The sequence below is a fragment of the Vidua macroura genome, chromosome 2 (assembly GCF_024509145.1).
Source record: "Vidua macroura isolate BioBank_ID:100142 chromosome 2, ASM2450914v1, whole genome shotgun sequence".
NCBI classification, from domain to species: Eukaryota; Metazoa; Chordata; class Aves; order Passeriformes; family Viduidae; genus Vidua; species Vidua macroura.
In genome coordinates, this window is record NC_071572.1 from 83,478,105 (window position 1) to 83,549,256 (window position 71,152).

Genomic DNA, 71,152 nt, shown 5'->3' on the forward strand with positions numbered 1-71,152 from the left:
CTGTCTCTCCCATGCTTGGCATATCTTCTCCCAATTTTCCATTTCCTCATCCTTCCTCTTTTCCAGCTCCTTCCCACCCCACTGTCATTTTTTCTGCTTGCTGCTTAAAGATGATTAAATTGAATATCAGAAAAAATGGAAGCAGACTGAATAAAAAATGTGAGGTGAAAGCCCCCAGCGCAGAAAGCCCTGTGTAGAGTAATGAGAATGTGATGAAATGGAAAAATAAAGTGAGAGTGGGGGGTATGAACCTCACTCTGCCAAAACTGCGATGAATATTTATAGGAGATGCAATATATCAGTGGAAACCCCTAAGACCTGCACCTCACATTTCCCGACAGCCGACCAGAGGAGGAATTAGCTGGCTGTGCTATTTATAAGTGCACCCTGGGCATGGTCAGCTGCTGGAGGAGGTTCCCCACAACAGCAGCTTGCAGGAAATACTGCTTTGGTGATATTGTCTACCTAGGGAATAAACACGCCCAGAAACAAAATCCCATTGGATATAAAAGGGAAGGAAAGAAAATGCCCTGGTCCCTGCCCTGTTTCTTCCCACTGCTTCATAACCATCCAGCTGTTTTTTCTTTCTTGTCCTGACCTCATCCTGTACTGGAGCAAGTCCAGAGAGTGAGTGCTCGGCTTAGCTGTCTTCTGCCAGAAACCAAAGAGGTCAAGTTATTAGAGAAAAATGAAAGCTCTTTGGCAGAACTGGAAAAACAGATGTGCAGAGATATTTCTGCTGCCTCCAAATACAATGCTGCCTATGAAATGTGTATCAGAGGCGATCTGATAAATGTGTGCAGTTGTTGTGGTAGAAATTTTAACAGTGGCTAATTATTTAGCAGGATGGGTTCCTCTGGGGCTCCAGGTTTACTGGACCTGAGTTTACTGGCTGCCAGGTTACAAGATTACTTGAAAACCTTCTGCAGATGTGATTTAGAAAGTGGTGCTCCAATGCTGCAAGAGGATCTGCCTCTGCCCAGTAGCTAGAAGTCTCTGCAGGGCAGGTAAAGCCTGTAGCTATCAAGAAAAGAGAGGGTATTCTCCACCTGAGATATGGTAAGAACATCTTTTATGTCAAAGGCTTTGTGGCTTTTATTTACTAAATTTGCCTGGGTGGAGATTTCTATGCAGTGTATTCATATTTCTTGATTCAGCTCTTGCTGTGGTCTCTGCATTGCAGGGCAGCTATTTGTGCCATCCCCAGAGGTGGTGTTAACGCGGCTGGACCCCTCAGTCTGCCCATCAGCCACTGGTAAAAGCAGCAGAGACAGCAAGAAGTGGAAATGTGTGCAGGCATTTGGGGTTGCCGCAGTGTCAGGCGGAACGGGACAATTATTTGTTTGCTTGCAGCATTTGGAATCTGTGGGATTACACGCATGGTTGGCTGCAAATGTAATGAGCATCAATACCCGTGTGCACTCGTGGTTTGGGATGGCTACATCCCTGCTGCAGGGCCTCAGGGGTCCAGCCCCAGGTCTGTCAGTATCAATTGCTCAGAGCTCCTCAGCCAGCAGGTGTCTGGGATGCAGCAGGGATGCTGAGTGATGCAGGGGGCTGCTAAGGACCAAGCTGTGGTGGCACCTGGAAACGCTTCTCCCTTCCCATGTAGCTCACCAAAATGCTTGGGATAGCCATGAGAGGTGTTTGTTTTTCCTAGCAGGGTATAAGAAACATGAGATGTGTGGATAATGCAGGTCTCCTGAATCCATGGCTACCAGGGAGAAGCAGGAGGGAGGCAGTGAAAAGAGATGGCACTGTCATATCCTGACAAGATGTATCACTGTCATATCATATCTGCTGACCTTACAACTGGAGTTCTGGTGGCACTTGGTCCTGGTTGAGCAGGTTAGAACCAAAAGGGGTGAAAAAGTAACTTATTTCCTACCCCAAATTCCTTAGAAGAGTGACATAAAACAGACAAACACACAAAGAAATATTAAAATATTGGAGCTATTCCCAAATTGAGGGAACAATACATTTTAATAAAATACATAAATAAACAAAATGCTAAGTACATATGAAATTTATTAAAATATTTGAGCTGCAAAGGGGAGAAGCTTGGGTGGCAGTTGCCTTGCCTTCCTGGGCAGACATAGCTCCCCAGAGGTTATCAGATGTATCAAACCACAAGGGGTTAGAGAACTCCCTCTCCAATCTGCCATCCTTTGTGGCCACTTACCGGTTTATCAAATCAAAATGGAATTGAACAGGAGAAAAGATTTTGAAAATCATGTGGAAATACACACCAGAAAATGAATAACATGAGAGAAAATTGAAACCACACTTTTACTTCAGCAGAAAAAAAGGAGTCTTTTCCTTGGGAATATAACAGCATGGTTCACCACTTGCAAGTCTATTGAAAGACAAGCTGGCAGATAATTTTTTTTTTCTTGATATATTTGTTCTTCTACCACCAAAATCACCACTGATTACCATGCAGCACTTGGTGAAAGGGGAGCACAAACCCTGGGGCCAGAATGAGAAACAAAAATAAGCCCTTGAACAGGTTGGATCTGCTTCGCCAAGGGCAGTGCAGGCAGATTGTGCCCAGGCCCCCATGACACATACTGGGAAGCAGAATAACCAAAAGAATGTGTCCCATTTTGCCCAGCCAAATGATCTGGTTGGAACATGACAAAAAGTAGTGCTTGAATTGGTACTTTGAACTGGACTCAGTGGACTCACTGGACAGCAGTGCCCTCATTCCACTTCATCTGCCACAGTGAACAGGCACTTAACAAGCAAGGGCAAAACATCACCTTAATTTTACAACTGACCTGGTTCATGGGTCACCTGTGCTTATACACAAAGCTAACCTCTCTGTGGGAGATAGGAAAATCTGAAAAATCCAAGGCAAATTCCTCTTGGGGACCGAGGTATCTAACTCTATTGTCAAGGTTCTCTATGACTTTGCCCAGGATTTAGGTGTTCAAAAACCTGAATTTGGGCTTAATCTTCTCCCATATACTCAGGGCATCTGCAGATGACAAAGGAACGTAACATCCATCTCTAATCCAAGTCTGGTGCCCTAAGCCTGTAGTTTTTCTCCTGAAGTGGTCAATGATGTGATGGTTCCCCTTGCCCCACACCTCAAAAAGCAGCATATTTGCCATTTGCTCCTCCCCTGTTTGAGCATAACCCTAGCCTGTATTAGGTGACTTCATGGACACAGGTAAAAGATGTTTCAGTTTCAAAGCTTCAGAGAGACATTGCAGCACCTGACTGGCACCTTGCTTTGCACACAGGCATGGAGGGGAGGGCCCCTCTGAGGATGCCCAGCTCACATGGCAAACATCGTTCTGGGGTAACTTCTGTCGTGGGAGATGCTCTGATGCATGAACTGAGGAACCTGATTTCACCACTGAATATTTTTTCCTCCTTTGCCTGTTCCCATATCCTGTAGCTTCCCTCTGAGCAAAACCCAAACTCCGAGCAAAGCTGGGTTTTGTGATGCAAAAAGCAATGCCTCAGACTGCTGTGAACCACAGCATTGTGCCTGGAGCTGCTGGGAGTCCTCTCTGCATCCATCCAGTCCTGTGGCCATGGCACTAGTCCAGGTCCTCTCTTGCTGTGCCCCTTTATGGGGCTGTGATGACAGTGAGTGGTTTCTTCTTCAGCCTGTTGCTGCATTTCTTCCTATCTGTCTTTATCCATTTGGCACAATACTGAGGAGGAAGAAGCCACCATCAGTCCCTGGGAGAAAGAAGTACAAATACAATGGACAGCCCTGGCATCACTGGGCAGCTTACTGGACTGAAAGAGGTTGAAGCAATGAGATGGGGAAACCCAAGTAGCATCCTGGCAGTGCCACTTACCCCAAAAGATGCCTACCCTATGGGGCAGTGCTGGGAATAGAGTGTGTTGGGACTGCCGAACCCAGTCTGTGCCCACATGGTTGCAGGGATGGGAATGAAGTGCTGTGCAAACATCAGAGGAGCTCTTCTGCCATGTCCCCTCTGTCAAACCTTTGGCAGCAGGGCTGGAGTGGTCTGGGGAGATGGAGCAGTGGGTCACTCCAGCCCTAAGGAACGCTCATCCCGTGCAGGTGGTATGCCAAACCACAAAGATGTGATGGAGCAGGTGGGCAGCAGGGCAAGGGGCTGCGCTCAGGAGTGGGGCGCTGAGTTTAGGAACGGGGAGCTGAGTTTAGGAACGAAATGGTATCCCCAGTCAATCGCCGAACAGCCATGGACAGCTAGAGCTCTGAGAGGATGCCCAGGGTTAATTCACGGGCTTGGGACTCGGCGTAACCCTCACCAACTGTCCCGCAAGGGACCAGGGAGTCTATGGCGGTCTCTAGGTCGGGATTTAGATCCCGAGCATCCCCAGACACGAGGCGGGGCAGCCGTGATGCCACACAGGTTCACCCCGGGCGTACCCAGGTGCCTTCAGTGGCTCCGGATGGGGCTGCGAGCCTCGAACCCGGGGTGCGAAGCTCCCCCGAGCGCGCCTCCCCCACAACCCCGACAGGAGCGGCGAGAGGGGCGGGCAGCGGCCTCCCCGCGCCGGGAGGTGCCTGGACCGCCCCCGGACCCGCCCCATCGGCTGCCCCCGCCCCCGGCTGTCCCCGCCCGGCCCGGCCCGGCCCGCGGCGGCCGGCGGAGCGCGCCCGGCGGCGGCGGGGAGCGGCGCGGATGGCAGCGGTGCTGCCGGGGACGGCGGGGCGCGGAGCCGGAGGTAATGGCGGGGAAGGGAGACGGTGTCCGGGTGTCGCCGCACGGCTGCGTGTCCGTGCATACATGTTTGTGCACACGTGTGTCTGTGCGTGGGGGGTGCGGGTGCCCGTGTCCACGTGTGTGCCGGGGAGCGCGCCGCGGTGTGCGGGGGTGCCGCGGCGGGATGTCGCTTCTCATGCCCACCCGTGAGTGCTGCCGTGCCCCGCCGCCCTCCCGGGAGGATGCGGGAAGGCCTGAGCAGCCTTCCGCCGGCTCCCGGACCCAGCGCACCCCGCTGCTCCCCCGGGCTGCGTGGACCCCGCAGGAGGTGCGGGAGCGGGGCCGGCTCCGTGCTAAGCCGGCCCGACGCTCCGTTAGACCCGAGCCGCCGGCCCGGCGGCCGCCGCTGCTCCCGCTCCTCCGCTCCCGGAGTCCTCCCCGGGAATCTTCCCCGCTCCGGGAAGGCAGAGCAGCGCGGGGCGAGCCCCGAAACAGCCCCGGTCGGAGCGGGGTGTCCGTACTATGTTCTGAAGGAGGAACGCGCCGGGGGTCCGCCGGCGGGGAGCGGCACTCGGGGCGGCCGCTGCCGTTTCCGCAGCAGCGATCGCAGCGTCCCCGCGAGTCCCCAGCGCCGGCTGTCACTCGGAGCGGCCCCGGAGCGCCCACCGGGGACGCCGGCCCCGTCCCGTCCCGTGCCGTGGGTGCATCGGGCGGCAGCGCCGGCCGCAGGGGACATGCAGGAGGGGCCTCCCACGCCGGGAGAGCGCTTTCTCACGTTGTTGTTGCAGGGGGATGGTGAGAGGGAACTTTTTTATATTTAACCTTCCTACCCATGCAAGGAACAAAGATAAACTCCGGTTTAAAAAAAAAAAAAGTCAGCATTGAAAGGAAAAAAAAAAAACCCACGACGTGAATTTAACCCGAATCCTCCTGCCAGGTTTTGTGATTCATAGCTTTAAGTACAGGAAGGTCGCTGCTTGGGCTTTTTCCTCTTTCGATGGAAAGAGGTTTTTTTTTTCTCTTTCCTGGTGCTGTGAGAGCATCCCGGGGACCTGTGGGCAGCTGCTGTAAGAGACGAGGATCTGGTGACTGAGAGTCTGCAAGACCCTTCCTGTGCATCCACTGAGTTCAGGTTATGCCTTCTTGTGTATAGAAATAAGCCTAAAAGCTTCCTGAGAGAATGGTGGCAGTGAATATGAGTCCTGTGAATTTTCCTGAGCACAGCTATCTGGCAGCGCCATTCCTGCTAACAGGTGTGCATGTATATAGTTATATATAGATATTAAATATATATCTAAATATATGTAGATGTATGTTTATGTATTTTTATATATTTACATACATATATATAGACATATATGGCTGCATATATTGTATATAAATAAAATATAGACCATGTATATATATTTACTTTTGTATATATATATATATATATATATATATATATATATATACACATTTCTAATGGCCAGAAAAGCTTTTCCAAGGGTTCTACAATTACCTTATGTCCAAGTGGTGAGGGCAGGGAATATTGGGTTGTCAAGAGCCCATAGTAGAACCCTCTCTGGGGCTGTGCTGGGTGCATGGTATGGCCCTGCATGGAGGGTCCATGTCCTGCCCAGCCTTCCTCATCCCCAGCCACGACTGGAGCAGTGGTGTGAAGGGATGAATTTGGGGAGGCTGGTTTTAGGCTGTTAAATAGGGGAGGTATGTGCCCCACAGTGTTGCTGGGGCTGGGCCTCCCAGTTTCCCCAGGCTGTGTGGGGGCCACTGTGACCCCCAATCACCTGCATGTCCATTCTCATCTGTCCTGATGTTTATTTCTCCCCTTTTCCCTCTCTCAGCATTTGGCAGGGGAAGCTTTGCTTTCCCTCTTCTTTTGGAAAGTGCTCAGCTGCTGGAGGAGGGCAGCTTCGATCCATAGAGGCACATGTGGCCTCTCCTAAGTCCAGATGTCTGCAGGATTGGTGACAGGCGTGATGAGGGCAGTTTCTGAGTCCTGGCCTCCCATGGTGATCTGGACCAAGCCCTCTGCACATTAGTCCCTGGATGGAGGGATGGATGCATGGATACAGCTCTGGTGCTCCTTGCAAGAGCTCCTCTGTGAGGAAACGCCAGCACAGAGCCAAAGGCTTTGCATTTCTCCAGCAAAGACACACCTAAGGGGGTTGGAAGGGATCCCAGCAGCAGCCCAGGGAGGGTCAGGCACAACCAGACTGTGTGCACATGAGTGTTTCAGGGTTACACGGAGATGTTACTGTTGACCATTGCACCCTTCCTTCAGGAAACAAAAGCCTGAGTCCCCAGTGCCTTTTTTTCCTCACTGATAGGCATGTAAATTGCTTTAAAGGCTAGGTCTGGTATAAATGTTATTTGGTGGTAAGGCAGGAGTGTGTGCCCTATGCAGCCTTCTTGTCCTGGAAACCATTAAGAGGACAGCTGCATACTTGGATTTTCACACACAGACTATCTGCTAATGTAATAGTCCCAGTGGAAAGTTTAGTGCTCAGGAATATTTTGCGGATTTGAGAAAAATCCCAGGAGGATTTTTGGTTTCATATAGCAATTGCTTTTTGGCAGCTTTGGGGTAGATGTAATCTGGTCCCCATTTGTGTCCTGAATTTTTAAATGGAATGGCCTGCCTTCCACTCAGGGCAGAAGTAGAAATAGATGGAAATAGAAAATAATAGTAACAAGAACAACATTACCTCTAAAAAATAAATTCTTAGGGCAACATTTCTGTCCAGGTGTTGCATTTAGGAAATGTGTATGTCTATTTTTGGTCATTTTTAGTGTCTTTTTGAGTAGGTGAGATAGTACTGTGGGTGCAAATTTCAGGTAAATCTGTAGAAGCCAGTGAAACTGCTCCAGGTTTGGATTGGTGCATGCGAGAGCAGAGTTTGGCCACACAGTAAGGTCTATCCCATTAGTGACAGGAGGTCCTGCAGCATTTGCTGGCTTTCAGTGGCCTTGTCCAGGTCAGATGTGTCCCACCACGGTGTGTGGCTGTGGTTTTCCTGATGCATGTCTGTCCCACATCTTGAAGCTGTAGCACGTCATTTTTGTGCAAACCAGGCAATGGCAGCCAGCATGTGTCAAGGCAGCCCCAGCCAAGGAGAGGGGTGATCTACAGGGGCATGGCACATCTCAAGGACACATAGCATGGAGTTAAATAATTGAGCAGCGCTTGGGATTATCTGCTCTGACCATGTCGGTTAACACAAATACAAACATGCTTTAGACAACAGTAACTCCGGTGATCAAGTCTAAGGCTGGAAATTAATAACATTGTTAATTTAATTTAATTTAATGAATGATTTAATGATTTTAAATGTTTTTAGTGAAATTCCTCTCTGTGATGGCTTCCTGGGATGGACAGAGGGTCTCTGCTAGTGACATGTCCCATTCCTTGGGATGTGTCCTTCTGCATGTGACCAGCACCATTTTGAGGCTGGCTCCATACCGGTGGCTGTTGCTGTGATTTTCCCTGTTCTACATCCAAGCTGAGCTATCTCAGGGAGCAAGAACTTACAGGCAATTATCTTGTTAGCACTTCTACGTATAGCACCTTTATTAAATTTCTGCATTTTAAAAGTGGCTGAATATAAATTGCATGTAATATTTTAATAATGGAAGGATCATAATTGTAATATATATTCTGGTGGGAAGAAGGTTTAATTTCTTTTTGCTTCAAGTTATGACACTTAAGAATTGTGCAAAGACTCTGCTTAGTGTAGGGTTATCTTAATGAAGAATAAGCAGTTTTTCACACAGATCAAGTGAAGAACTGTGGATCCTTAGGATGGTTTGTTGCTTGTGTTAAAAAAAATGGAAAAACTCTAGAAATCCATACGATAGAGTTCAATGCCCGCCTTTTCAGTTAGAGAGTACTGTACAGCCTTTGTACTATTTTTGTTCTGTCCTTATCCCAGGCTCCTTTGTACACTGCAAGCTTGTGGGAATGACTCAGGGAGAAAGCTATTTAACCTAAAGGACACCACTGGCAAAAAAAAAAACAAAACAAAAAAACATAAATGGATAAAGAGCAATGTCCGTGACTGTGAGTGGGAACCAAGAGGAATATTTGTGTGTGTCTGAGGAAGAGAGATCCCAAAACCTCCTCCAAATGGGGTGAAAAAATTCCTCTTCTTCAGGATGCTGTTTATTCAGTTCAAGAAGGGAATTTTATAACGTAGTTGTTTGAAGTAACAAGGAACTAAGACTGAATGATCCACAGACCTAGGTTCTATTTCACTTCTGGTTAATTAATGGAAGGGCTTAAATATCGGAGTGACATAGATCATGCCAGTGCTTTTCTGTAATGTGATCATTTTTAAAAGCAGTAAGTAAAAATTTATCATGGCTTAAACTCCAGCTCTACACGTGTCTTGTCTGTATGTTGTAGCTGATTGATGATTTTGCTTTTTTCCCCCAGTGGAAGCAGATTTCCTTCCCTAAGAATTTATGTGATGAATTTTTATCTGGGAGATTTTTTTTATTGCTTGGAAATCAGAATTTATAGTGTAGTGAAAATGTCTGCAGACAGTTGCTGGGCTGACAAGTGCTGTGGCTGTAGCAGAAGTGTTGTCTCATTTGCGAACTCCATGTCAGCCTTTGTATTTCACTCTTACTGGGAGTTTCTTCCCCTACTTTCAGGTCTGAATAATACTTATCCTTTCATCTCAGAGCAGCAATGCTGACATGAGTTGTCATTGTGCCACTGGCACTTTGATCAAAGCAGGAGTTTCAATTATTGGTTCAATTCTTTGAATAAATTTGGGCTGGCTGTATTTGTAGACTTGACATTATAGCTGTGAAGGCAATAGTGTAGCTTATAATATAGAGACACCTTAAAAATGCACATATTTTTGTAAAGCCTAGCACAGCTGCCTAAGGAATATGCATCTCTTCCTCCATTAGGTTAATGCCCAGGTAATGGTTTGGCACTTGGAGGTGTGATGAGAATACTCTGCCTGTATCCTGCCTCTCCTCTGGGCTGAGCCTGGGTCGAGGGGGAAAAATCAGCATTCTAGCAGTTATTCCAGTTATTCTAGCATTATAAACCTGTTAACCATCTGAGATGAAACAGTGGTGATGGGCACTGTTTGCCCCTACACACCAGCACACCTGATTTCCATCGGGAAGGTGGAGAAGTGCAGGCATCCGAGGGGATCTCCTAGGGAGGCAAGCTTGGCTCCGCTCTCTCCTGTATCCATCTGATCTCATGCCAGGTTTGGGAGCTGCTTTCAAAGCACATTTGCTTTGCTTCTCTCATAGGTTTTTTCCTCCTCTGCTTTGGTTTTTGCTGAAGGGAAGCATATATGAAAATAAGCATGTGAGGCTGAAGTTCCATGGAGAATGTTCATCCTTGTAGGCAGTTAAATTTGGACATGTTAGCACAATTCTTTGGGAGAGACAGGATTTGACTGACTCCATTGCGTATTCCCATTAGTCTTGCTCGTGCTTACTTGAACAATGCACTTTCTGGAGAGTGAAATGACAGTACCAAGGATGGGTGACTCCAGAAACTCTTCTTGAGCAGGGGAATAGCACAACGTGTATCCTGGAGCTGATACTGGGATGAGGATCTCTTTCCCCAGAGCGGTGAGTTGCGGAGGCGTAGCTTGGTCTGATAATCCTGCCAGGCACAGGGGTGCAGCTTCTCTCACTTTCATGTGGGAAATGAGAGGTGCTGCTCACTCACATCTGGTGTGCATTATGTGCGTTGGATTTTTGTCCTGCAAGATATTGTTTTACTCCTGTGAAAATAATACTGGTGGTGCTTGTTCAGTCCTCACAGGGCTCAGGAGCCCTGGCAGTGGATGTGAGGTTCACAACCAGAATTGTGGGGTGTGAGGATGAGTCAGCCACCCAAGAAGTGACCTAGAAAACTTGTGCATTCACTGGGGAGCTGCTGATGGAAAACAATATCCAGTGGCTGCCTTAGCCCCTGCACTTCATTGGAGCTGTGGCTGCAAAAGAATCCCAGTGCTGTTGGAGGTACCAAAAGTATCCCTTGTGACATTGTTAGGAGTCCAATTTTCATACTTAAACCAAGAAGCGAGACGCGTGAGTTACTTTTTTCTGTGCCAAAGGAAACTCAAATCTTCCTCCTAGCTTTGGGAGAGTGGCATGGCTGTGTCTGGGGTATGGCAATCTGTGCTCTCAAGACTGGGCCAATGCTTAGGAGAGAAAGTAGAGTTTGTGGGCCAGGATGCACATGGAAGGGTGTCCAGCCTCAACAGAGGGTCCCTGTGACATGCTGCAGGGACTGATTGTCCACCCTGGGAAATTCATGGCATAGCCTTTGTGCAGCCCCTGGGACCTTGGAGTGCTTTACTGTCCTTTTGTTATTTCCCTTGAAGAATTCTCTTCCTTTTTTGACCTGAAATTTTTATGCAGCAGCAGGGCAGAGAAAATATTTTAAATGTCAAATAAGGTATTTATACTCCTTTTTGGCACAGCTATAATACAGAGGGACAAACGTGGGCTTGGAAACGATGTAATTTTTCTCTTGTAATTTTTGGACTTCCCTTACATACTGTGGCAGGGTTTATAGGAAAGTGTAAAGCCACCTTACTTACTTTTTAATTTCAGATGATTGCTTAGGATCATATTTGAAACACCTCAGTTTCTTTTGAACCACTTGGTCAGTAGGGTACAGATTGAAAGAGGAATTTTTGGAGGTCAGCTCTGTGGTTTTGTTTGGCTGGGTGGTAGAAGAGTCATCATATGTGCCAGCAGCATGGGCTGTGCTGCGGGCAGCCACATTACGGTACCTGGGTGGGCAGTGGGTGTGATGCAGAAACTCATTACCTGGGCTCTGCCTTGAGGCGTTGCCTCTAAATAACAGCAGGCTGTGTTTTCACAACTGGCATCTTCTGGTGTTTTACTGAAGACGAGAGTAGTAGTACAGCTTGGCTGTAAGAAAACCATCTTCTCTGACTGTTTTTGCAAATTTGTTTATTGGGGATGCTGTTACTGCTTTAAAAACATGGCTTTCCTCTCATGTCACAGCTTCCTATGTGGTTTGCTTTAGATCCTTTTCAAAACCAGACTGAAGCCACATCAGAAACAGAAAATATTTATGTGTTGCTCCACTGTCTCTGGTTCCTGGCTGACTGTCTGGTGTTAATCTTAGCAACTGATTCATTTGAATAGTTCTGAATCTTCAAATGAATTGCACTGCTGTGCAGTAACCTCCAGGATAATATGTCTGCTTCTGTACAGTGGAATGCATGCTTATCTAAAAGTAAAGGAAAACAAATGAATTGGTGTCAGGCAGTCACTAGATGTAGGAGAGTTGGTAGAGATGCAGAAATGGAGACCTGGAGCAGCCACCCAATTTAGCAAGGACTGAACTGGGCCAGAAATATGGTCATGTCTTAGAGAGCTGGCTATAAGAGACACTAGATACATGGCAATTGAAGACATAATGTCTGTGGACTGGGTTGCATCCTGGCATTCTGGGGCTGAGGGGGCTGGGCTGGCTTTGGGAGGGGGAGAGCAGAGGGCACAGCACAGCTGGCAGCTGCCTGCAGGCACCTACAGGCATGATGAGGTCAGTTCTTCTTGGCAGTGGCTGTCACAAAACATGGGGCAGCAGCTGCAGCAGCTGTGGTTTGTGGCTTGTTTGGGCTAGATATGGGTAAAAAGCCATTCCCCAGGGACATGCCCCTGGCAGGGTGATGATCTTCATCCTAGGTTGCCCTCAACTGGCTTCTTAACTCCTGGCTGCTGGGCACCACTGCTCTGGCACTAGGAATCAGTTATAGGGATGAAAATTGCTCTTCTGGTGAGCATTGTAGAGGAATGAGGAGGTCTGGGAAAGGAGCATGTGCCTGACCATTGGATGGGTGCCTTGCACCATATCAGAGCTGGATGTAGTAAAGCCTTTCCCTTCAGAGAGGGGAGCTGGGTTTTGGAAGGCTTCAGTGACAGCAAGGGGAGAAAGAAATAAGGCTTGTTCCTTGCTCTAAATGGCTTGTGAGGTTCCACTAAGCTTTCAAGTGGTGCCTTATTGCCCATGATCTGGATTTTGGCTGTGTGCCAAGTCCTGATCTATTGGCAACTGTTTTCTGTGTTACACAGAAACTGGTTTTCTGTGTCAGTTACAGCTGACATTTTATTAAAACCTACTATGAATGAACATAAAATATTGTTACATCATTTTTAACATCGTAAAACATCATGACATCATTTTATGATGATAAAACATCAGCATGGGTACAGCACAGTCCAGTAGTTTCTGCCTGGATTGGGGCTTCTTGATTTTGACTGTGATATAACAGAGATCAGAAACTGAGCAGTTTGGCAGATGCTGGCATTTACCAGTCCTGATTTTAGTAGAATATTGCTCTACCATGAAAACCAGAGACAAGTGGTTAGGTGAGAATTTCTGCTCCTGTTAAAGAAAAAGCCATGTCTTTGTTCTTCATCTGGTAAAATTTGAAACCATGACCAAAGGGTGGCTACAGACTCAAAATGCAAAAGGTGAGGGTACCATTTTACTAACAAGTTTTTTTTTTTTTTAATTCTCTTTGGTGAGTAGTGGAGCCAAGCCAGTATCTGCTGGCTGCCCAGGTTGCCTGTAGTGCTTGAAGCTACTTGTCTTCTTCCTTAGGTGTGCAGGTTTTCTTTGCTTCACCCCAATATACTTTTTATTCCTAGAACAAGCTTGGGTTTGAAATGCACTGGTTACATACAGGATTCCAAATTCCAAGGCAGGACTGTGTGTGTGTAAGAGCAATGAAAGGTGTCTTTAATCCTATTCTCTACTCGAATAGGCCAATAATTTTGGAAATTAGTGTACTTGAGATTTTTCTTGGGTCTGTGTCAGCATCAGCACAATTTACAGACCAGTCTCCTATGCTTGTTTTCACATACATATATGGCTTAGATCTACTCAAGCAAACAATCTTTCCCTCTTGCTCTCTAAATATAGATAACTGCCATACACATTCATGCATAATATGAATGGTAAAGTGATGAATTCATTAACATTTTGCAGAAATGCCTATTTCCTCTCCTCTTGGCACAGAAGAAAATAGTATCTTCATGCCTGTAGAAATGACAGGCTGGATCCTACGCCCTTGTCATCCCCCTGCTCCCTTGCTCCATGCAGTTGCATGGGGTTAGTGATGACCTGTGTAATATATGTAGGCAGCATGCAGTTAGCTGAGCACAAACCAAGCAGTCAGGATTAATAAATCCAGGTCATTCGTGGATGACTGTTTTTCCTGCAAGAGCGGCGTGCTGTGGATCCCGATGCTTGTGGGCTTCCTGCCCCAGGTGGATGGCTGGATGCATCACTGGTGCCACTTGGAGCACTCTGCCTCCTGCTCAAGCAAGTCCTTGGCAGTGGCTGGTGCTGGAGGTTGATGACCATTCCCTTAGCCTAAAACCTGTGACAACCAGTGGGGTGAGTGGAGAGTGAGCCTGCTGTGTGCCTGTTGTGCCAAGGTACTTGCAGCCAGGAGATGCTCATTTCCAAGGTTTGAACCTCTAGGAGCCTCTCTTTACAAAATGAGTAAGTTCTCAGAAAAATGAGAAAGTAAAAAATCACAAAAGTGTAGAACAGACCAGGTTGGAGGGGACCTCACAGATCATCTGGTCTAACCTTTTGAGGGAAGGAGACAATTTAGATGAGATTATCTAGGACAGTGTCTAATCGCATACTGAAAACCTCCAGTGATGGGGAGTCTGCCACATCCCTGGAGAGGTTGTTCAGTGAGTGATTGTTTTCACTGTAAAAGGTTTCATGGTTATGTCAAGATAAAACATCTCTTAGTGCTACTTATGCTTACTGCCCCTTCTCACTGTAGCTCCTGGTGAAAAGAGAGCTTCTTTCCTCTCTGTAGCCTCCCTTTAAATGCTGCTAGACTGTAATGAGAGCTCCCTCACAGCCTTCTCTTCTCCGGGGAGAAAGAACCTAGCTCCTTCATCCTTTCCTCTCAGAACAGGTTCTACAGCCCACTGATGATTTTTGCGGCCCTCCTTTGGATCCTGTACAGTCTGTATCTTCCTTGAATTGTAGGATTATTCAAATGTCATTTGTGGCTTGAAATATAGGGTCAAGCCAATGTCATTCCTGGCTTAAGGCTGCTGTGATGCATTCCGTATCAGTTTGTTAAAACAAGCACCCTTGAGAACAGATTTCGGATGAGCCTTGTTGTTTGCCAAGTTGCAAGCAGAAAAGGCCTTAATGCTGTCTTAAGTGCTTCTCAGCAGAGACTAAAACATCCCTGTGTTATCAACAATGTTTCCAGCACAAATCCAAAACATAGCCCCACACTAGCTACTGAGAAGAAAATTAACTCTGTCCTAACCAAAACCAGTGCAGTCCAGCCATCAGTGTCTGTGGGATGCTGGGGCTGGGGCATGCAGCTCCCGTGCAGTTGGTCTGCAGCACAAATTCCCATGGTCCTCCAGCTACGTCCGCTCCTTACTGTATTAAGAACATCTGGACAAAGTGATTTATAAACTCTCTCCCTTGATAGTACTGGTTGTATTTTATGTCTCAGCAATTTTCTGTATTGCTAAACTATTACTCATGAGCAGATTTTGTGGTAAGACCTTTCCCAGACTATAGTCCTATTTAATGTGTGTCTGTGTCCCCACCTTTCCTTCTTTTTACTCACTCCCTTGTTCATCCCTTTACAATGGCTCTGTTGATTTCATGTCCTGGGGCTATGCCTTGATTTGTGAGCTTGTGACTTTTCACTGTTAGCTCTTACAAACCTTTCTTTGTACCTGGACTGAGGACCTTGTAGGCCAGGCTGGGTCAATGCATGCAACAGCACTGGTGACTTGGTGTTTTGCCTCTTGTTCCTCAGAGCTAATGTGTCATTTGGAAAGTGCAGACGGAAGATATGGTTTACTCACTGGCCTCAGAAGGGCTTCTCAGCACCTAGCCATGCTCAAGAAATTTTTTTGGACTATCATAAGTCATGGCTTCACATTTTGTCATTCATGCAGTTTCTTTACTGGCATTCTGTTCTTCTTTCTTACAGGCTCCACATCTGTTTGTTACAAGCCTACCAGCCCAGTCCAGGTACTGGAAGACTCTGGCTTTCTCTACCAGGATCACCAGTTGTTTGCTGGCAGGCATGAAGTGTCCCCGCTAACGGCTGAAGTGATCGGTGCCAAAGAAAAAGCTGGTAAGTGCATGGCCACACTTCTGTATGAACCCACTGCATATGCTTCCATGTTTTTCCCAAAGTATAAATTGAGCATCAAGCCATTTACAAGTAACATTTAGAGAGTTGAAGGCCAGCTTCTCATTCTTCATAGAGTCAAAGTTACCTTTGACTTGTGTATTGTGACCCACTCTCACTTGTCACCTGTATTTGTGGAGGGTGCATCATTTCCACTTGTCCTTCAGGACATGGTTGCTTTTCACTGCACAGCTGGACCAATTTCCATGGCTTTTGCTGATGGAGCAAGACCATAGGTAGTGTGGAAAGCTCACTGTGGTCAAGCCTTCTGGACTTCAATAATAGACAATATAAAGTACACCTCTCAGATATAAGGATGATAACATGATTAGCACAGAAGTGGAAATCCTGGTGTATTATAAAGAACTGCCTTGACTGTGTGATGTTGGCTTTATCCCCTTTCCTCAGGCTTTTCTCAGGTGTTGTCTAACAACCTAGACTGTAAGCTGTCTGGTGTGTTAGGGAGACATTATTGCTTGTCTGCGAAAATGTCCAGTGTGATGAGGCTTCTGTGTGCTCTGATAACATGAACAAAGCAGCAAGAGCTTGCTGTAACTGCAGGGACATTTAAAGCAGCTGGATACTTGGCTGTTGAGCAAACAGGCAGATGAAGATGCACTGTGTGTCTGTGCATCTTCCCGCCTCAAATACCATTCCGAGGAGCTGACAGACCCTCTGAGAGCTGGTGGCCGGGCTGCAACCCCAGCGGGTGAGGCTGGCAGGCAGATAACATTGTTTCAGGGAAAGCAGGAGAGGTGTATCTGCTAGGGCAGGTGTGGAGTGAAACAGCCTGGGAATCTTCGCTCCTTCTTGAGCCCCACAATCATCTTTAAGGCTTTGCGACAGAAATGTTAGCGGAAATGACCTCTTACCATTGTTAAGAGTCAAAGGCTTTTCTTTCCCTCTGGCGTCTGGGTTGTATATAAGTTATCCCACAGCACATGTATTAACTGATGAAACCTCAGGGAAATGACCAGACCTCAAGAGAAAGTTTGCTTTTAAACTGCTTTCAAATGCCACAAAACAAATGTAAGTCCTGACAAACTCTTCTGAGAATTGAGAACAGCAGGAGAGAGAAAGTTGCCAAGAGTGACCTGAAGAAACCAAACTGCAGAAAGCACCTCCTTGCCTAGGGACATAGGAAGACTCTTCTCACTTTTGTCTGCACTGGAATCTTTCAGGAACATTCCTCTGAGCTCAGACAGTGTTCAGATAGACGTCTTATAGCACTTTTGGGATGGAAGGGGGGCTCCAGGAGGGAGCAATTCTAGAGGTCTCAGCCGTGGTTAAATCACAGAATATGCTGAGTTGAAAGGGACCCATTGGAGTCATCAAATCCAATGCAAACATGGTGCCATTGATTCTGAATGACTTCAGTAGCCTGTGTTAGGGTTGTGTAGCTAATCTGTCTGTGCTTCTTTTTTAAATGCTGCCATTACATCTATAACCATAATGCCTTCCTTGTGTTGACCCAGCAAAATTACCACAGTTAGTATTGACTCCCTTAGAAATAGTGTTTTCAGCCAGAAGGGAAATTGCAGTTTTAGAGGAAGATGCCAGAGCACAGATTATTCTCAGACCTTTAGGACTGTTTCATTTTCACAGTTCCATTTCACAGGTTTTCTGTGACACATTTTACATTTTATTTTGTCGTGGTACACAGTACATTTACACCTTTGGCCATCAGACATACAGCAGTTGGTATTGCCGTGCAGGCTGCCTCTGTAAGTTGTGCAAGCCATCTCTGGGGAGAGGTCAAACACTGGAACAGGCTTCCTAGAGAGGTGGTCAATGCCCCAAGCCTGTCAGTGTTTAAAGAGGCATTTGGACAAAGCTCTTAATAAAATGCTTTAACTTTTTCTGAGCTTTGAACTGGCCAAGCAGTGGGATGAGATAACCATTGTAGGCTCCTGTCCCCTCCCCTCCCCTCCCCTCCCCTCCCCTCCCCTCCCCTCCCCTCCCCTCCCCTCCCCTCCCTTCCCCTCCCCTCCCCTCCCCTCCTCACCATGTTAGAAAATACCAAATTTCCCTGTGACGTGGAATGTCCCTTGTTGACTTAGAGGGAGGTTCAGAGCTGGGCACTGGACACATGGAATATTATGGAGGGGAAGGCCAGGGAGGGGCCTGGAATGTGTTCCTAGGGGTTGCTGCCAAACAGAATTAGGGTGTAGGGGTGGAGGAAGAGCAGGGAGCAATGCTCTGCCTCCTTTGTTGGCTTCCAGCCATGTCCCTTGTGCTGCCAGGGGAATCCTGGCAGGACACTGCCCATGGAGTGCATCCTGGGCATGGGGTTACCATTGTGGGATGTAGGAAGGGAAGAAACAGCAGGGGGAATTAGACCTCCTGGACAGCAGAGCTAATGGCCACCTTTCTCTCCCTGCCCAGCTGAAGAGACCCTCTGCACCCTGCGCCCGCCCAGCTTCCGCCGTGTGCCAGAGGCGGAGATGCGAGGGGCGGAGGAGGTGGCAGCCGGCACCGTCCTGCAGCGCCTGATCCAGGAGCGGCTGAGGTATGGCAACCCCAGCGAGAACATGAACCTGCTGGCCATCCAGCACCAGGCGACGGGCAGCGCCGGCCCCTCCAACAGCACTGCCAGCACTCTCTCTTCCGCAGAAAACCTTGCTCCCGAAGACCTGCCAATGGTCCAGCCGTCAGGGCGGCAGGAACCACAGGGGCAGGAGCACCAGGGTGACGGTGCTGCCATGGAGAAGCAGCCTCGGGCCCCGCAGCCCCCGCACAGCACCGAGGAGCTCCCCACCTATGAGGAGGCCAAAGCCCAGTCTCAGTTTTTCCGTGGCCAGCCCGCACCACCAGCCACCTCTGCCACACCGGGTTTTTATGGCTCCTCCAGCCAAAAGTCCAGGACGGAGGGGAGGCCAACAGTGAACCGGGCCAACAGCGGGCAGGCGCATAAGGATGAGGCGCTGAAGGAGCTGAAGCAGGGCCACGTCCGCTCGCTGAGCGAGAGGATCATGCAGCTCTCGCTGGAGAGGAACGGGGCCAAGCAGCACCCCCCAGCCCCAGGAGGTGGGAAGGGTTTCAAGGCAGCCCCACAACCCAGCAAGACCACGGACCCACGGGGCCCGCCTCCCGAGTACCCCTACAAAGGCAAGGCAGCAGCCCCAGGTGGCAAGGCACAGGAGCACGGGCTCTTCTACGGCGAGCAATCATCACAAGATGTCCTCAAGGCCGCCTACGCCGCCCCCCAGCCCGCCCGGGCAGAGCTGGCCCTTGTCCGCTACCAGCCGCCCCCAGAGTACGGGCTCAGCAGGTAATGGCCATTGGGGGTGGGTCTGCAGGGTCACCTGGTCCTGCCCGCGTTGGAGGAGCCGGTGTCTGTGGGCCTTGGGCCTCGTGTGGACACGGCCAGAGTGAGCTGTAGCTCCAGGCACACGGTGGGGACATCACACCCTGCAGTGGGGACATAACATCCTGTGAAGGGATGGCAGGCCCGACTGGTAGAGGTACCTGCATCTCCCAGTGCACTCTATAAAGCTTATATTCCACTTATGTGCTACTTCAGTCTTCCCACAGAGCTCACATGTGGCTTTCATGGTACTGGGCTCCTCATGCCAGGCCTCACTGTGAGCACAGGTTTATTCCAAGCGCATTAAAAATAATCCAATGTTTGCTGGCTGTGCGCTGATCCCTGTGAGCGGTGCAGGTCCTGCCTTCAGAGATGAAGTGGTGTGTTAAGGGCTCCTTTTCCTTGCTGTGCCTCAATGCGAGTGTTTGTCTGTCTCATCCCTGTGTCTTTGACCTCTCAGACAGTTATTTTGTTGGGTTTGGAAGTCTGAAGTTGTTTGGTGTGAATGTGTGAGCAGTTTCTATGTAGCAAGCTGCCTCATTGGGTCTTTACTGATCCCAGAATCCCCAAAGATTTTGTTGGCATCACCTTAAGTTTCACACAGTTATTTTACCACAGCACAGGCACAAAGAAAAGGTGGTGCAACTGACCTGGCTCTTTCTGTCCAAAATGTGTAAGGCATGAAATGCAGGAGGGAATGCTCTGCTTTTCCATGTTTGCAGAAAAGATGGGTTTTGTGTTGAGACAGGTAGAAACTCAAAGTGTAGCTTGGGTTACAGGGGCAAGATGGCTGTGACAAGCGGCAGGCCTGCGCCGAGTCTTTCTACAGCTATGTGTATGGCTATTGTGCGGAGTTTATGCAGTTTTTTCAGAGCAAGATGGTATTTTTGGGACCTCAGCCAAAATGCCTGTTCATTCAAAGAAAGACCTGTGTGGATGTAAGGGCAACTGGGGCCATTCTTTCCTGTAGTTGTTTGCGGTGCTAACAAACACCTCCAGCACAAAGCAGATTCATCCCCACAGAAAAAGAGCTGGTTTGGGTATTTTTATCACTCTTGGAAAATGCTGGTTCAATAACCACAGAGTGTTCTGAAACTGTGCAAGTGAGAGGAGCTGGGTGCTGCATGCATTGCTTCAGCTAACTGGGAATGTCAGTGGGGTCAAATGGAAAACCCTGTGGGGCCACTTCCAGAGCTTTTCCCAGTTGCCTGATCAGCAAGGTTAATGCTGAGAAACCTCCTTGATTCAGTGCAGATTTCCATGCCAGTCCTCAGCAAAGGCTGGATCACCCCAGCAGCTGTGGGGAGAAATCCACTGGCTCGTGATGGTGGTCACTGCTCGTTCCTGGCAAGGCAGCATCCTTTACCCCAAATCACACAGCGGGGGGTGTCGCACTACGACACGAAATAACTCACGCACTCATTCTAAGATGTAAAGAACAAAAGGAAGGAACTTTTATTTCTGACCTCACAATATATAGAATTCTAAAAGTGACAGTGGATTGGACGATGAAATTGCTACCTCTCCAACCACACTGGTTAAACCAATAGTCTATCGATTCTCTCCTCCTACAAAGAAGAATGTAAAACAATCATTATTTACATGAACAGTGCATGAAAAACTCTAGTAGAAATATGTAAACATCAGAAGGCATAGAAAACTTTTAAAAGAACTTTAAAACTTTTAAAAGAACAGGGTGACAGGGGGGATGTCTGCTACCCCTGTGTGTTTTCTTTGCATGGTGCTGGATAAATCTCCCTCCTGTCAGGTATGCGGGCACCAGGGGGAGGAATATGCAGTTCAGCAGAGGACTGGCAGCATGACAGAGCAGAGCTGCCAAGTTTTGCACACTTACTAAAAAAATCTTCAGTGGTATCTTTCTTGCAACTCAGCAAGGGCCTTACTACTTCTCAGTCTGCATATATCCCTGCTGGCTGTGCCAGCAAGCTTGCACAGATGTAGGTTAGGGGGGTTAGCTTGGCAGGGCTTGTTTCACCAAAGCTGGGTTTGCTCTAGGGTGTATGGTGTCTCTTCAGCATCATTTAAGGTAGTTCTGGATCCTGATGTACAGGTGGTCATTTTCAGGTCCTTCTTGGCTGCCTTCATTTGCTGCCTGGATTTTGGGGAGGTTTCTTGTTAGTGAGTGGGTGAACAGTTGGCTATGTTCAGATGTTAGACAGTGAGCCTCTGGGTCTCAGCAAAGTGATGGTTTTTGTCCTCATCTCAGGCTTCTCTATATTTTTTAACACAGGGATGTCAACCTTTCACTTTCCTTTGGCACACTGAAAGATTCATTACCTGGGCTTTTTCTCAACTATTATGAACTGCTGTCACTAAAAACCAGGAAATAAACTCACCTAGTTTATTCTGTGCTTATCTTAGTTTATAACTGGTCCCAGGTCCTGTATGGTCCTGTCACCCGGGAAGATTTGATTGACAGAAGCATTTAGGAGGTGCTTATTTATCACTTGTCATTTCTCTATCTGCAGCAGCTATGCTCCAGTGCATCCTTGCATGCATCTTGGACTGCATGACAGGATGGACTTGACCACATCTGGCATGGTTAAAATGCGATTTCATAAAGTGGTCTCTGCTCCAAATGTTTCCATCTTTGGAGAGGATAAAGGCATTTCAGGGATGTCAGCCCTGTCTTTACTAGAGGATTTGCCTGGGCAGCAGTCACTGTCTGAGGCTTGCAGGGGGAGCGCTGTATTACACTCCTGGGTTGCTCCCAAGCATAAACCTTCCTGTGAACTCTGCACTTGCTCACTGCTTCTCTCCTTACCTGGGCTCTGGGGACGCTCACTGCCAGGCATCTGACTGGGATGGAGGACCTTGACAGAAGAGGTTGAAATAGGGAACTGCCTGGTTTCATAAGGTTAGTTAACAGGGGTAGGATTTGGAGAGGCTGGTTTTTCTGTTAGAGGAACAAGTGAAGTAAGGAATTTCAGCTTTCATTTCATCAGGAGTGTCTGGGAAAGAAGCTGATGGAAACAGAACTGTGCTCCTGGTCAGATGGGAATCTCATATACACCAGCATCTTGCAAGAGTTTTCTGTGTTCTGGAAAAGAGGAGAAACAGAGAGTGCATCGATCCAGAAAAAGCATGCACAGATTCCAGGGATGGAAAGGACTTAAAGGGTCACTGAACCCCCACTTCCCCACAGTCCTTCTTTGACAAGGGAAATGTGGCTGGAAATGGACCAATGCTGGCTGGGAGCTGTTGAAGGATAATTGAATAACTGTAGCTGCTGCTTAATTTCCTTTTTTGGTTTGACTTTTTGTTTTGCACATGACTGGTTTTAAAGGAAACTTTACCTTTATAATCATTGGAGTGAAATCTTGAAATTCATTGTAAATTTCAAGATAATTAATTGGTGTTGTACTGAAGAAATCCTAGAGTCATGTGATGTAGGGGTAGTCTCAGCATTTATATAAATTAGATTTAGTGACTTCTGTTTTATGGACATCACAGTTGCAGAGCAGAGCTTGAACCTTGAAGCTTAAAGGACAAAACAACTAGAAGGCAAATAAAAATGAACCAGTATTTTTTCCTTTTAAAATGTCAGTATTTTTAAGCCAGTTGCTTGATGCTTGGGGCCCTGACTCACAACTCCTGAATGCTTTAAGTTGGCCAAGTATAACAATCTTTAGAAAACGTTTCCTTTCCTAGATGTGCAGCCATTCTTGAATTGTGTCTTTGCTAAGTTTCCTTAGGTGCAGGTTCAGAAAGTCACAGCTTGTTAGGCAAAAGGGCTTGGAACTAATATAATTTAGGTTTTTGCACAATGCCGTGAATTAATTCCAGTTTGTGAAACATTCAGTCCTGGTGAGTATAATAATCTCCATCTGGAGAATCCATCATGGATTTTATAGCCTTGTTCCACTAGCTAATTGCCATCTCTGGCAAAAATCTCCATTTTAGTTTCAGCCTGTATTTTCTTGTTTCCAGGGATTTTGCAAAATCTTTGTCAAATACTGTGAAGAGACCTGTACTATCAGTTCTTTAATACATTTAACAGATGGAGCCCGGAGCCCTGTACTTATTTCACTGTTGTCAAAATCCCTTTTTTTCACTGTGGAAAGCCAGCCTGAACACTGGTTCAGTACCAGCTGGACCAGAGGCTAATCAGGTGTAGTAACACCTCTGATTTGACTCAGTGTTCCTTATTTATGTAGCTCATTAACACTTGCAGTTGGCACCCTGGATCTCCCCATACAGCTTGTTACCGATGAGTTGTGTGAGGATTGTCACAGCCCAGGATAGTATTTTCCACCCTTTAGCTTGCTGTATTTATTCCTGGAAGGATGAACTTGGACCAGCTCAAGTCGATATTGTATCTCCATGTCACGCTTAAGCTGTGATCCAGATCACTTGGTGCGATGAATCCTCTTCATTGATCCCAGTGGCTCTTGTCAGATCCTGGTGTCTTTTATTCAGAGTGATTTCTTTATCTGCACTATTAATTAAAAACATGTATAATGCAAATGAAGCCTTGAACTGGAAACTCTGCTTCTTACTGAGGGGAATTAATTTGTGGTACATGCAGAAGACAATAATGCAGGCACCTTTTTATTCTGATTTAATCCATACATTTTCAAAGTCAGCATGCAGAATCAATGAAAAGAATAAATCTGGGCTGTTTTTAAGTACATCCCATTTTTTATGTGCCTCATAAAATTCCACCCTGCCAGGATGTAGAAGTCTATAATTAACTGCTGAAAGAGTCTGCTGCTTCTCCAGTATTTGTGTATTTATTCCCCCACACATATTACTGCTCTTTTCAGACAACCTGTTGATAGTTACCGATGCAACCGTGTCTGTGGCTGCTGACAGGACACAAGGAGCTTGTTTTCTTCCCTGAGACAGCCCAGGCAGGCGGGTTCGCTGGCACTGTGGACAAGCTGAAGGATGTTACTGACTTATCCTGGCTTTTCTCTGCAAGGATAGCCCAAGCATAAGCGTGGGTTGGAGGCTACACTTCCATCTGACGTGAATGCTGGCAGCCCTGCAGAAGATCTTCGCTTTGTAGCCTTTCCTTCTGGTCTAATATGCCTTACATTAAAATAAATGAAAGTGAAATGAAGCTGTTTCCACAGCTTGGGTGATGCCTTGTCATTTCTCCTTACCCTTCTCTGTTATTATCCCAGCTGGTTCCTCTAGAAGTGCAGAGGTTCAGGAAGGCACCTTTTCCTTATGCTGAGAATCTGTTCTGAGTGTGGATCTCTGTGAGGAAATACAATATCCTGTCCCTCTCTTAACTATTGAGGATATGTTTGATACAGTACATGCCTTTTTAGATTATGATTTTTCCCTGCAAAATCTTCACATAATCCTGCCAAAGAAGCTGGGCCAAGTCTTTCCAGAACTAACAAATGTCGCCAACAAAATATGAATTCAAGAAATGTGAGTCCAAGTCTGCAGAATGTTTTTTGAAACAAATACTTGAGTTTACAAGGTGCTGCAACTATTGCTGATTCCATAAGACAGAGAATACCATTGTCTGGGCTTTGACAAATATTCTTCCATTTCTTTCTGCATTACCATTTATTGATGGATCTATAATTGCATTTTCTTGCACCATGACCATCAGATTGGGCTTGCTGACTTTGCCAGGATCCTGTTTTTTCCCTGCGTGGTCATAAAACTGTTTCTTCATGTTATTCACAGTGAGACAGGATAGCGTTTGAAGTCTGCTTCATGACTGCAGAAATAATAATGAAATCAGGTAGACACCTGGTCTGAGGTTAGAATCCAGACTGAAGGCTCCCAGTCAATGGGCAGGAATAAGCACATTTCACATACTTTTTTTACTCTCACTGTAAGGCAAAAGCCTAAGGCAAGTTCAAAGAACTGCACCCCAGAAACTCCTTATTCTCATCGCTGACTCAGCCAGAGCATCCACAGAAGATGCATGAAGTTGTGAGATAAAGTTCCTTGGGAGAGTCTTTGAAAGATGAAATAGACCAGTCTGCCCTAGAGGCAAAGGAAGGCAGAGCATTCAGAGAAAGATGATCTAAATAGGTTAGAGGAGGGCATTTTAATTATGAATGTAAATGCCATGGTGTGTTAGAAACAATGCCCTTCCTCCACTGGCCCCTTTTCATCCCTAAACAGAGGAGAGCTTCACTGTACTTGTAGCAAGGCTGAGGTGGAATTTCCTTTCCAGAACATTTACAGGCATTTTCATTTGCTAATGCTGCACTGCTTTATCCAACAACAGCTCTTTTGTATTTATGATTTCCTGGTCATCAACAGCAAGTGGACTTTATCATTAATTTTCATTTCCAGGTTTCTTATTCCTACATAAAGTTACAATTTCTCCCCAGATTTTTCTGTCTTGGTAATTCTTGCTCCCAGGTGGTCCAGTATAAAAGGAGTATTAAGACCATGCCTTAATTTGGGGGCTTGGGCAGCCCCAATATCTTGAGGAATTTCTTATGAAAGTGAAGTCAATTGTCAAGTATTTTGCTGAAGACATTGTATTGCAAGCTATAGGTAGTAAGCTATTATGCATGTATCACAAGCTATATCTGTGAAAAGAGAGTGCTTGGTGACCCCAGCACAGTAGCCCTTGAAAGCTTCACAACCTGCTGGTGCTCTTTATTCAAAAAGCTGTTTACCTTAAATTTTTTTCTCTTTTTCCTTCTTTACAATACATTGCAGAAGCTTATGGGGGCCCTACTTCTACAATAATGCCAACAAAAAATATGTTTTTAATAGAAATGTAGCTGAAATGTTGCAGAGATAGCCAAAACTCATAATGTTCCACTGTTGCATGCTTTTAAGAAGGACAATTGTTGACAAGAATGTTTGGCTGAAAGATTTTAACCTGCTCTAATGCAGAGTAAGATCAACATTTAAAATACAGTAAAAGCATTGTGAGAATGTCATTCTTTACTAAGCCCAAAGGACCTCAGGATAATCCTGATTGCTGCGTTTTTTTTGGAGCTTTACATGAGAATTTGGATAGAAACTAAGCTGCTGTTATAACATTCCTATTTTTGCAAATGCTGATTTGTTAACGTGAATGGCTGTGTTTATTTTATTGCGTATGTACTCGGAGATTTTGCAGTTGGCTAAGCCAGAACTAAATTGGGACAGATTAAACAAGTAAAAAGAAAGTTAGAAACATTAATTTTGTTGAACAACTGTGCTTCAAGAGGTATAAAGTCAGTTGTACCTGTTCAGTTTCTGAGCTGGAAAACAGTGGAGAATCTCTCCTGTGGCCATGGCTGCTGAGACTCTGGTGGCTGGCAGCTGCTATAGGGTGTAAATCTTTAGTAGCTCAGAAAATTATTTGCAGTTCAAAAAAACAGAGATCTCTGTGGTCTTTCCTTCCTCTGTAGTGTAAAGCTAGACAGACTAAGGTGAAAAGAAAAGATGAAATTGATAAAGGGCTAAGATTTCCCAAAAGTGCAGTGTCAAAAGTTCATGCAAGGGTCTAAAGGGTGTATCTATGGACAAAGATTGCTGTGCTTCATAATGAAAAAGAAAAATTGCTGTATCTCACTAGTTTAGATTCAGAGATCAGTTTAATTCTATTGCTCTATGCTATTCCCATAAAGAAGTGAGAAAATGTGTACCTGCAGCAAATCTTCCAAATTTTCTCCTTTCTACTAGGTGTCTTTGTAGGGGTGTAACTGTATCCAGACAGTTGGGCTTTTACTTGCATAAAACCAGTGGTGCCTTTTCTTTTGGTAAAGACAAACAAGCTCACACTTAACTGAATTAATTGCTGTGGTAAAACATGAGCACAGACTGACTGTCAGCAGCATTGAGGAGGTGTCGCATGCTTGTCTGAGTTCACATTCACTTGTGGAGCATATTTTGCAATGTGAGTGACATCCCTCACTCATCATGTTATTTATTGTTCAGATTTTTGACCTCAAGAATATTCAAGTCCCACGATGGGCATCAGGTCTCTTGCCAGGTTTGCACACTGGAGCATTCGAAAGGGGGACTGTGGAGATGGTGTGAGAACCATGATCAGAGGGCTGGAGCACCTCTTCTATGAAGACAGACTGAGAGCTGGAGTTGTTCAGCCCAGAGAAGAAAAGGCTCGAGAGTAGAGAAGGCTACTGCAGCCTTCTAAAGGGTGCTTATAAGAAAGCTGGAGCAGGACATTCTACCAGGGCCTGCAGAGATGGGACAAAAGGAAATAGCTTTGAACTGGAAGAGGGTAGGTTTGGATTAGATATAAGGAAGAAAGTTTTTATGCTGAGGGTGGTGAGGCACTGCAACAGGTTGCCCAGAGATGCTCTGTCATGGGAAGTGTTCAAGGCCACGTCAGTTGGAGCCCCGAGAAGCCTCATCTGGTGGAAGGTGTCCAAGCCTGTGGCAGGGTGGTTGGACTAGATGGTTTTTAAAGATCACTTCCAACCCAAGCCATTCTGTGATTCTATTAATTCCTGTGTGTTTTCTTGTGAAGTGTCATACAGCAACCTCCCTGGCTTCCTGTCTTTTGGAAATTTTTATCCTCTTTCAGTAGACATTTAGCTCCTTAGTTATTAGCCCGCACCTCTGCTGGAGAACTAATATGCCTGGGACTGAACCAGGGGAAATGTCCTCTCTCCAGCTCTTGAGCAGCCTCTGTGGATGTTTAATTTACAGGAGAGACAAAGCCTTAGAGCATGTCTATGCTAGGCAGGTAAAAGCCATCTCAAGGCCAGACTGAGCTCAGCACAGCTTTCCTCAATGCTGGCTGCATGAAGCTCTGCTGGGATCTTCTTCTCAAGGACACTGGTCTGTACTTCTGACCAGGTTAGCAGTTTACTTGTGTTCAGTGTTTCCTCCATTTCAGCACCTTTTTGTGCCAGAGTGGATGCATTGGGCAAAGCTGTGATGAGAGTGTGGGACTGTGTATATGCTGTGTCTGGGGGCCTGCAGATTTGCTTTCACTCTAGTTTGGACAGACGATTAAGGCTGAATCGCTGGCTTTCTTTGCTGTTGTGTGGCTTGGCAGGGACAAGTTTGTTAGAGCAGTGCTGTTCGTTTTCTAGGGCAGGATTTTTAAATTGCCTTCACTTTTCAGCTTTGTTCTGCTGCAGTTGAAGGAAGTGGTGAGTTATTGTCAGTAGAATTAGTTCAACACTGAAGGCTTTTGAAAACCCTAATTTGAGAAGCTGTGTAGGTGCTGAAGACAAGAGTAACCATAATTACTATGTATTTATATAGCACAAAATTGTTTGTTTAAGAAAAAGCATTCATTGTTCTTTGAGGCCCAGTGGGGTAAATGCATCTGTTAGTTATGTCTTGTGCCTTGTGTAGGGTACAGAAATAAGGGTAATGATATCAACAGCAAGCCTAATAGCTTGTAGTTATATTAAAATACAAGTCCCAGACCTCAGGTGGGGTCCAGCAGCCAGCTTATTTTCCAGCCCTGAAAGTGGACCCTGACACTGAAGTACCACGTGGTCTGGGTTGAGTCTCTTTAACAAGATCAGTGTGGGAATTTCAGAACTTTGGCATCAGGGCTGAGGAGTGGCTTAGCCCGTGCACAGTTAGATTTTGCTTGGGGCTGCTTCCTGTGGCTGAGGCTTCGAGGGCTGCAGTGGATTGGGGGTTGGAGATGGGTTGGGTGAGGGGCTCTGATCCCACCTGGCTGTCAGCTGCAGGTTTACCCTCACTACTGAGACATCCTCCTGGATTATCTTCCAGCCACTGCGAATTATGATTCAGCTGTATTAAAGAGCTGTCTGCTGACAGCAAGCCTAGCTCACAAGCAGATCCACTACCAGCTCACTTCTTATTCTTCCCTGATATGAGCCTGGTGAGTGATAGATGCTCTTAATGGGGAAGTGACACAATGAGGTCTCCCACTGGAAGATGGCTTTCATGGCTCACTGTAATTGAATGGGGCTGTGCCTCCAGCAGTTCTGCAGCAACACTTCCCTCTTCCACTTGCTAAAGCCACTCAGGGATGCTGCTTTGCTCATATCACTTCCTCTCGCCTCCCAGCTCAGCTGTTCCACTGGTTTTGCTCTGGGCAGGGAGTGGTGTTTGAGGGGTGAGTAATGCATCCCTTGTGTTTTCTTCAAGCCTGCCAGCTTATGCTTCTCAGCCATGGCGTTTCTGGGAAGGGGAGGCAGGGAGAGGCTGGTGGCTGCTGAAGTATTAGCTGCACACCTAGGCAAAAATGCTGGGTTTGAATCAGTACTTCCTTTATCTGCTCATACCTGATGTGTACGTCACTGTCAAGAGCAGGCAAGGAGACAATTTACCTGTTCTCTGCTGCGATTGTTGGTATTTGGGGGTTGTGACTGTCCAGTTATAATACTGTTAATAAACCATGCAGTCATTAGGTGAAAGCTCCCGTAAGCATTTCGAGGGCGTGCGGCTCTAACGCTTCCTCCATATGTGCTTTCCCACAGCCGACAATGCCAGCCGCCCTTCCCGCCACCGCCGGCCCAGCAGCACAGCCCCATGTCCTCACAGGCCACCGCTGGCCCTCTGCTCCCAGGCTCCTTGCCCCCGCTGCCAGCCCCTGTGGCTGCCCAGACCCCGACACTGCCGGGCCAGCAGCTGACACCCGACGCCTTTGCCATCGTGGAGCGGGCGCAGCAGATGGTGGAGATGCTCTCTGAGGAGAACCATGTGCTGCGGCAGGAGCTGGAGGGGTACTACGAGAAGGCAGACAAGCTGCAGAAGGTAGGTGTAGAGATTGGGATGGAGCCTGGCCAGGATAACCATCTTGGTGCTTCTGCCTTTAGGCAGCTGTTCTTCATAGCTGTGGTGCATCCCCACTGCACTGTGTCACTGGGCCATTTCTAACCTCTGCCTCTCCATGGTGGTTTCACAGAAGGGTAATCCTGTGCCTTGTGGATTCTACTACCTTTAGGATGAAACAGGGCAGTCCATCAGATATCTCTCAGCTGGATATTTTCCCCTTCCATCTTCCATGCTGGCCTCACTGGAGCTTTCCCTGGAAGTCTCCCATAGGTAATATATTCCTGGTGCAGCAGGGTCCTGCACCATCTGCACATGGGTTAGAGATGCGGGTGAGAACCATGAAGAGCACGTTCTTATTTGTCCGAAGCGGTCTTGTCCATTACAATAAGCTCTTGTGTTGCTCTACACTCTTTGGAAGTGTAATAGCCACCCATGGATTGTCCATTGTTTGGAAATGGATGAACTGGGTTGTCTTAGAGGCTTTCAGTTACTGCTCCTTGAGTTTTTAAGAACTGATGTTAGACATCCATTTAAACATGATAGTTCTAAAAGCACTGTCCCCTTATCTGAAGAACCATTTGATAAAGATTTTGCTTGAAACCCATTTTTCTAAGAGGTCCTGCATGCTCTTTTCTATAAGCATACAGGTTTTTCCAGTGGAGAAGGGTGATGTCTTGTGCACTGCCTGGGGTAAGAAGATGAACAGTTGTATCAGATGAAGTAGAAGTTGCTTAAAACTGAGGTTCACTGAAGGCATATCAGAGATGCTCCCCAGATCTGTTTGCTTTGAGTCCCAAGGGCTTGGACCAAATAACTTATTTAGGACCCTGCACTAGTGTTTGTTTTATGTCTTCCCACCACTTATACACAAATGAGCTTAGACTGCAGGTCTTTTCTCTCTGAATTTAGGAGCCTATATAGGAGCTCATTTTTTTTGTATACTGTGTGGATTAGGGTGTTCTTGGAGACACCCTTCATAGGAGAAGAAGCAGCTCTCAGAGACCATGTCCCAGCCTCGGCTTTGGGAAAAAAATTGTGACAATCTGTTCAAACAGATTAGAAAAAAGACCAAGTGTTTTGTAGCTGCTGTCCTTTCTGCCTCATTCTCTGCAACAAGATGAGTTGACTTTATTCACAGAATTTCCCAAACTTAGTTAAAAATGTTTTTGTGACAACATTAACTATTCATGAAGAAATCTGCAAAAACTTTAATACTGACTTCCTGTGGCCTTTGTGGGCAAAAAGAAATATTCCAGCTATTAATTTTACAAAGGCTGTGTTGTTCAGTAAAAGGTATTTAAGTGTAATGCCCTATAAATATTCCAGTTTCTTTCACACTTGGAAATGGTTCTCTCTTTATCTTGGATGCCCTGCAAGTCTATTGCATCAGACACCAACAGAAAGGTATTCAAGCATGGGCTGAAGTCTCACTTCAGTCAATAAAGTGTGGACTTGAGTTCCATTGACTTTGGGGGAATGTAAGCAGAGTATTAAAGCGAAACACATACTCAAGCGCATTCTTTCTTCAGGAAACCAAATCTGTAACACATGGTGTCCTTCCCATGCTGCTTTTGCTGTGTTTGAACACAAGGTCAGGGCAGGTCTTCCTCGGTTCCCATAAACATTACCTCTGAAAATGTGATTGAGTTAAATTACGTACTTTGGATGTGAAAACTCTTCCCTCTTGTTGCAAGTGGAAAGGTCAGGAAGGAGTAGTTCTTGTTTGTGGGTAACAATTTTATTGTAAGTAGGACCACCTTCTCATCACTTTTATTTGTTACAGAACAGGAGAAGAAGTTAGAGAAAGTCAGCCTGACTTGTAGGACTCCTTGGGCATTTATACAAACAGATCATTTTTGAGGCTTGTCACATTCTCAGTTGTGTGTGAACAGACTTTTTTTCTAGAGAGGTGGTGATGAGTCCCTGTGCTTTTTGATGAGTTGCCTCATTTTCTTACCTAAAAAGAGTTGGAAGAGGAATTGTGTGCATTTAATTTTGAGCTTTTTGGATGATTTTCCCTTTTCTGAGAGGTGTTACCTTGCTGAAGTTTAATTGCCAGGCTGGGCTAGCTCTTTGCATGCCCCATGTGTGGGTTGTTTGAGTGGGTTGGCTCCAGGAGCTACCAGGCAGAGAAAAGGCTGAATTGTTTGTTCTTTTTTTTCCCTCCATGGAAGAAGGCAATGGAAATCCCAGAGCTGTTGAGAAACGCCAACACAATTTATGGCTGTTCTTCTGCTCGCCTTTAATTTTGTTCAGTGCTGATGGAGCACTTGCTACAGCAAGTTTTTGCCTCCAGGGCTGCAGGCAGTGTGGTGATGTGTTTTGGGAAATACCAGCATATAGAGGACCAAGCAGAGCCCTTGTGGTAACCAGCTGCATTGGGCCAGACTGTTAGGCTGTGGAAAGCCACTTTTGTGCTGGCAAATCTGCTTTGCTGTGGTAGGAGCTGTCTGGAGAAAGCATCTTCTCCTGCAGATAGTGGCTTACCAACTCCCTGAACAATTCAGAGAGAACCAAGTTAAAGCATCTTGCTAAGGGCATGGTTCATATGCCTCTAAAGCCCTGAAAGGCTTGGGGCATCAACCACCTCTCTAGGAAACCTGTTCCAGGGTTTGAACGCCCACTCAATAAAGAAACACTTTCTCATGGCTAGTCTGAATCTTCCTACTTGTTTCAGCTTTTGTGCTTGTGAACAAGCTGGAAGCAGAAATTGGGGAAGGTAATCAGGTTTCCCCATCATGGCTCTGCCAGGCTTTCCTTGGTACGTGGTTTGGAGGTGCTGCCTGCCTGTGGGCTGTATTTTGACAGTGGCTCCGGCGTTGTGTGGAAGCTTAATGAGAGGACCTAACCCTTCAGCAAGTGGTGGTGAGCTTGCACCCTGGCTTCAAAAATCATGAATCTGCCCCACCCATAACTCAAGAGGCCAAAAAAGCACCAGATTTAGAAAGGTATGTGGGAGGCTATGTATGTCTTTTGGTTTTCCAGCCTGTGCACATTATCAAGCCTTTCTCCCCAAAGATAAGGGCCAGGCATGTGGGAACAGATTCCCACATCAGCGTTGGTCATCTCTGCAGCAATGATTTTACCAAAGCTGTATCACTTAACATAACATTAGCTTATTAAAAGACTTGCATGGATTGAGCTGAACAGCAAAACTCTACCCAGGACTATTCTTCTGTCGGTCTTTTGGGCTTAGGTCTTAAGATACAAGTTCACCACTAAGGGATTTCTCTGCATACCATGCCTGCAGTTTGCTACATTTCAAGGAAATGAAGTTAAGGAGATTGAAAACCCAAAACAATTGGTTCTGTCTGTTATAGAGAGTTTCTCTTGTATAAAGCATTCTTCAGTCAAGGATGGAAAGGAATGGATCACAGTAGTTTAAAAGTGACATGAGGCCAGAGCTGAGCCTAAAATACTTTTGGTGGCATTTAGAGCTCAGAGATAAGTTCTGGATCAGGGGCCTGTTGAACAGTAAATGTTGCCTCCTACAGCGTTTCTAGGAGAGAGTACAGCCCACACAAGTACACCATTTCTTGTTTTTTCTCCTCTTGGAGAAAAGCAGTCCCCTTGGTCATAGACCAAAGGCAACCAAGCAGTTCCATCAAGTCTAGCCCACCTCAAGCTTTTTTGGGAGCTGCCAGTGGGGTGTCCTGGGGTGTTGTGACATGGTGAGCTGCCCCACAGTGTTTACAGGGATCCCCAGTGCAGGAGCCACCAGCATTGCTGGGGCTTCATGCCACTGTCTATCAGGGAGATCAGTCATTGCAGAGTTGGTGGCTGGCTTGACACTGGACATGAGCATTGCCCTGACCCCTTGTGTTATTGGAATGTACTGGGCAAACACTGGAAAGGGACACATTCCTGCAGGGCTTTAACAGGAACTCTCTCTCCTTTCAGTTTGAAATTGAGATTCAGAGGATTTCAGAAGCTTATGAGGGTTTGGTCAAGACCACCACTAAGAGGGAGTCCCTGGACAAAGCGATGAGAAACAAACTCGAAGGAGAAATTAGGAGACTTCATGACTTCAACAGGGATCTCCGTGGTACGTTACAGTTGCTTGGGGATTTTTCCCCCTTGGTTGACATGGTGTTTCACTTACAAGCTCCAGAGCAGCAGGCCTTAGAGGAGTGGCTCCATTCAATATTTAGATACACATAATGAGAAATAAGGCCCTGTTCATTGGCATTAGACAAAACTACTGTCACCCTCCTGGTGGCAAAAAAACCTTCTAGCAAAGTGTAAGAATCAGCTCCAGATTGTGCCTTTGTGTTTAGTACTTGAAAATATGGATTTGACAGCCAGGCCACCAGTTACAGTATCCTGTTGTCTCAAACCAAGACACCTGCCCACTCCTAAAGAGCTGAAGAGCAAATTGTAATGTAGAACAATGCTGTTTTACCCATAAATCTCCAAGGTCAGTGCCTTCACAGGCCAGTAGCCAGTACCAAAGGTTGTCTCTTTTTTAAAAAACTTAAAATTGAGTGTGTATCCTTTTGAGAAAGGAAATGGAGGATATGTTGGGTAACTATTGCCCATCCAGGTTCCTGATGGGTGATACTTTGGTACTCACTGCTCATGCAGTAAGGTGCCTTTTCAAGCTGACTTACGTTTTTTTGCGATGGTGTAAGTGGGTCACATTGTCTTTTTGAAGGGGAGAAGTTTCTGAAGGCAGGACCTTCCCAGGGGAAGCTGTCCTTGGCTGCAGAAAATGCCTTCTTTCCCAGGGCATCCCCAAGGAGTGGTGTCACTGGGTTGGGGGCTCCCTTTCCCCAGGATGTCTTGGTGCACCAGAGGCAGCTCTTCACTGCAGGAAAGCAGCCATCTACTTACACAGTTGGGTAATTCAGATTGCAGATGCCTTGTGCATTTTGAGTAGTGTGAGAGATTACTGCCTGGGCATGTCAGCTGAGAATGGCAGAGACTTTTCCCTCAGTTTGTGTGAATCTGAATAACACAGCTTCATGGAAGAGGTCAAAGGCCTCATCTTTTATGTATGTGTCAGCCTCCATTTTAATAACCTCCTTCAAAGAGTCTATTTATACTTCTCTGCTGGCATGCATCTTATTTTCTTGGTTGGCCTACAATTTTATATACATATATTTATACTTGAAGTATTTCCTGTTTTTTGCAGAACGACTGGAGACAGCCAATAGGCAGTTGGCCAGCAGAGACTTTGATGGACACGAGGATAAGGCAACAGAGGGCCTTTATGCTGCTCAGAGTGAGTACTGTGCTGAGCTGTTTGGACAATGCATATATATATATATATATATATATATATATATATGCAGATATACATGCACACTTATATACATAGTGGAGTGGAGGTGAATACTTTGCTATTAATTGTTATCCTGCTTATGGCTTGGTTTTACTCAGCTAATTCATCACACAGTCTTGTTTAAGCTGCAGACTGGATTGTTTAGGATAGGGTTTTTTCTCTCTGAGCACCAGAACCAAGCAGTGGGAGTTAATGGTAACACAACTTAGCTTATTTTTGATAAATATTTATCTGAAATTGTGAAGTGTTGCTTGCAGAGATAATCTCTAAAGATGCATGCTTTTTAGAGAAGCCAGATTCTTCTCTTGGCTGGGAAAAGCTCAGAATGAGCTCTGCTGACTAGTTGTCAGTGCCATGGTTTGACTAACAGCAGAAAGAGCGGAGCTCAACCATGCTTTTTAAAAAAGGACTGAAGTGACAAAGAGTTTACAGCTTCTATTGCTATGGAAGCATCCATTCCCAATGCATTGTAGGCTCCCATAATGACTGGCCATAGTGCTGCTGATTTCCCTGCCATGCACTGATATGTGTGTGACCATCCAACCTGCTCAGCTGGATGCTGTGTGGCAGTGTGTGGCTTCTTTTGTATCCTAAGCATCTTCAGCATGCTTCCAGAAGGGCTTGGCCACCTGGAAGCTGTGCCGTATCTTGTGAGCTGAAATCCCAGAGAAGCTCATTGCTGTGTACAGCTCATCCTTCTGTTTTACTGCATCAAGAGCTTCCTTGGAAGATGAGCTGCAACTGCAGTGGAGAACCATCCACCTCCATTAGCATTGCAGAGTTTGGTACTGTTCAACATGCCCCACCACCAGCCCTGTAATGTCCAGCAGCTGCTCCAAATGCTGGAGAGCCTTCTCCTGGCTCCCACCAGCAGCGATGATGCCAGCACAGCTGATTGTTTGGTACATGTGTGCACAAACCAGAAAAGAATCCAGTGGTCTTTTCCATGACGCGTTAGCTTTGCCGAAATAGCAAATGGCATAAAGGTGTGTAGATGCTGCTGCAAATCCAATGGGATGATCTCTTAAGGAAATGGCATTGCTGTATAGATCTTGTCATCCTCGGGAAAAGTTCACATGGGATAAGCTGCTCAGTAGAAATTGGACACTGGGATCTGCTCTCTTCATGTAGAGACAGGCTGGCAGTGTTGCTATATGCTGTTAGCTACAAGGAGGAGTTAAATCCCCAGGATGGACTCGGTTTGAGTTCTTTTCCAGTACATAAACCTGCTCTGTGCTTCTACTGATAAATATCTAGCAGTGAAACTTGGTGCTGTGCACTCAGCATATTGCTGCAATCAATTCACAGCTTACAAACAAATATAGCCTTTCGGATCCTATCACATAAGGTCTGGATGCTTGGAGTGCCTCCTGGCTAGGCCAGCGAGCTAAATGTTACTAATGCAATGCAGAGTGCTTCCAAGAATAGAAAAATGGACACATGTAAAGCAGGTCCTCTTCAGTCATGTTCTTTGGGCTGCTGGGACATGCATAGTACTGACCTCGATATCAGGGTGTCTTACCTAAAACACCCCTCTCAGAGTCCATAAAAGGTTCTGCTTGGGAATCCTCTGTTGCTGACAGCATTTATACACTGATGTTTGTGTGTGTCTGAGTCTTCCACTGGGGCAGACCATGACTGGGGTTTGGTTGTACTTCACTGCTGACCTAAGGGTTTTTGCAAGCACAGTTTGTATCTTCCTCATGTCTTTTAACGGGACATACAGGCAGAAAAATGAGAATGAAATTGAATTGTAGCTGCTTTATATACACTGAGATTGAAATAGTAATTTTAGAAGAAGAGAAAAAGGTTTGTTGTGAAGGTGATGTTTTGGTTTTATTCCTAAGAGCAGCAGGTTATTAAGTAAATGAAGGTTAGTAAATGCAAATGTTAATTTTCATTAGGAAAGCAAAAGCAGATTTCTAGTCCCTATGTTTTTGGAAGACAGCTGGGAAAGATGACCCAAGTTATATAACAAGACTCCAACATCAGCAGTTTCCTAGAAGTTGTCATTTTTAAGCCATTCTGGAGATGAGCTGAAGAAAGATAAGATTCTTGAGGTTGGTAATACTGCATACCAATTTTTCAATGGTAAAACTCCAGTACTGGGAAAAACTCCCTGAAAAAGAAATTTGGCAAGGCAGGATGTTCAAGGATCATTTCTCAGTTCCTCACAGAGCTTTCCATTAGCAGTGCAACGGTGCAGATCAGTCATGTGCTCTGACACTGCAGGTGACAAAAAAAATCTTACTCTTTGCAATAGTAATAGACAAAGCCAGGCCACATGCCTCTATGTACTGAGTGCTAGGCAGGGCTGGAAAATACTCACACTGTATTAGTTTAAAGATAATTATGTGGTGTTTTGTCAGAGAAAAGGATTTTCTTAAGGAAAGCTGTGAAGCAGTGACTCATGAAGGCATATGGGCCCATACAGGCAAGGGAAGAGACACTTTGGAGGAGGCTGAGAGATGCTGTGGAAAGGAAGAGGCAGGAAGATTGAGGATGGTTTCAAGGGCATAGGGCTGAGAGAAAGCTTACAATGTCATATCTTGGGGAAAATATGTTTTGGTGGAGCGTGAGAATATGTTTTGGTGGAGTGTGAGAAAAATGAGTTTTGGTGGAGTGTGTTTTTTGGGGATTTCTGAACTGTGGGGGCACTGTTTTTTCAGGTGTCTGAGACAGATTGAGGTCTGTGCCCATACACATGGCTCTGCATCTGTTAGTGGGGATGCGTGGACAGTTTAGCAGTGTATTGATAGAGCCTTATGCTTTGTGGGAGTGTTCAGTTCATGTGCCATGAACCTGTGCATATATCTCTGTCCCAAATATCCCAGGCAAAGAAATTTTCAGACCAGAAATAATCAGGACCAGAAATAATCAGGAAATAATCTGCATTGCTGCTCCAGGTCTTCCTTGGCCAGTCTTTTTCAGCATCAAACCACAGCTGCAGAGGACTGAGTGAGGCTTGGGCAGATGGACAGTAGGTCTGCCACTCCTCTGGAGGGAAATGTGTGGGCCTGGCAACCTGGCCCTGTTTAATGTGTAGAGAATTTAGTAAAGCTGTGGAAAACCTCCTGTTTGGCTGCTTGGTGTAAATACTGATTCATTTCTTTTGCTTATTATTATGGGGTGGATACCAGCTGCTGAAAGGTCTTCAGAGCAGGCAACAAGGTCCTGTCCTCATTTCAGATTCCTTCTGACAGTCAGTCTGGGGAGGCTGTTGGAGCATGAGGGCCCATCCTGCTCTCGATCCCCTGTCTCACAGCCATGGCTGTTTGGGAAGGTTGGGCCTCCGGACTTGGCTGGGACACAGCTTGATCTAGGTGAGCAGAAGAGGTGACTCTTGAATCCCATCCTGGTACATCAGCTGGTCTAAGGGTGACTGGCAGCAGGTGCCACGCCATACATTCGTGACCAGGGATGGAGGATGGCAGACCTCCTCCACACACTTGCCATGTCAGGAGCTACAAGAGTGACGAGAGGCTAAAGAAGTCCCTCAGGTTTCACTGAGGAAAGGCATGGTCACTGGAAAGCATTTGTGGAATTAACAGCTGTGAGTGAAGAGCCGCCACTGGGAAATGAAAACCTGCATAAGAGAAATTACTGGAAGTGCTGCAAGGGATGTGCTACAGGAGGCACTCTTGTTTGCAGGAAATCTCCTGCAGCCAAATTAGTCTCTGGCTGCTGTAATTTGATATATTTTCTTCTGCCAGCAGTGGTTGTTTTGTAGTAGCAAGGACTGTCTTTACAATATGTCCATGTTGCCACTCTGCAACATCAGAACAAGGCAAAAATCAGCTTGGGATGTACTGAGATGGTCAAATATTAAATTGGTCAAATAAGTTGATACTCTGACATAATGTGTGCTAAGGTGGGAGTCACATCTGAGTTACACTGAGTCTGTGTCATCTCATGCCTGTATCTTTTTGTCTAAAGTTTCCATTTCAAAGCAGATTCAAGACTTGTCTACTTTTGATGCATTGCCCAGCCTGACAAGTCAGAAAGCCTGTTTGAGAAGTACTGAAGCAGCCTTCTTGCTTCATCCCTTTTCCTCTACCCAGGCGGAATACAAGTGTAATATCTGCACTGTGTGGAGGTGCAACAGTCAGAGACAGTCTGTAGAAAGCTGTGAGATTACAACTTTGAGCTGCAACAGTGAAGCCTTTTGGGAATTCTTCTGTAATGCGGTATGGCAGTGACCCCACAGAACATAGAAATTAGTTATTAATTAGAGTCCTTTAGTTAAAAAGGTGTATGCAAGGGTAGTGCAGTAAAACTGTTTTTAGACTTTAAGGATACTTTGTTTGCACTTGAAGAGAATTTAAGGTATTTTCAACTAAGTCCTTCATCACTAAAAATTATTGCAAGTAAAGAACTTATAAAATGTACCTCTAGGGTTTTACAGGATGAAGGTGACATGGAGAAGTGTTGAGAGTCATTCAGGAAATTTTTCTTGCCAGCTTTTTAGTGGTGATTATTTTGTGTATTTGTGTATAATTTGTCCTCTTTTGGCAGGATAGAAAACACAATGCAACAGGGTAGGCTGAGGACTTCAAGTTCCATGAATGGAAGTTGAAAATTAAGATCCCAAGTCCTGTTTTGCTATGTTATCCCCGTGTGTAATGTGAAACACAGGTTTCAAATCCAGAGCAGAGCATGTGTGGTCCCAGCATGAGGCAGTGGAGTGGAAAGCTGAAATAGCATTCATCTTCCAGCTTCCTCACCCTCTAATGACATTAGCTCCCTGATAATTTGCCCAGATTTACACTTTTCTACAATACATACTAACGTTCCTTCTGGCTAATCTGATTGAAGTAAATATTTTTGCATTGAAGGAAGAGTTCTGCATGTCTAGTATAAAATCCCATACCAACAAGGGAAGAAGAAGGCTACCATCATCCCAAGATGGCTCATGGTGGCAGTGGTGCGGTGTCCACAGCACTCACTGGGCTTTGCTTGTGGGCTTTGCAGTGACCTGCATGATTGTACTGCTGCCAGGAGTTTTTATGAGGTGCTGAGTTCCTCCTTTTAGGATAAATGAGAAGACAGGTGGGTGGGTTTGGGCTCACCTTGCCCACTTTTGCCTTGTACACATGGCTCAGCTTGTACATCTCACCTTGCTGCAGGCACCTGCTGATGGTGCATGAATTAAACCTGTTCTCATCCCACCTCACATTAAGGAAGAATGTGGCCCTGCTGGGGGTAGTTCAGGTCTAAAATGAAATGGCTTTGGCCATGAGAAGTTTTCTGACCCTGCTTGGGGGAAGGTGGATGGTTGGGCTTCCAGTTGGAGTGGTCATATTTGGGTGGCGTGGACTGGGTGTTTGGGGCAGATTTCCCATGTTTCAGTGTTTTTGAAGCAATTTTTCACTACAGTTAAAAAAGAATAAATTATGTAATGCTATGTTTTAAAAATCAAAAATCAAAACAACATTTAATTGATACTAAATACATTTTTGGAGGAAATTTTCCTTCCTAGAGGCTTTCCAAGTATCTATTTTTGTTCTATTTTCCAAGTATCTATTCAGAACAAAGGCCAGATTTTGAAATTTCAGATGTCACTGAAAGAAACCTCGATCCCCTGCTCACTCCAGTAATTAACTGTTTATGTTCTGACATCAGGGATCCAGTGATTGGCCTGTGACACTCATGTTCCCAGAAATGGCTTCTCAGCACTGTCAGGGGAGAAGCAGATGGAGCCAAGCATTTCCCCAGGCAGCTTGCCAGCAAAGTCAATGGTGGGCCTGCAGTTTGTTGCTGAAGACAAAGATGTGAGCAGAGCTGAATTTAGCCAGTTGTTTATTTTTTTTAATGTTGATTTAAATCTTACCCAAAAAAGGGATGATTTTTCAGCACAGAGGTTATCTACATGCTTTAGTCTCACTTGTGATGCTTAACAGAAGGGGAGCACTGGTCACTGGATCCTTAAGTCCTGCAGGTCTGGAAGGTCACCCAGGGCCCCCATAGGCCTGAAAGGGCTCTCACAGAGCCCTTTCTCACACAGAGAAAAGCCTCCCTTTTCTCTGCATGGTCAAAGGAAGTGTGTACAGAGGCCTCCTATCATATCCTTTGTTACTGTTTTCCCCTCTTTCCATTTTCAGGCTGTCCAGCACAGATTTGTGTTTACTATTTGGCTTCTTCAAATTTTCTCTATGTCATGATCTCCATCCTTGCAAATAAAAAGCACGGGGCACAGCACAGCCCACATCCATGGGGCTGAGGTTTCTTGCCCATTACAGAAGGCAGCAGAATTGAAGCTGGCAGCTATAAGCAGTTCTTGATGTAGGGTGTTGTGTAAAAAAGGGGTAGTTGGTGCAAGCCAAATTTTTTCTAGGGGATGTGCTAGCAGTTCAGCAGAATGGAAGGCTGTGAAGCAGTGCTGGAGGCCACAAGCTCTGCTGGTGCAGATGCAGCCCAAGCTGCCACTTATATCTGCTGCTGGTGTAAGGCTGGGCACTGGGGGGCTGAGCCCTGGCGGTAGAAGCTCCCTGCCCGCTGTGTCTCAGCACTGTGTTGTCAAGGCCCTACTCGCTGCTGCTTTTCATAATTTTTGTTTTTCTAGGGAGGTGACAGCTTACCTCCGGTGTGTGGCCTGGGGCCTGTGAGCTGTCCTCATGGAGTGGTTCTTGTCTTTCTTTCAGACAAAGAGAACTTGAAGGAGAAGGAGAAGTTGGAGATGGAGCTGGCAGCTGTGCGTTCAGCCAATGAGGACCAGCGGAGGCACATTGAAATTCTTGACCAGGCCCTAAACAATGCACAAGCCAAGGTTATCAAGCTGGAAGAGGAGGTGAGGCATGGACAATATTTCTGTGCTCTGAGGATAGACGTGGCTCATGGTTAGAACTTTGTCCATCAGAGTCCTGATTCTCTTCTACCCATAGGGTGATAGGTCTTCCTGTTTCCCTTGCACTTGCCCTTTTATAGAGAAAATGTGTAGTTACACAATACTGAGCCAAACAAGCAAGCAAAGGACACCATAGATGTGTCTAGAGCAAAACCTTCAACATCTAACCAGGAACAATATCAACTTCAACTAGCTGGTGGCTGAGGTAATGGTAGGATTTAACAAAAAAATTGAATAAAAAACTGACTACTTGCTGGCCTGGGACTGTGATAAAGACATGTGGTGTTAGTGCATCCCATTTCTCACTAAAGAATACCAGGAAGCTTTTAAAGTGGACACAGCAACACAGCAGTGCAGGACTTGGTGACTTCACATCTTAAAATATCTGGCTGATCTGGCTGGAAGCAGATTGACTGACTAGGATTTAGAGCTACAGGTTTTATTTGAGAGCTGAAGAGAGCCTATCATACTGTGAGACCCAAGAAGTGTAAAAATCCCAATAAGTAATCATATAAGCCTGATAATGAAAATAGGTATTGAGATATGAAGAGAAATCCCATGTACAGGGCACTTTTTAAACTGAACAATACCTAGTAGTTGGAAACTGAAACTAGACAAATTCATAGTGGAAATAATGCTCAGTTTTAACTGTACCTAAGAGTGACATTATCAGTTCTCCATTACTGGTGAAGAAAGTCTCAATTTATTCTATTCCTTAAGGACCTTCAAATCAGGAGGTGTGGATCTAGTGATTAGTTGAAAGTCTGCATTCTAGCAGGTCAGGCAAAACTGTCAAAACAGGCCCTTTTAACCTTTCAGACCTCTTAAATTTCTGTCCCTGGGACCAACAGAGGGAGAATGCTTTATGGGAAGTAAAAGGAACGTGATTTTTACTACCTAAGTGGCCAGGTCATTGGTGACAGGAAGGCCATTGATGACCCTCTGCCCTAGCAGATTAGGTAGAGGTTCAGGCTCTGGCACAGACTGTTGGCAGGATTTTGGGCAGCTCTGTTCCCCTTCAGAGCCTCATTTTCCACCTGCACCCCCACCCAGGGCTGGCCAGGGGAGCAGGGGATGCAAGGGGTCTTGTGGGGAGCAGAGAAAGCCTTTCCCAAATACTTGCAATTAACTTAAGTGCCATTCATTGTCTTGGAAAGATGAAGGGAGAATTAACCTCTGTGATTTTTGAATGTTTTTTATTGACAATAAAATGACAGTGACAGACTCCCTGTTAGGCTAACCAATGGTTACTTAGAGTCTGGAAGATATAAAGTACTATATATAAGTGCTGAAGATATTGCTGATTTGTACCTGACCAATGGCCCATTCTGACTCCCTGTTTAGAAACATTTTAAAAACTCCATTTCCTTGGATGGATGCACTCAGCAGCAAGAAGAGGATCACATTAAGTTTAACTGCTCCTTTGATAGTTAGACTAAAGTCTGCTCACCATCTGGGTGTATTTGAGGCAGTCCCTTTGGGGTAGCTGCAGGAGCCAGCATATCTTTAATCTATACATAATTCACTTGACACTCTTTGGCTAAAATGCAACCTGAGGTTTTCTATTTGCATTTCATTACAAAGGGCTGAATAAAGGAATGGTTTAGGTGGCATTGCCTGCTTCTACACTCATGGAATCATGCAGGGGATGGGAAGAAATAGTGTTTAGCTTGTGTCTGGTCCACAGACTGTCAGTGTGATACTGTCAGGTAATATTGACTTGCTGAGTAGAGACTAGTGAAGGCAGAAGCATTTATACAGTGATCTCCAGGCAGGTGGTTCAAGAACCTACCTTGTGCCTGCTGTGTTGTAGTAAATATGTTTGCAGCCTTAGGGCTCTAAGAGCTTGGCAGTAGTCAGGTTTTAGTCTAGTCATCCAACAGAAACGTACCTCTGCTGGATCCTGGATTTTGGACTGGTAGAGCTGAGGAGAGGTTAGATGTTCCCCTCTAGGCAGCTCCTAACCTGCCCAGGGCATGGCAGGAGTTATGGAGGTGGTAAATTCCTCCCTGGGGCATGGTAGTTCTCAGAGGTAACACACATGAAAGTGATGCCTTGGTATTTGCCAGAGTATATCAGAGTCCTCAACCTGACAAACTCATGTTGATCTGCTACCTTTTAACTTATTTTTTCATTCTAGGGGCAGTTAAAATGAATTTTAGCCCAGATGCTGTGTTTTAATTGTTCAAGGCAGTGTCAGGCAGCTTGGGTGAAGTGCAGTTAATCTGAGGCTGCGAGCATGTGCCCAAGCTCCGGCACTCACTTCCCTTTTGTCCTGTTTCATGGCTGAATCAGAGCACCTTTTCAACAATCTCCAATGTTTCTAGATCTTAATTAGACACATGCAGAAGATAAGCTGCAGTGTTAAGCCTTCATTTTAAACCAGGGATTTTTACTATAATTCAGAATATATTAAGGAAAACACAATTTCAGTCAAATCAAAATGACTGTTGTTATTGTTAACAGAGCTCCAGCTCATGCACTGCCTTGTAAATCTGCCCAGATTTCTTCTACCACCAGCACGTAATTAACAGCTTTTTAAATCAAGCCTCGAGAAATAAGCAGTAGCTGCTAAGTTGAATTAACATAAGATAGAGTTCTGTATAAATCTGCATTATCCCGAGTGCCTGCTAGTAGAAGGATTTAATTCAAAATGTGTAGGTGGTATTATCACCTCATGTCATTTAGCAGACGCTGCTGGAATCATGTGTCTGTTCCATGCTTTGAATAGAAAACTGAATAATTGGAGAGGGCTCAGAAAGCAGCTGTACAATTTATTTGGGGTCCAGAAGCTGATCTTTGCTGGGAAGAATTAAAGTAAAAAGTTGTCTGAGCTTTGGTCTATGCACATGAACATGAATCACTGAATGGTTACGATTAGAAGGTACGACAGTGGGTCTTCTGGTCCAACCTCCCTGCTCAAGCAGCATCATCCTAGAGCACATGGCACAGGACGGTGTCCAGATGGTTCTTGGTTGAGGAGGTCAATCTGTTCCAGTGCTCAATCACCCACATAATAAAGAACCTTCAGGTCCTTCTTTGCAGAGCTGGTTTCCAGCAGATCAGCCCCCATTGTGTACTGGAGTATGGGGTTATTTCTTCCCAGGTGCAGGGCTCTGCATTTGCCCCTGATGAATTTCAGAAAGTTCCTCTCTGCCCATCTCTCCAGCCTGTTGAGGTCCTTCTGGAGGGCTGCACAGCCCTCTGGAGTATTGGCAACTCCTCCCAGCTTTGTGTCTGCAGGCAACTTGTTGAGGAGGCACCTGCACCTTCACTCAAGTCATTGATTCATAGGTTTACAAAGCTGGGCCCAATATTGAACGTTGGGGGACACCACTAGTGACAATCTCCAGTCAGGCCCTGTGCCTCCTGGGATCTGCTGTTCAGCCAATTCTTAATCCTCCTCACTGTCCACTCATCCATGGTTCCTGAGTTTACCCATGAGGATGTTGTGAGAGACAGCACTGTGAGCCTTGCTGAAGTTGAAGTAGACAACTTCTCCCTTCTCCCTCCACTGGTCTCCCTTCAACCATCCAGGGATAGATCCAGGGATGGATGAAGAAGGGATTGCTATAGAGAGATTAAACATTGCTATTTAACATAAGAGGAAATAATGAGATGCAATGTTTGGAGGCTGAAGCTGAGCAAATCAGGCTGAAAATAAATAGTAAAGAGTAATTAACACTGAAACAATCTACTTAGAGTGATAGTGGATTCTCCATCTCTTACAGTCTTTCATTCAAATCTCATATCTGTAGAATTCAATTGTTCAAACTGGAGTTACATTTCTAGCACAGATATTTTTCCAAGACCCACTCACTCATCTTTACTCAGATTTATTTGCTTGAATGATCTCCTTTTAGCCTTAGCTCTTCTTCATCTTTATTTTCCTAATCCCCAGGACAAGGGCAGTGTTCAGGCAAGTTTGCTGATCTAGTGAAGAAGTGAATTGTTTAATTAAATGCTTCTTGCTCTGGTAGATCACAGTTCGGAAACAGAAAAGAAGCAATTTGCTTAAATTGCATAAGAGAAAGCCAGATTAGGCATTAGGGTAAAAGTTTTCTGGCAGTAAAGGGAAATAAGCTGTGAAGTAGTTTTCAGGGATAGGTCGTGTAATTCCTACCCTGGGTGATTTTGTAAACAGCTTATACAGATATGTGCCAGGTTTTATGTACAGTTGATCCTACTATGCAGCAGGAGGATGGATTGGTACCTCTTCAGTTGCCATCCAGTTTTGGGGTTTTTTGGAGTCTCTGTGTCTGTGGAGTGTTGGAGTTTAGTGTCACATGTCTCTGATAGTAGCCATCCCTCCCTTACGGATCCATGTTTCACTGGGCAACCCAAATTAATTTGAATTACAACATTTTATACTTTGTGTTTTAAATGCATTGGTGATCTTTTTTTTTTTTATGAATCTACATGCAGAATAGAAAAGTCAGAATTGGCTCGAGAACCTCTCTATGAACTTACAAATGTGAGAACTGTCTTGTTGCATATCTCCTGCAAAATTGTTTTTGAAGGCAGTGGTGGGTATGTGAGCATCGCCTCACCCACAAGGGCAGAGGTGTGTGAGTGTGAACCCTGGGGCCTAGAGGGCTGCTCCAAAGCCAAGTTCTGACTGCTGTGATACAGATGGACCCTGCAGCATTTGGTAGGACATGGGAGAGCAGATGAGGTCTGCTGCCAAATGGAGACCCTGGGGGAGCTCCCTAGCCCTCTCTATCCATGCTGATGTGGCTGGAGGTAACACAAACACCTTCCTACTGCCAAAATAGCACTTTCAGCAAGAAGCCTCTGCTGTGTGGGTCTTGCCAAGTCGTGAGCTCCTGAGGAATGCAGTCCTTCATGCTGCTGCCAGAGACTAGTGGGGTTTATAATCTCTTTAATTTTCAGGGAAAGCCCAGGGAGCTGTGAGCATTACCCTAGATTGCAGCAGGGCTAAGGAGGTCACTCTGCCAGTTGTTGGTGCCAGGCATTAGGGAGGTTTGTTTGGACCAAGCTATGCTTTTGCTGTCAGCAAGCCTGTGTTTCACTTCACCTGTGACATGGATGGATTTAGGGTGACAAAAGAGGAATTCGTACCCCTTTTGGGGTATGCTGCTTGAGCAATCTCTGGCAGTAAAACCCTGCATTGCAAAATCCTTGTGTCATGTTTAGCCCTTCAGTAATTGTATTATAGATGTAAAGAGGGCCTGGATTTAGCTGCCAGGACATCCCATCTACAGATCACCATGGACAAGCCTGTGAGCATGACAGAGTAGGTGGAGTGCTTCTGGCTGCTGGCACTCCACTTGTTCCACCTATGCTGAGCAAATACGCAGGAGTGAAGAAAGAACCCCTCTGTTTGGGTGCAGGCAGTGTGCTGAGTGTCAGCAGTCAATAAAACCCATAGGGATTCCTCTTAACTGGGTCCATCCTCTGTGTTTGCCCAAAGAGTACTCACCAACATGACAACTCTTGCTTAGAAATGGCCTGGGGGGTTCATGGTTAGTGGATCCCCAGTGGGCAGAAGATCTGGGGCAGCATTCCTTCCAGAAAGGGTAGCTGTGCCCCAGCACATTCCCTGCCCATCAAAGAGACACCATCCTTTCCCTAGAGAAACTCTTGGAAGCAAATGACCAAAGCCATGCTCAAGCCCAGTGTGTGCCTGCAAGTGCACAGGGGTCCCAGCGGCCCAGGGTGGGGTACAGTGCCCTCCAGACTGCTGACCCCTGTGCCCCACAGCTACGCAGGAAGCAGGCCTACGTGGAGAAGGTGGAAAAGCTGCAGCAGGCGCTGACACAGCTGCAGGCGGCCTGTGAGAAGAGGGAGCAGATGGAGCGGCGGCTGCGCACACGCCTGGAGCGAGAGCTGGACTCACTGAGGATGCAGCAGGTGAGGACAGGGTGATATGGGCAGGACTCCAGCACGGGGCCTTTGGTGTTGATTTGAACAGAGATGGTCACTTGCAGCCCTGCCAGGTGGCACCTTGTCTTTGGATTCGGGTTGTTGGGCTTTCCTCCTAAATGGTTCCTTTGGAGAGGGTCGTTGATTACTGGAAGTGTTCAAGGTAATGTTGGATAGGGCTTTGAACTCGTGAAGTTTTCCCTGCCCATCACAGGAGGGCTGGATTTAGATGATCTTTGAAGGTCCCTTGCAACCCAAATCACTCTATGATTCTTATTCCTGATCTTCAGCAGAGGATGGGGCTGTTCTGCTGTGGAGCTCTGGATACAGTTGAGCCCTGCATGCTGCTGGGCTGAGATGTCCTGGCTCCCTTGCCCAACAGCAGGCAGGTGAAAATGTCCTTCCATGTTTCTCTCCCTAGCAATGACAGATTGTGCAAAAACCAGCTCCACACAGAAGGAGGAGAGGAAAGGTGCAATACATGTGAGATTTACCCCAAAAATCTTAGCCAGTGTTTCATTGAAAAGGCCAAGTGGGATGATGTGGGATCTGGTAGGAGCAAGATATAGACCCATATTTGTTCTGTGCAAAGCTTGATATATGTGGTTCACAGAAACTTCAACCCATGACAAATCTGGAGCCAGGTGATGTCATCTTCAGACAATAAATTATTTCTATATCCGTCCAGTCCAGAATGGGCTAGGAGTATAGCTTTGAATTTCTGTGTGTGTCCCCTTGTTTTTCGGCAGCCTTGTGTCCTTAGAGGGGTATTGCTGTGCTTGTATTTCATGCACAGTTACTCCTTTGTTATAACACCTTCATCCCTAAGTCACAAAGTCCAGTCATCTTGAAAAGGAAAAATAAAATGAGGAGGTTGCAGGGAGAATTTCTAGGCTGCAGCCTGCACCAAATGCCAAGTACACGGGCATTGGCCCTGGAGGAGAGTGAGCAGATATGCTAAATGTATCAAACTACACCTTGGGGAAAAACCAGCAGCACAAGCAAAGCATGATGCTCTTGGAACTCTTGAAGCGCTCACTCGTATCTGTCATCGCACGCATCTGCTACTATAACCTTTCCTTATTTATAAGCCATTAGTGGACACCAAAGCAGCTGTTACACAGAGCTTGTGCTGCCAGAAAGCAGAGGGGCTGATCCTGCTGGCAGGATGCCATTGGGAAATAGCTCTACGGTCAGGGTCAGTGTCAGGGGTTTGCAGAGTCATGAGGCAGCCAGACCTGAGAGCATCCCCTTCCTTCTGGCAGCCCCAGGGCAGGGCAGGTCCCCCAGCACTCTTCCCAAGGTATCACTTTGCTGCTGGTCCCTGCAGACCCTTCCCATTCATTTCTACTCTTTCTTGCTGCCATAAAAGTGTTTTAAGTCTTTCTTGCCCAGTCCACCACGGGCTTGGTTTTCAGGTCTTCTCAGTTCCCCCTTAGCGAGCTCTCTTCCAGTTTAACAAAGGAATTACATAGAATATGACATGCTAATGCCATTTGAGAAAAGAACATCTGAGAAAAATACAATTAAAATTCAAGTGAAGGTAAAACTAGAACTAAGGCTGGGGTACAGAGATAAATTGATATATTAAGTAACAGGGATGGACTGCTGCTGAAATTCTTGTCTTGTGAGTTCAGGCTATGTCTGTTCATTTTGGCAGAAAATTCTTCTGTAATCTACAGATTGTTTAATTTTAAATTTTTTTTTTGGTACCATAATTAGCAATTGGTTGTTGGGTTGACATAATTTTCAAATGCCTGTACCCATTCCATCTAGTCAGTTTTAAGAGGAAAGATACCCTTAACTTCTTGTCTCACCTATAAGCTTTGGGAGAAAACTTCGGGGTATTTTTACTATTTTTATCTATACTGTTTGTTTATGAGCCACAATGTTGCAGAGAATCACTTTATATCAAAATACCCCAGCTTTTCACTTCAGAGCTGTCTTCCCTGAGTAATCAAAATTATAGCTACTGAAACATTTTCTCACTGCAGAGACAAAAAAGGTGATTTTCTTTTCTTATTTTTACCAGAGTGAGTAGAAGGGACCCAGCACATAAAGAGACAGTGAGCCAGAATCTCTTCTGTCCCTGGCTTGCTGGTAGCTGAGTCCAAATGGCAAATCTTCCTTATCACTGACGCACAAATTAGGACCAATAAACAAACCCTTTCAGTCAGCACTGCAGGCTCAGTGTGCAGGGCTGGCAGATGTTTTGACTCAGAAGATGACAAGCTCCCGTGATGTCCCAAGATACCATTTATAGATCAGGACAATACTTCAAAAATACTACCTTCCTGACAGAGGTTTGACAATATTTTTGCAGGAACAGAGTCACAGCTGTTGTTCCCAAGGGCTACTCCATACTGCATTTCCAGAAAGCATCTTCTAAACACGTTGTTACTGCACCAGAGGCAAAGGCTGCAGCCCTTTCCTGGTATCTCTAGTTTCAGTGGTACAGCTTTGCCAGTGGAACTTCAAGGTGCAGCATGAATGAGAAGCCAGTGCTCCTGAGACGTGGTTTCCTCTTCAGCACAATACTGTTCACCACGGATTATAACAAATCTCTTGCATTTTTTATTTAAAAACTAATTTATTTCTACTGAGTTCTCCCAGAGCTTCATGCTTCTCCCCTCAGTGTGCCCTCATCCCTCTGCTGAGCCAAGGACTGGATCTCCCTCTGCCTCTGCTCCCTATCAGCAGTGAGAGGAGCTCAGGGTAGCTACCCATGCTGCTTAGGTGACTTAATTAAGTGCTGTAACTGGGTGGAATAAATCCTGCCTGGACAAGCAGTTTTCTCGCAGCATAGGTGGAAAGAGTTACGCACCCATTGCTGTTTGTCAGCATCCCATGGGAGCCACTCCACAGGTGCCTGGGAATCTTCTGCCCCTCTAGTTAGAAAGTTAGCTGTTACACCACAGAAGGCATCCCCTGAGGGCACAAGGGAGCTAATGTGCCAGAAGGGACAAGGTTAAATGCAAGGCTGGGATATTTTCCCAGCTGCTGCTTTAAACAGGGTACATGCAACTAGGTCACTAGGTGCTTTTTTTTCAGCTTTAATATATAAACCCTCTGGTAATAACTGCCTGTCCATACTTAGCACTGCCCAGCTATGGGTATGAAGTCCCAGCCAGAAGAATATCTTTTAAAGCTTCATTGCCTCTTTTCCTACCAACTTTTTTTCCTACTTTTTCCCTTGGCTTGGGGTATCCCAGGAAATCTCTACACATCCAGGGTAGCAGCCAAAACCCTGCTTCTGTCAGCATGGTCTGGGGAAGCATGGGCTAGGGTTGCACATACGGTCAACTCGCCTGTTCTCCTGCAAGCTAAGGGGTTTAGCCTGGGCTATCCACCTGCCCCTGTCGAAAGACATGGGGATGTCTTTGTATGTGCCAGAAAACTGAGGAAAAATGGGTCAGCATGCCATGCTTGGCAGGGCATGAATATCTGTCACTGTTTCCACTGGCAGAGGCAGGGCAACTACCAGACAAGCAGCCTTCCAGAGCATAATGCCCCAGCCCTCATGGAGCTGGTGCGGGAGAAGGAGGAGAGGATCTTGGCCTTGGAAGCTGACATGACCAAGTGGGAGCAGAAGTATCTGGAGGAGAGTACGATCCGGCATTTTGCCATGAATGCTGCAGCCACAGCTGCAATGGAGAGGTAAGATGACCTGGCTGCAAGCAGGCAGCTCTGTTCACCATGGAGAGCATGGCAAAATAATAAAGAATGGGTGTTCTCTTAAGGCTGGATGTTGCTTGCCTTGCCCTGCTGAGTCATACTGCTAAGGTTAATGCACTTCTCCTGGGTGTCATGCCAGTGAAACAGCATAGTTGCTTGAGATAGGACTTACCCTTCTGACCGGGTCCAAAAGTTTATCAAATCTAGGCATCAGATTGAAGCAATGGCCTCTGTCAGTCTCAAGGTGCCAAATTACATAGCACAGGTAAGGCAGCTCCTCCCCCCTGGTGGAGTGAGCAGGGATGTGGTATATGGCTGCACCCATCCCCTGGCCTGCAACAGGGTTGTTTAACCTGGTTTTAAAAACCTGTAATAAGGGAAATTTTGTTGCCTAAATAACCCTTTTTCACCACTTCATTAATCTTCAAACTAAAATGTTTTTCCTGATAGGTAAGCTAAACTTCTTCACTGCAAATAACCTCCACTGATTCTTGTCCTTCCCAGGCATACAGGATGAACAACTGACTGCTGTTGATGTTTAAACAGACTTGTAAATATTGGAAGACAGATATTCCCTGTTGTATTTTCAATAGTCTGAACTAGCTTCCTCCCCTCAGCCATTCCTGACATGCCCTGGTGAAAACCCTTTCCCATTCACATTGCATATGTCTGGACTATCTGTTTCCAGTTTGTCTGTGTCAAAGCATGGTGGCCAAAAGCACAAAAGGCAGTGACACTTCCCAGTGATCAGGAGGGATGAGATAGTTAACTTCTCACCCCAGTTTCTTAGGAACCAAATCCCCAGAAAACATCCTAAAGTGAATTTTCCCTTTGAAATGCGTTTAGATGTGTGACTCAGGATGGGCTTTCCTTTTGCACTCCAGTCTAAGCAGCAATTACTGTGCTGTTTTTCAACTTCCAAAGTGTAGAGCTTTGTTACTCGTTCATGATGTAGTCTTGTTGACTTGGGATCTGGTGTGTGGGTCCCTCTGATGTCTGAACCTATCCTGGGTGGCTGTTATCCCTGCATGGGTCACCGGTGATTCCAGCATGCTCTCTGTTCCTTTAACCCAGTTAAATTAATGGCATTAATGACCCAACCCAAGCTAAGAGTAACCTGCAACAGGATGCCCCGATGACAAGTAGTGATCTGCTTGACGGACAACCATCACTGGCTTGCTCTTTGAACATGGGTTTGGGGTTTTCTTTGCAAGTTTCAGTCTTCACTTGCAAAAGCCACCTTCACAGTCTCAGGAGCCTGACTCACTGTGGTGAACCTCTTTGCCAGGGATACCTCAGCCCCGAGCCACTCGCACAATGGCAGCTACGGTGAGACGGCGCTGGAGGTGCGGGGCTGGCAGGAGGAGGAGGAGATCGTGCAAGCCAACCGCCGCTGCCAGGACATGGAGTACACGTAAGGGATATGCCTTGCCATTCCTGCTTGTTGTGGTGTTGGGGCTGGGTTCAGATAAACCAGGATGCCCTTCTGTTCCTTCCTACGTGCCTGGAAAGGATGGGTTTGGCTTCACTTGACTTAGTTTCGCTCTTCAGCATTCTAACAGGGATTAAAGAGTTGTCATTAGATAACTTCCTCCCTACCTTCCTGTTAAGCCTTCTGTGGCAAACTCAACACAAGCAGAGGCTGTTCCACTATTAAAAGTAGTCTGGCACGCAAAGACACAAATTTTCAGACACTTTTATAAAAAAGGTGTATTTGTTGCTTGTGAAAAATACCAGTGATTGTTTTTACTGGGTTTGGGTTTTGTTTTCCACTCACAGATGCAAGCTAATCCTGCTTCCAAGGAAGTAGTGGAGTTTTGCCACTGCCTTCATAAGTACAGATTAGCATCTTGTGTTTAAATTGCTAATTAAACGTTTGGTAATGAAAACAAATGCTTTCACTGCTTCACAAAATGCACCTGCATTGTATTATATATTGTACAGCGCAGTCAGGCTAGTCATTTGACTGTCAAAGTGTACAAATTTTTGAAAAATATAGTTTTGTAGTTGTTCGGTATGATTTGGTGTTAATCATTCCTGGAGAAGAGTTCAGAGAATCCCATTCTTTTTAGTGATTTGAGAGTCTTCAGGGTCTGTATGAGAGAAGTAGCAAGCTTTGCTCAGCTCTGAACACCATGTGCTGATTGTTTTTGCAGCAGTGAGGGAGAAGGAAGAGCCCAGACCACCTCTTAGAGAAACCAAAAGGAACTCACTTCAGCAGATCTTTACTCCAGCTGACAACAGACCTGAATCCTGGGGTTAACTCAGTCTGCCAAAGCATAGTTTCCAGATTTGGCCCCAGTGTATTGCAGGCTTGAAAATTGTCTATGTGTTTATATTGTAAAGGTAGAAATGTGCAGCCTGGTCAGGATACTGCCCACTGCTCCTGCTGGGTTAGAGAAACCATAGCATAGATGAGTGCAGTTAACCTTGCAAAGGAGTTTTGGCTGAATAGCTAGAAATGCTGTCTGTTTTGAGGTGCATGGTTATCCTTGGAGGAACTGCCAGGAGCTGTCTTGCCCAAGCATCCAAAACCAGAGAGGACAGAGCAATAGGGCATCTGCCTGGGGACCTCCCTGCTGCCTCCAGGTGTGGAGACCTGCCCATATGAATGTTTTTTCCATTCCTGTAAGCAGAGCATTCATGTTTTGGCAGAATAAAGAATCTCCATGCCAAAATAATTGAGAAGGATGCCATGATCAAGGTCCTTCAGCAGCGGTCACGAAAGGATCCTGGCAAAGCTGACAGTGCCAGCCTGCGACCGGCTCGGTCCGTGCCCTCCATCGCCGCTGCTGCAGGCGCGCATTCGCGCCAGACCTCGCTCACCAGCAGCCAGATAGCTGAGGAGAGGAAGGAAGAAAAGCTCTGGAAGGGAAGCATAGGTGAGTTCAGCTTTTGCTTAAGCTTTGGTTCATCCATCACTTAATGCTAATCCTTCTGCTTGAGCTTAGCCAAAGTGCCTTGGCACACATTGCCCTGACAGCTCATTTCCAGAGCACTTTCCATGGGCACAGTGTGTGTCCTTGTGCTTAAGTCAAAAAACAATTATTCTTTAACCTTGCATTGTATCTTAATTACATTTTTCATCATATTAAATCACTCTGCACTGATTATAGAAAGCCATAGTTGAGGGAAGACCTCCCAGATACAAGCGCATAATGTTTGCAACGTTATGGGAGTGAATAACAAATTTGGGCTAGAAATAAAGCCTGAATAAAGTTAATCAAGAGGGTGAGGATCCCTTGTGTAGGATAGCATGATGTGATATGGCAGATAAATGGGAAAATCAGTGCAGGACTGCCTGTTGTTTGGGGCCACATAGGAATGGGGTGTGGAGGTGTGCAAGGCTGTGTCAGGAGTAAGTGTCACTGGGATGGATGTGCAGAAGGGGAGACAGGGAAGGGAAGCTGCTTTCCAAAAGCTGTTCTGTAGGAAAGTACCATGTGGATGCCAGGAAAAGCAGCATCAAGGGGAAAAGCTAAGCCGAACTAAATGACTGGAGCCATTCCCAGCATCTTCTTGCTCCGGGGTTGGACAAGGGACAGCACATGCATTTGAGCCAGAATGTGACTGACCTGTATGTGTTTTCAGGGCTGCTCTTGGGAAAGGAGCACCATGACCACCCATCAGGCCCCTCTCTGCCTCCACCTCTGCCCTCCTTGTCTTGCATGCCCATCCCAGTGCCGGCAGCCTCCCATGCAAAGACGGGCAGCAAAGACAGCAGCACCCAGACAGACAAAACCGCTGAGCTCTTCTGGCCTGCCACCGCCTCCTTTCCCGGCCGGGGACGCCTGGGTACCACCCCATCACACAGCCCAGCCCCACGGCCCCTGGGGACACGAGTGGCCAGCGAGAAACTGGGTGAGCTCTGCCAGATCCCTGTCAGTGCAAAATGTTAGCACCCCTGGGGCTATCAGCAATCCCCAGAGACACATCAGTATTAATGGGGGCAAGGTGTGGGTATGTGGTACTGCCACAGTTTGTAAGGTATGGTGGAGGTTTCTTCAGGGAAACTAAAATTGTAGAGAGAGAACTTTCTAGGGCTGCCCAGAGTGGCTTTGCAGAGCTTTGTGCTCGGCAGCTTCTGTAAAGCTCCATTTGTCTGTGGCAGGCAGAATTTGCAATTTTTTATGCTGCTAGATACAAAATTGTAGAGTTTCACACCTTGAAAACACTCCACACCTGCTCGCATACTCAAACTCTTCTCTTTTTTTTCAGTTGAAACCATGGTTAGTTAAAACGCCATTTTCTCCCTAATTTTTAAAGGAAAGCTGGGGGGAATTGTAAGGAGAAAGTGGAGATCTTTTTTTTAGGGGGGATGAAGAAGTACAATTTTAGTTATTTTTGAAAGGTGGAAACTGCTGGTTTGCAGCCCTAGCAAAGGAGACATTTATGCACATTATTTTGAAAAAGCCTGTTTCTTACACATTCATCTCCTCTCAAAAGCAAGTTTTCCCTCTAAAAACATGCTATGTATCATTAAAAGGGCTGACTATGACAGAACTAGATGGTCTTTAGCATCCTTTCCAACCCAGACCATTCTAGTTTTATCTAAAGAGGTTCTTTGGTGTGTATCTCTTAAATACCATCTTGGGGTCTGTGCACACCGACACACCTGCTGTCATTGTGCAGGGAATTCCGCATCACACATTCTTCGTGTCCTGAACAAGTATGGCTTTCAGTATGCAAGTTGTACAGGTAATACATGCCCCACCTTCAAGGAACGGGTTGATATTTGAATTTGGACTGAAGACCAACTTTCCCTTCTTTCCATTGCAGAGAACTCCAGCCACGGGAAGCTGCCTGACAGCAAAGGCAGAGTGAGCAGCCTGCTCCACAAGCCTGAGTTTCCAGACACAGACATGATGGAAGTCCTCATCTGAGCAGAGGACAGCATCTCTGGGATTTTGTGTGTGTACAGCCAGGCCCAAGATGGTCCTCAGTGTGTCAACCTTGAAAACGAACCCTGAGAGTCTGAAAAAAGACAAAGTTTATTCCCAAATTGAAGCTAGAGTCTGATACGTTGAGACTTTTCACCAGGCGAGAAGTCAAGAGGACTGAAGAGAAGTGATGAAATGAACGTGTGACATTTTCTGAACAGAAAGGATCGTTGAAAATGGAAAGTGGTGTGAGAAGGGGAGTGTTGAGGAAAAAGGAAACTATGTTTTCTGCCATAAAGAGAAAGTAGTGAAGTTACAGACTGGTTGCATGCTGCTGCTCTGTTTTCCTGCCTCTGCAACCAGGACAGGGAGTGAAAAGTTGTCTCTTCGGAGGCCAGAGAGTTTCTGAATAATCCAGGAAAAACTTGCATCTTCCTCAGTATCAATGCATTTCAAAGGTTTCAGTCTCACAAATTTCACTTCTTGATTTTTGTGAATAATTGGTCTGTAGATGTACATGGCAGGTTCTTGTAAGTATTTGAAGTGGCATTGGTGTGGCTTTCCTGGGCAGGCAGGTCAGGTGCCTCTTTCCTGGCTGGACAAATGTTTCTCTTGGAGCTGAATTTACAGTACAAATATTCATGTCTTGAAACCTCAGAGCTTGCTGAGACTTCTTTCTTTGATAGGAGCAGTTGTTGGCTGGAATTCTCCTGGTGGATGAATGTAGAAGGGGGAGGGGGGACCCTGCTGAAGCAAACCCTGTTGTAACCATAGGAAAGTTTCAGGAGGGAAAGTTGGGGGAGGATCCCAGCAGCTCCCTAAAGGGCTGTGCGTTACAGAGTTCCTTCAGAGGGGAGCTGCATGGGTTTGTTTTTAGAGGAGTTAAGCTGGGTTCACATGTGAGATCAGAAGATACCTCTTTTTGGGCATTGATTTATCATATTGGAAGAATCAGTGTATTTGTGGTAAGAACAAGATTTTTCTTTACTTTCAATTCTTATAGCCAAATCTTAGCTTCTTTGAGCATACAAACCTGCTGTTCAAGCTGAGGTGGGACTAGACATTAAGGAGTGCAGGAGCAGGCAGGGAAAGGTTTAACTGCAAAGCAGTACATGAGCATCATGTGTTTTGTGTGCAGAGCTGCGGTTTCTTTTCACCTTATTTTACCCAGGGTGGAACATTTCTTATTTTCAGCTTTGTCCCTGAATTCAGTAAGAGGCAGCCAGCTCACCCACTGTGTTACTCATGGCTTCGTGCACTGCACATGCCGATGGGGAAATTTTCTTCTGTAAGGCATTTCTGTATTGGCTTTGCAGTTTCTGAGCCTTGTGGTGCACTTTAAGGAGAGCTTGGCTTTGGGAAAAAGAGCGATGGGATCTAATGTGAAGCTGCCCAGAGTGGAAAAGTGATGTGTGCTAGAAGTAATCGTGCACTCAGGGCTGGCTCGAGGTCACCTCTTCCCGTAGGTGACAAATCAGAGCCCTTGACTGTTGAGAGCACCAGGTATTTTAAACTCTGCTTTTGCCGAAAACTGAAGTCCTTGTGAACTCAAAGCCTCCACAGGCCAGAGCCTTGTGCTCAATACTGCCTGGCTGATACCTTTTATTTTTAAAAAGAACAAAACTGCTATGTTAAAGCTATGCACTTATTTTTGCGTGTACCTAGAATTAGACATATGTTGTTGTCACCCTCTTTCTGAGTTTCGCACTTGTTAAACAAAGTAGTGGTAGGTAGGTTGTGCAGGAAGCAAACTGTATGTTCCAAGTATTAGCAGCTTTGCATTGTGAAACCAAAGGTGTAAAACCCTTGGAAGATGTTATGCAGCTTAATATATGCCTTGTAAGATAATTTTTTTTCCTCTAAAGTTAATTTAAACGTTGTAATTGTTTGCATAAAAGCCGGGACCGTGTGTGACATCACCACTGATCCACTTTTGTGGCCCTTCCTCAAGTATCTGTGGTAGGAATGGGGCAGGAGAAAGACAAATCAAGGGAATACAAGTAAAATATTGGTGAATTTTTAATTGCATCACTTTTTATCCAAGAAATAAGGGTACCCAGGTACTTAAAAGTTCCTAAGCATTTTGTTACCAGCTGTAATATTTATTTTGCTGAAACTCTCCAGTAAGTTGTGTGCAGGCAGTGAGGCATCCAGGAGAAACAGTGCTGGATCAGCATGGATCAGCTCTTAGTTATGTTTGGTAGTGGTTCAGCTCGATTTCTCCAAGTCAGCTAGAGTACAGCACTCCTCCTTGAGGAGACCGCAGTCTCTCCAGTTTCTGCTATCCAAAGCTGGCTTGACACTTGATGCTGCCCCAGATTCATGGTCACATACAGGAAACTGTTAGAGACAGTGTGTAGGCAACTCTCATTTAGGCAACAGCTCAAATAAACCAAATTCTCACCGATTGTGTTGAACTCAAGAGATGTTCGTTTTCCTGGAGGGAAGGTCTGGAGGAGTGATTGTCTCCCTCCAGCCCAAGCAAGACTTGGATGGGGTACTACTGCCATATGTCAGCCCCGCTGAGCAGAGCGGCCCAGCTCCATTTGTGCTGGCTTTCCCAGCTCTTTGAACTGTTCTGTGTTTTTGGGAAACTGTGCTGTAGCCATTCCAGGTGATGTCAGTGATAACTAGTTGTAAAATACTGTCATTTTTAATTGTTGTTGGTTGTATAGAGAAGTTTGTGTACAGTGTTTTACAGCTGGAGGGTTATTTGTACATAGGGGGGGGGAATGAAGGATGTTATGTGTCACCCCCAGCAAATGTTGATATTGTTGGTCAGCCAAAGATTTCTTATTCTTTGCTGTTTAAATTTGTGCCTTATATTGTAGATAATAAATGTATAAACATGTTTATTTTCTCAGTTTTCCAGTGTGAATACATTCAGTCCTCTGGAAGAAAGGACTTTAAAAAAAGTTTTTAGGCTTTGCAAACAATGTGTTAAGACTAAGAGGAGATACCTCAGGGACTTTTAAGGTTGCATCCTCTCCATTTTTCACAGGTGTTAATGAAAGGCCCTACAGCAGGTGTCACCTGGGCATGAAATCTGTGGGTCTCCAAGGCAGAGGATCAAACTGGGTGCTTGCCCAAGCAAGAAGAGCATGATTTCAGAGATGATCAAGAAGAGATGAGAGAGAGATGTCTTAGTGAGATTGTCTTCACTGGAAGGAAATGAGAGGGGAAACTTAATGAGATACTTTGGTGAAGATAGGAATATTTTTTAGCCCTATTCCTGCTAAGCATAGAACTCCCACTGATTTTTTTTTTTTTTTTTAAATTTTTTTATTGAGGGTCTGGGGCTTCTTTATTTGACAGATGTTGGATCAGTGTGAGTGAGGTACCTAAATATCTTTTATATGTAGATGTTCTTGAATTATATACTGTGCTCAGTAAGGAATAAAGATCAGATCCCGTTTCATGCCGTAGTGCTGGCAGGGGGAATGCTCCAGCCTGGTGGAAATATTGTTCCTATGTTTGTTTATGCAACTGAAATAAATGGGGGAAGGGAGCAAAAGTGAGCCAAGTGTCTGGCTCTGAGTTAGGGAGGTTTGCTCAGCAGGCTCTCACATGCTCTTGAAAGTGTCTGTTAAAAAATTCCTGAATCAGGTCCCAGGGAGCTGCAGGCATGAAAGGCATGAATGCCACTAAGGGCCTCTCTCCTCTATAAATTCTCTTCCTGTCCCAACTTTCTCTCCCCAGATCCTTGCACATGTTAAAAAAAACCAACCTGTCTCCTGTCCTGAGCAGGAGTATGTCAGCAAAGATCCAGGGGGGGCTGCAGAAACTTGAGGAGAAGTTTGCTTGACCCAGATCCCAGCACCGTGTGTTCCTCATGCAAGCAACAGGTCAGCCTGACCCATTTATCACTCCATCTTCAAGATATGGCAGCTGGCAGTATTTTTTGTGCCAAGAACGAAAGTTTGGTGATTGCTGAGATTGTGACTATTCAACTTCCTTCAATTCAAGATTTGACAGTAAAATTTGGCATGTATCTTGTTTTTCAAAGCCATGGAAGAAAAGGAAACTAACAGAGGCCAAATCAATATTAGGATGGGAAAAGCCTCATGTGTTCAGGTATAACAAGGAGGGGGCTTACTCCACTTTTGGGTTGTGTCTTCACCACAGATGGTCCGGCCAAAAAAACAGAATGTCTCTGTAACACTCTCTGCAGGTTAAATATATTTTGCATATTAATGTCAGGAATAAACATGCAAAGAAGCAAACTTCTGGAGTCAGTTTGTTTAAACATTAAAGTCCATTATTCCAAAAGTAAGTAACAGGCCTGCATCATGTAAAGAAAGTCTCTGTAACACTCTCTGCAGGTTAAATATATTTTGCATATTAATGTCAGGAATAAACATGCAAAGAAGCAAACTTCTGGAGTCAGTTTGTTTAAACATTAAAGTCCATTATTCCAAAAGTAAGTAACAGGCCTGCATCATGTAAAGAAAGAGATCAGAAGAGCTAAAAATATTAGCAAGATTGCCATTTAGAAGCATTCAAAAATCTAGTCCCATCCAAAATGACAAGACCTTTTTAGGATTCACTTGGATTCAGTGCACTGTGTGGCTGTGTCATCTCTTCTGCACTTGTTTGTTACTGTGTTCAGGGCTTTGTCCTCCCAAAGTTTGAGAGGGGCAAACATACAAAGAGCAGTGAGGTGCATTCTTGGGAAAAGCTGTGATTTCAGACTTTAAATACCCTCTGGGTCTGGACTTAAGGTACACTGGCAGTGAAATGTGAAAAGTTCAGATCTCACTCCCTGGCAGGACGGATGCTGCCAGGATCCTGCTTGTCATCAGGATCCCCAGTCTGGGGTCTGGATGCAATCCAACAAACCAGGCTGGTCTTGACCATCCCGCTGTGTTCCTCGACCACTCTGGGTCAGATAAGTCAGCCTGAAGGTAGTAACCTCCCTCTCTGCACACCAAAGCAAGTGGGGAAAACAGGGCACAATGTCCACAGTGCAGTCCCACCTGAGAGAGGGGTAAAAACACGAGCAGCTGTCATCGTGCTGCTGTGATTAATGTTCATCCAGACCTTAAGCTGTGGCTTCGAAGCCTTGTAAAACCAAACACGGGTGCCCAGCATTCCTGAGCTATAAAAGGCCCAGGAATTCATTGACTCGAGGTATGAAGACCACGAGCTATTTTCTTTCATACCGACCACTTCAGCTTTAGATGAACAAAATATCAGTGTGCATATTTTCCAGAGTAACCCTGCGCGGCCCTGCTGCAGTCCAGAACTCAGTCCTATGCCAGTGCCCTCCAGTCTGACACAAAGCAGGGCAGCAATTAAGACATGAGACCCATGTCTGTGTGGGCCCCCCATCCTGTGAGAGGCTGAAGACCTGCAGCAAACTTTAGTGCTGAAAGGGAACTTTTTTTTCCCTGGTACCACATGATGAGGCAGCAATGGAGCTTCTGGCAAGCTAAAAGTTGGAGGATAGTTGTGCTACCACCTTTTGGGAGGTCATACTCACATACTACCTGACCTGACCATTGCGGTGGCTTCTCCAGTTGTTTAGTGGACTCTCTGACTCCTTGTTTCCTGGCTCCCTTGGTGCCTGGGTGCCCTGGGAGCACCCTCAGTCCCCTGCAGAAGCAGAGTGAACAGCCAGTGACCCTCCAGGCATGTGAAGCTTCCTCCAGGACAGCTGGGCTCAGAATGAGAAGAGGGGACCGTGATGGCAGCTGACATCCCTCTGCTGGTCCCTGGTTTGGGCCTTGCTCAGCCCAGGTAGGAAAAATCCTGCTGGAGGAAGCTCCAGGAGGAAGAAAGGTGTTGTAAGGTGTGAGGAGATGGAGGTACTCTTGCTTGGCCAGTTACTTGGAGCATTTTTAAGATGACCCTTTCTGGTAGGCTTGCTATTAAAACTGCAATGCAATTTGGTGTGCAAAAAAATTGCTGCTTGGTGTAAATCCCATCTGAATTCATAGAAGGAACCTTAAAGACCACATGTAGTTCCAACACCCCTGCCTTGAGCAGTGACACCTTCTGTGAGACCAAGTTGCTCAAAGGCCAATCCAACCTGGCCTTGAAGGTTTCCAGGAACAGGGTGGGCATCCACAACTTATCTGGGCAGCCTGGTCCACTATCTCACCCACCCTCACAGTGCAGAATTTCTTCCTTCTATCCAATCTAAACTTTTCTTCTTTAAAGCTGTTACCCCTTGTCCCACCACTACATGCCCTTGTAAAAACTCCCTCTCTGCCTTTCTTGTAGCATCCCTCCTGTAGCTCTGCCTTTCATCCTCTCAGTGCACATCCTACCCTGCTCTGCTGCCTCCAGCATCTTCTTCCTGCTCAACCCTGTCTGAACAGCTTAAGAGGTATGAGCTACCCTCATCTAGGTGCTTGTACAGTGCCTTGCACAGTGGGGCCATGTGTGGTAGCCCCAAATCATACTCTTAAGCTGTAAATAAGTGTATTTGTTGACAATTATTATTATCTGCATGCCAGCTCTGTGCACCTCTGCTTTTAAAATTAAATAATTGTACACATTCCTCAAACCTAAATCTGGCGCACAGGTCAGAGCCCTTTCAGTTAAGGTGTTAAATAATGCCTTATCCCCACCACAGGGCTTTTTTTAGATGGCTGAGCCTTTCTTTTCAGATGCCATGAGTGCCTTATCGTGTTACCCAGATGGCTGTGTGTGCTGGCTCTTCTGCCTGCAGGGCTCTGAAGCCTCACCTGACCCCGAACAGGACTGCACCACCAGCCTACATCATTCCTGTCCCCATCCACCACGAACAGGTCCCCTGGGCCATTCTCCAGCAGCCATGGGCCAACTCCTGGGCAAAGCCAGCTGGCACAAGGCATGTGCGTGGGAACCACTCCCTCTGCTGGCTCATCCTGCCTGCTCTTACCTGGCCCTTAAACTGGGAAGGCTCTGGGATGGGGGTTTTGGTTTGAAGGGTGAGTCCAGCATGTGATAATGTATAATTACTATACAGTAATTATAGCCCTAATGACAGCTTATTGCTGCTGCTGATATCCACATCACCATGGCTGGATTCATAAAGTGTTCAGTGAGCAATTTGGGTACCCTGCTGTGACAAAACCCCTTCATTTCATGAAAGCAAACAAAATCTTGAGATTTCAATGAAAATTATTTCATTTTAGCTTCATTTTGAGACACTTCATTTCTTCCAATTCAATCTCATTGTTTTCACTTAATTCCTTCACGAAAATTCTTTATTTCTTGAAATTATTTAATTGAAATCTTAATATTTCATTTCATGAAATAAATGAAATGAGGAATCAAGAAATGAAATGGAATTAAAAGATAGCAAAGATACCACAAAATGAAATTGAAAAAGTATATTTTGGCCTACTAAATGCTGGATGAAAAAACCCCAAAAGGACCAAGCCCTGGACTCACTCCCTTATTTCCAGAAGCTGATTCTGCTGAAGACGCAGTGCTTCTCCCACTGCGTCCTTCACGCTCCCACTCCACTGTTCCTATAGTTCCCCTGTTTCTGCTGCATCAGCCAAGAAAACTTGTAAGGAGTTTTCAGCTTCCTGACAAATCTCTTAGGAAGAGCAGCTTCTGGGTTTGTCCATAATGATGCCATTCAGCATCAAAACACCCCTCCTATGCCCAGCTTGCCACCTTGGGTTTGGAGCTGACTTCTCCAACACTCAATTATTCACTGTCCCTGCAGCTGCCAGGGGCGGCTCATCCTACCAGACTCCCTACACTTGGCAGGAAAAGACATGGATGACTCTTAGGATGTCCAGGATATTAAAAAACCTCTTTGGTTTATTGTTATTTTCACTCTAGAAATTGTATTTCACTAAAAAAAAAAAAAAAAAAAAAAAAGAATTCCAGGTATTTAGAAACATCTTGGTCTTGCTCTCCCATTTACAACAGCAAGAACCAAGACTTACTCCACCACAGCCAGCAGTAAAACACTGGGATAAAATCAGAGCCATAAAGCCAGTCACAGGATTGACATCTCAGAGCACTGTTTTTTTGAGCATTCTAGGACAGAAATTAGAGCTTTAAAATCTTCCAGCTCCCTTTCAGATGGCTCTTAACTGACCACAATCTCAGACGTTGCTCAGCATTTTCCCACAGACACTGAGTCCTTTGGAAAGCCCCTTGACAGGTCCCTGAACTGGCTGTCAAAAGAGCAGCTATCTGTGCTGAGTCTGAAACTCATTCTTTGGGGCAGCTGAAACAAGTGCTGCTGAGCAGTGGAGAGCACAAACGAGTCCACCTGGTCCCACTGAGTTATCACCTCTTTGTGTAAACCACATTGAGGCAGTGGGAAGAGATCCTTTCTGCCCATGTTACTCTGCTCATCTTTTCTGCTTATTCATCACTCATCACCCTCCTTCTGTTCTATTCCCTTTACTTAATTTCACTATTTTATTATCTTTTTTCTGCATCTGCCAGTCTGCACTGTATTTCTCTCCAGTGGAGTGCAGCCCAAACACTCTCCACTCTTCTGTGAAATCCCTCCTCACATTCTCTTGTACCAAGGCACTTTGCGGCATCTCTCCATTTTCTTGTAACACACTCACTCCAGTTCTCAGATTTGATACTCTTGGCAAGGAGTAATTATTGGGGAGGAAAAAATGGGATGAAATTAAATAACAAACCCACTCCAAACCAACAACTGCTGAAGGGGAGCCAGCAAGGCTACAGCAGTAGAGAACAGAAAAGCTTTATCCATACATGCTCCCATTTGCTATCAGCAATTGCTAGTAGCTTTCTATTAAAAGGAAGAATAAAATTTAAAATGTTTCTGATACATATCACTGCTAACTGATGAAAAATACTGACTTTGAAAACGTGGAATTTTAATGAAATCTTCATGCCAAAGGCATTCTCACTCTGGATCCAGACATGCTCTCATGCTCTGCAGCTACAGCTGAGCTAAGAGACATCTCAGCAAACAAAGGAACATCCCAAGCTCCATCCTCCTGCAGGAGTCTGACCTGGAAAGTGAGAACTTACCCAAGTGACCAGTGCTGAGCACTTCTCCTGCTATCCCCTGCCTTGAGCAACATTAACTCAGAGCTTCTGCATCTCTCTTGTGACCTCCTTATGCTCTAAGGTGGGTCCTTGTCTCGCTCCAAGTGGTTCAGCACTGAATGGGTAAAGGTACACCCATTTCCATCAGGAACACTCATTTCCATCAGGAACAGAGCTGGGATGCCAGCACCCCGTTCTCTCTTCAGATCCAGGGCTGGGACTGGAAGAGTCCATGCCTGGGCCACTCCTGTAAATTCACAAAAGCTGAAGCAGAGCCAAAACCTGAACCCTGCTTCCCTCCCATCTCAGAGCAGGGTTAAAATCATTGCTTCATCCTGTTCCTTCGTGCCCAACTCCAAGAATATAACAAGTTCTGGAACACAAGTCCATCAAGAGCAATAAAATCCAGGCCACCATCTTGGCTGCAAAGAGACACCAGAGCCCTGGCTACAACCCCCTGCTCTAATGCCCACATAACACCATCTGGCTTTTATTCTTTATTGGAACAAATGGTAGACAGGGATATTGCATAAAGGACTTTTGTTTGCTTTTTATCTTTTTTTAATTATTTGGCCCCAGAATTTTCTAAAATTATTCCTTCTCTCACTTGAAAAGAGGATGCGTTGAAAAAGAGACTATACATTTTTAAAAGCTGGAGTTTGAAAAGCAAGCATAAATTAAAATATGAAGTGGGGATAAAACAGCTAGAGATTTCTACATCTATGAATAATTTCTATAGTTCTCAGAAAGCATGATTTATTGTTGTTACCATCAGCTTACTTATGCTCCAAATGAAATGAATTCAGCCCTCAAAGTTTTGAGCTGCAAAGACGTTCCAATGAAGTCTTACCTTCTAAAATAAATCATAATGCTGCACTACCCAAAACAAGCATTGCAGTGAGAAATGTGATGAATCCATCTATTGCTAGGAGAAGTATTGGGGAAGTTTGTTTAACGCAGTCCCTTCAGAGGTGCAAGTGACAGTTCTCATCACCAGAAGAAAGAAACCCAACAGGACCCCAACTTCTTCCACTCTGTGTTTGGTGTTGACAACCTCCATTGCTGCCTCATTTCACCACCAACCCCAAACACCCATGTGCCACCAACTTCAACTGGGCAGCCCCAAAAAAAGGGACCAGCCACCAGGGACCCATCTGAAAGTAAGCAGACTAACTGGCAGATGCATCCTTCACCCTCATCCAGCTCAAATTCACACCTTGTTCTCCCTGTGCAGGAAAAATAACCATTTTTCACCGGAGAAAGCTCAACTGCTTGAAATCACATCCACTAGAAACAACTCAGAAAAACCAGAAATAGCCCAATTTCTTAACAGGAGTACTTCTGAGACAAGAGCTGGTTGGAGTAGCAGATTTGTAAGTAATGCAGATACCAAGGAGAGAACAGCTCAATACTCAGCATCCAAATACAGCTTTTTGTGGGACTGAACTCCCTGTTCTTATTCTGCCCTTCACCCTGACTAATGAGCATTAAGCCCTTCAGAATACAGCCTCCTTTACAGCCTCTGTTTTCATAAAACTTACCATAACAGATGCCCATTGTGGTCTTTCAAATGATACTCTAGTATACAATGTAGAAATAATGTTTTCCTATGCAGATGATACTGATTTCAACAGAGAGCAATCAGATTTCTCTGTTCCGTTCTTTCACTACCTCTACAGTGCTTTTCCCCCTCTACTTCAGAATGCATTTCTTAGGCTTGGTGGCAAACTGGTGGGATTTGGATTAGGAGAAATAATTTGTTCAGATATACACGACCCTTTCTTCTCATTAGAGCTGCACTAGGCACATTAGACTTCCAAGCTATTTTGTGCTTGTTTTTTTCTTAGTCTGGTTTAATGAAATGACAATTTCAGTAAAATCAGTGACATGAAGGTTCTGGTCCTGAGCTACTGGTCAGATGCTACGAAGGGAAGAGAAAAACTTACTACACAACCCTTAGGTATATTCCAACTCTGAACTAAAGCAATTTAAAACTAGACATAGTCACTGTTTAATTTTCAATCTTACTTCCTCACCAGTCACAATATTATGGTTATTCTTGAGTTACATCCCATGATACACCCACCTATGCCAAGAAAACAAAGTCAAGTCTGAGATACAGAAAAGCCAACCTGTCTGACCTCAGTCCAAGGAGGAAAGCAGCACAATGGTAATATCTATCTGTGATTGAACAACATAAGAATTCAATGTGGTTTTGGTTGGTTTTTTGATTTTTAAAAAAGTTTACTTCAAATGAGTGACTGGGCCATGTATGGAAACTTTAATCTTTTTTCTGGTTATCCACACTTCAAAAAGAGCTCAAAGCCTTTCTTAGGAAACATGAATTTTCCAGATGAGCCCCTTTCTGCTCTGCTTGCACTGTATCTTGGGACATACAGGCTGTAAGGCTGTACTTGCTTCTATCACTAGATATGACCTGTCAATCTGCATTGGTAAGGAAGATACAACTGAACTCACAGCAAAACTCACAAGAAGACTTTGTTTCCTTGGAAGAAGCTTCCCAAAATTTTTCTTCCAAATAGGCATGACAAAATTAGACAGGGAGTTTTGGTTTTGAGTTAGCAATTAATTAAAGTCCCTTCTAGAAGCTGACAGGAGATGGAATGAGGACGTCCATGGATGAAAACATTTCTGTGGGTATTTCCTTTCCCTCCTCCTGAATCTGTATCGCAGAGCACTATGCCATGAGAAAGAAAGAAAATCAGAGAAGTGCCCACACGTGATTCTGACTTTCCTTACAAAACCAAAAAAAACTTCACACTCCAACTAGCCCTGGCTGCAGATATGAATAAACACTTGAGTCTGAAGCACTTTCTGAGCATCAGCACATCCCTGCAAGGCTTGAATCCTAAATTTCTTTGAAGTGAAACACTTGAGGGCAACATCCCCCATGCATTTGATTCTTTGACCTTGTGTCAGATCTCTCCTCCAGATGAAAGACTTTCAGGTATTTGTAGTTGTAGAGAGAAATTTCAGCACCTCAGTGGGAACTGATACCTGCCTGGCTGAAAAGAGACACTGGGCTGTCACCACAGCAGGCACCAGCTGGGCTGCCCATGAGACACTCCAAGGGAAACAGAACAAGAAACAGATCACTTCTGCACCAGGATTTTACTTCAAACAAAATACAAGGGAACAGAGAAACTGGAATTCACCAAAAAAGGTTTGTCTGGTTGGGTTTTTTTAAAAAAAGAACTCTTTCTAGGCATTCATAGGATGCTTACCTGGTACCTATAACGATGTGAAATCCTGAAAACGCAGATGGCAATCCTGCTGGTTGCAATAGCAAGCCTGTAATATTCAGCCATCTACTCGAGGAAGACAAATAGACACTAAATGTTTTAGAACCCTGTATACACACAGCACAATTATTTCCAACTACAGGACTATCATTAGGCTTTATTCCTCATACTATTAACCCCCTCAGAACTATAAAACATACTCCAAGAAAGATTTGAAAGATGAGGCTTTGTAAAAAAACCTTAGAAGTTTAACCATTAGCCCCCATGGAAAATAGATTCTAGTTTTCAGTTGCAATACTATTCCAAAGGTAGCCATGGACAATAGGGAAACTGTTTATAAAGCAGATAGACTTTGTCTATACCTACCTACCTTACTGTTACCAGTTAACAGTAAGTTCAGATGTTGCTTACAAAAACACAGGATTGAACAATCCCGATTGCTAGGAACTGCAAAATAATGCCTTCCTTGAAATACTGAACATTAACTTTCTTCCACTTCACCTCCTGGAACAAGTTGCCTTTGCCAGGTCCACTGTCCTTGTTGAAAGCTATTTGTCATACTGAACAAGGGTTCTGGGAAAAAAACTCTGCTGAGAGCAGAGGTGTAGAATGTCAATCTGATTTTTTTTTTAAGAACTCAAGTCACACTGCAGTTTTACAAAAACAAATTACCTGCTTATTTTTCCTAGATGCATACACAGTAGAAAATTAAACATCAATAAAGCATCAATACTGAAAGCACTTCCCTGACAAAAAAATTACAGAGCACTTCAGATTTTCCAGTACTAGTAAAGAAGTTCAGTAATTAATGATACAAAACCTACCAAAAGGTAAGATTTGAAATTCCTTAATTAGCATATTGTGTTGGTGTTTTGCTGAGTCCTCAGATTGTGGGTCAGCTTACACTCCAGGAGGCTAAAATACAAAAGCTTTGAGGGACAACATCAGGGATACAATCTGCAAATTCTGTGGAAAAACAATGCCAACAAAAAAGCTCAAATGAAGCTGCAGCCTGGAGCTCTGCAGTCCCTACAGCTCTTTCTCCAGAACCTGCAAGGGAGGGAGCTACTGGGAGAAATGACCCAGCACAGCTATGCGTTATGCCTCAATTTAAGAACGGGATGCTCCTGGAGGTGTGCAGAACAGCTGCCTGCATGCCTGTGGAAGACTTCATTCAACCCCAGCCATCTGACTTCTCTAAAGTTATTTTTTCCAAGAAAAGTTACATTACTTCAGAAACACAAATGATGGTCATTTTGCACGTGTGATTTTCCATGCGGGCATTGAACTGGCATTCCATCTATGTCTCCCCATCCAATAAGACTCTACGCTCACTCACTTTGGCACAGCAATCAGATCTCACAATACTGCGAGACCAACGTATTTTTAGGTGTTGCCATGACAACTATGCTGCTAGGTTGGACCTAAAGCAGCAGCTGGTTTCTCCACTGCCAGGCCCTGACAAGGACCGCCCCTAACTCCTTTTCTTCCCACCTTCTAAACATGTTGCCTATACACCAAGATTTTTGTAGCTTTATTCTAAGAGACTTACAAACTACACCCATTTTTCTGCTTCCCAAGAATCATTTCTATTGTAAGGCAGGCAGCAGAAATAACACAAACACATATTCCTGCAGTAGCTCACATGACCCCAAGCATGCTGAAAATCTCATTTCCAAGTAAAGGCGGGTATGAGTTGCTGGCATTAGTACGCTATGCATAGCTTAGCGAAAGGGTGGTAAACACAGCTAAAGCTAAGGAAAGCTTTTACAGGATACCAGTCATGCCAAACAAAAATCTGAAACATTGTGCTCTACATTTACTTTCTTAAGAAAATCAGGTAAGTTTTCAAATTAAGAAATTGAAAATAATACTAAGAAACAGCATCTGTGAGAACAAACCCAATTGAGCATAACACAGGCAAGGAAAAGGGCAAGAATTTTACATAAATACATCTGAGTTCTGCCACTGTCACCTCCTAGGCATGGAAGTAACTACTCCATTTAGAAAATGTTATGTTCCTATCCAGTGTATCACTTGGCCAAAATTTCAAATGCAACTGAGATGACAGAAGAACAGAAAAAAAAATAAACCCTTCACATTTTAACTTTTTTTGCAGTCATTCATATTTTATACCAACCTAAGTGTTAACATGGACATTAGAGGAGTAAACAAAGTGTACTATGGTATCTTGGTATCACTTGTTTGATAAAAACACTTGCAAGTTGCTGACAATTCTATTATTACCATTAAAGGACACACATACAGCCTGAAAAAAGAAACTAAAAACAAAGATTAACTAAGTTTCTAACTAGCTTTTAAGAGGAAGTCCAGTTTGCTACAGAAAGTATGGTTCTTTTCAGCTCACACTGCTTACCATACTCAGCTCTTCCTCACCTTTGATTAATACTAACATCTATCTAAGTTGTGTAAGTTACAAACCATCATCACTACAAATACAGGGCATTTTGGAAAGCAATTTA

The 71,152-nt window shown here is 45.2% G+C and overlaps 1 protein-coding gene across 1 annotated transcript; it reads left to right on the forward strand.

Moving 5' to 3' along the window:
• The first annotated feature begins 4,644 nt into the window (after positions 1-4,644).
• On the forward strand, positions 4,645-59,276 carry AMOTL1 (angiomotin like 1). Its single transcript, XM_053971231.1, has 13 exons — positions 4,645-4,680; positions 15,671-15,817; positions 18,260-19,145; positions 29,555-29,831; positions 33,753-33,897; positions 34,987-35,076; positions 41,778-41,923; positions 47,705-47,854; positions 51,333-51,523; positions 52,830-52,955; positions 54,197-54,423; positions 55,133-55,402; positions 56,321-59,276. Exons 3-13 carry the CDS (start codon positions 18,319-18,321, stop codon positions 56,422-56,424), a joined length of 2,553 nt encoding a protein of 850 aa, XP_053827206.1. The 5' UTR covers positions 4,645-4,680; positions 15,671-15,817; positions 18,260-18,318; the 3' UTR covers positions 56,425-59,276.
• Positions 59,277-71,152: the final 11,876 nt, after the last annotated feature.

What these genes read in the sequence shown, in the direction of transcription:
- AMOTL1 (XM_053971231.1), top strand. Translation starts at nt 18,319, where the DNA reads ATGCGAGGGGCGGAGGAGGTGGCAGCCGGCACCGTCCTGCAGCGCCTG. An exon ending in AGGCAGACAAGCTGCAGAAG is followed by an intron (nt 29,832 to 33,752) that starts GTAGGTGTAGAG and finishes CTCTCCTTTCAG; the next exon opens with TTTGAAATTGAGATTCAGAG. An exon ending in TTATCAAGCTGGAAGAGGAG is followed by an intron (nt 41,924 to 47,704) that starts GTGAGGCATGGA and finishes TGTGCCCCACAG; the next exon opens with CTACGCAGGAAGCAGGCCTA.